This window comes from Thalassophryne amazonica, chromosome 10 (assembly GCF_902500255.1).
Source record: "Thalassophryne amazonica chromosome 10, fThaAma1.1, whole genome shotgun sequence".
Classification (NCBI taxonomy): Eukaryota; Metazoa; Chordata; class Actinopteri; order Batrachoidiformes; family Batrachoididae; genus Thalassophryne; species Thalassophryne amazonica.
The window spans coordinates 90,831,180-90,884,026 of NC_047112.1; the positions used below are offsets into that span (position 1 = coordinate 90,831,180).

General features: G+C 42.9%; 2 long non-coding RNA genes across 2 annotated transcripts; one reads left to right on the forward strand and one right to left on the reverse strand.

The window, feature by feature from the left end:
• The first annotated feature begins 7,693 nt into the window (after window positions 1–7,693).
• Window positions 7,694–42,062, forward strand: LOC117519185. The gene is made up of 7 exons (XR_004563198.1): window positions 7,694–7,749; window positions 7,940–7,987; window positions 8,103–8,156; window positions 8,247–8,276; window positions 41,650–41,703; window positions 41,804–41,845; window positions 41,946–42,062. It is a non-coding gene; the product is annotated as an uncharacterized LOC117519185 (long non-coding RNA).
• On the reverse strand, window positions 28,066–52,072 carry LOC117519186. Its single transcript, XR_004563199.1, has 4 exons — window positions 52,060–52,072; window positions 44,257–44,267; window positions 31,541–31,548; window positions 28,066–28,246 (listed from the first exon to the last, which is right to left on the reverse strand). It is a non-coding gene; the product is annotated as an uncharacterized LOC117519186 (long non-coding RNA).
• Window positions 52,073–52,847: the final 775 nt, after the last annotated feature.

A 52,847-nucleotide genomic window follows, 5' to 3' on the forward strand; every position in this document is an offset into this window, starting at 1 on the left:
CTGTGTTTGGAGGTGGAGGTTTTTTTCCCCCAGAGAGGAACTGTATTTTTGCTGACTGTTTGCTGGGTGTACACACCCACCTTAACCTGTGTCTGTTCTGCCAGCAGTACGGATCTGACAGCTGGAAGCAGTGGCCACCTGGGGACTCTGGACTTGGCGGCTCCGGTGTGTTGCAGGTCTCCGTGGCAGTGGAACTCGTGGTCCCGGCCCTTCTCTGGATAGGCATCTCCTATCCTCAGGCCTGCCCCGCGTCATCTTTTGTGTAGATTGATTGATAGACTAAAAGCATATTTTTGGTTGTGCACATTTGCAGAATAAATTGTTATTTATTTGGACTTCCTATTGGCCATTCATTTACGCCCCCTGTCGTGGGTCCGTGTACTTCACTTTCCCAACAAATGCTTGGTCTTGTTGGATTTGTGAGAATCTACTGAATCTACTGCTACCTTGTTTCCCATGTAACAATAAGAAATATACTCAAAACCTGGATTAATGGTTTTAGTCACATAGCACTACTATTATTCTGAACACTACTGTATATGTGAGACATGGTCTATTACAGTTTTAAATCTTTCATCGTTTGCACCTGTCAAAACAAAAACTGTCTAGGATGTTTCCAGGAGTGGATGCTTCTTGTGAACACTGTGGCTACGCTTCGGCGACACTGTCATATACATTTTGGAACTGTCCCAACATCACACTATACTGGTCAAAAACAACAGACACTGTCTGAAATTTTAAAAATTAGACTTCCAACAGATCCTGTAATGTCATTATTTGGAGTTGTTCCTACTCAGCTACATCTAAACAGTTTGCAAATTAATGTGCTGTGTTTTGTGTTATTATTAGCCAGATGCCTAATCTTGCTTTACTGGAAAAATAAGAATCCTCCTACCCATCAAAATCTTTTAAGTAATGCAATATTTACAATTAGAAAAAAATCAAATATTCTTTGAGACAGAAAGAACAAATGTTTTACTCCATTTGGCAATCCTTTATTAATTACGAGAAAAACTAAAATTTAAAGTTATATCTGGACATGCCTCTTGTTCTACTCAAGTTACTTACACCTTTATATTACTGTTGTGCAGGTTTTTTCTCTCTGTTTTTTTATTTATTATTACTTGTCTTTTATATACATATGTGAATAATATGTATGCATATATATGCACTATTTTTATTTTATAGATTTGCCTGTATACAACACTTATGCAAAGTGTATATCTATAAAAATGCTGTTCATTAAAAAACCGTAATACAAATAAATGGGAAAGAAAAACTAGACAGAATTCATTTTAAGATAAGGCTCTGTCTTAAAATAAGGAAAATAATCTTGTTGAAATCCATTGCCTGTCCTTGTTACTGGTTAAATACAGCTTGATATTAGTTGGAAAAACTTAAGAAAAAGCAAGATACATTTTCCCAAAATAAGACATTTTTCTCATGTAAAAAATGTTTGTCAAAATTATTTTACTAAATTTCACTAGCTGTGGGCTAAAGAGAGCCCACAGCTGGAACCCTTCTGCAGGCGAAGCCTAGTCAGTCTTCGCTGCCCCACTCAGGCAAGGTGTACAGGTTAAGGGGCGAAACACCTGTGAACCTGAGATGCCTGCTGACGATGCGGAGGGGTTTCCAAAAATGTGGCTCCAAGGAATACCATCTCAGATGACGGCCTGTATTACCATTTTCAAAGTAGTTCCTGCAGTCGCAGCTTGTGGCAAAGCATCTTTGATGTTTACTTCACCCTACTATATTTAGACAAACTAAGTCAAATTTTATTTTTTTGTTACTTTCTTAGATATCAGTTTTTGCAGTGTATAAGTTAATTGAAGTTAAATAATTCTAATTCGGGTCTTCTAGAGGGGATAATTGGATTTTTTTTGTTTATTTGATGCATCATATGATACTGACTTTGTAAGGGCAAATCCTCAGAAAATGGCTTTTGGGTTTAAATGAAACTTCACATAGTGGTAGCACAACATATGAAGATGTGTGCATGCAAGAAAGGCGTTCTAGTCTGATATCTTCACAGAGAGATATTTGGACTTTTGTTTTCACCTGATGCATCATATGATATTCGCTTTGTAAGTACTTTGTCCCTTGTTTCAGCTTCTCTTGCCACAGCAGATGATCCATCTCCATCCGTCCTCTCTCACATCAGCCACCTGCATACATCCATAAATTTCCTCTTTAAACTCCCTCTTCTCTTCCTGCCTGGACTCCATCATCATCCTTCTCCCTGTGAATCCTGAGTCCCTCCTCTGTACATGTCTAAACCATCTCATTCTCACCTCTCTGATGTTGTCTCCAAACCATCCCTCCTGCTGTCCCACTAATATATTCATTCCTTATCTTTTGTGTCTTTATCACTCCCAAACAAAATCACAGATCTTCAGTTCTGCCACCTCCACCTCCAGCTCTGCATCCTGTATTTTTGTTAGTGCCACTGCCTCTAAGCCGAACAATACAACTGGTCTCTATCAGTGTTGGGCACGTTACTTTGAAAAAGTAAGTTATAGTTACTAGTTACTTCTCCCAAAAAGTAACTGAGTTACTAACTGAGTTACTCCACTATAAAAGTAACTAGTTACCACTAAAAGTAACTATTGCGTTACTTGCCCCTCCCCCCCCTTCTCAGAGTGTGTTTCATAAGCCAGATGCATAGAGAGCAGGACAGCAAAGACAAGTACCACAGAGCTTTGCATTTATTGCAACTCAACAAACTATAGACAACGGATGGACATACAGTTCTCAAAATATGTTTTAAAAAAAAAGTACACAATTTAACAGAGGCTCATTTAAACTGAATGAAAATGTATATGGATTTGTTAAATCCAACTTAAAGTCCATAACATGCATTCATTCATCTTGCATGTATGCAATCATTTATCCAACCAGCCAACCCAGTCGTCTCACCAACAGCAAAGACCCTGCACAAAGGTTTTCATTTACTGCAACTCTAACTTACCAGAATAGTACACAACTATAGCCAACGATGGACATAAAGTGCTCAATTTTGTTTCTTAAAGAAAGTAAATAGCTTAACAGGAGTGCTTTTTAAATTGAACTGAAAATGTTCATGCATTTGTTAAATCCAACTCTAAACATGCATGCATTCCTCTCTCCATCCATCCACCCACCCAACCCAGTCATCTCAACATTTTAGCCCTTAAACAGTGGTTGTATCGTAGGAGAAGCAGCTTCTCAAATTGAGGTCAGAGAGTCTGTTCCTCTTTGGGTGAAGACCAGCTTCCCCAGGCTAAACAGTCTCTCCACTGGAGCACTGGATGGAGTGGCAGCATTATACTTCAGGGAAATTCTCTTTATAAGAGGAAATCCATGAAGTGAGTCCATCCCTTGGGCTCCTGATTTCAAATAATCTGCGACTTGACTTTCCGCACTAGCAGAAGCGTCGTCCTCATCATCAAAGGAGAAGAACACATCCTCAACAGTTGAGCCGGTCTTCATTTCTTACACTTGCACGACATACCGCCAGCAGCTCTGCTTTGGCCTTGTCCTTTCTTTCTTGTGTTCACAGCCAACGTAACTTGAACCTGGGCAGAGTCACAGCAGCCAGGAGAGCACTGTCGCTCTCCAGCACCTCTGTAAATCTTGTTTTGATCGCCTGAAATGACATAAAGCAAAGAACATATGACTGACTGTCTATACAAACACACACACACACACACACACACACACCACACACACACACACACACACACACACACACACACACACACCCACACACACACACACACACACACACACACACACACACACATTACGAGTATATATATACTATATTATTCATTTTCACAATGTATAGATGTATTAGACAGAAATGTAGTTCTTACCTCAACAATTGTCTCTGGAAGGTCCACAAGTATTTGGAGTCCACTCTTCAGCTCACGGGTTTTCATCATCAAGGTCTCCAGGGTAGGTAGCAGCGTGCCGTGGTAGCAGTTGTCCTCTCCCTGGAGGATATCTAGGGGACTGCCAGCGGCTTCATCGCAATGCAATATTCCTTCAGGAGCTGATGCTCTTTTTCTGTGATTGCTTTTAAGCCAACTTGGATGAGATGGTGTTGAGGTCGACTATGGGAATCTCACAGATCCTAGATAAGGCTTCATAAAAAGAATTCCATCTGGTACTGCAAGGCACTATCAGCTTCTTTGCAACCACATCCTCTACATCCTCTGTGCCCTGTGGAACGGCTGGCCTTATTCCACAAGGCTGTGCATTTTGGAGTTGCACTCCTATAAACTGCCTTCTCTGGTCTGGAGAGAATCCACTTCTCAATGTCAGAACAAGACCAAGGTTCAGTGTGTGTGATGCACACCTGTAGTGTGGTGGTAAATTAATCACATCATCATCCTCATCAACACGGCTTTGCAAGACATCATTCATGTCAACAAAAGTCACCTCATCATCTTCCTCATCTCCAGAGTCAACCTCCTTGACTGACTGATACCTCTTAAAAGCCTTAACGAAATTCGAGCCATTGTCAATGACAGTTGCCGTTATTTTGTGCGAAATGCCACAGGACGAGTGGATGTTGTCAAGCTCTGTGGCAATGCTCACGTATGACGGCCCATATGCAGTCCATATGTCTGCAGTAGTTGCCAAATATTCCAGCTGTTCAAATTCTTTTTGAGCTCAGCATTCATTTTAACATATTCGGCATCAATGTATTTCGAAAATGTTTTCTACAAGGCGGCCCGCCTCCTTTTCTCGGTATTTTCCCTATCAGAGCTCTGAAGGAGTCTGACTCCACTGTTGACACCGGCAGCATGTTATCCACAATATATCTCCCTATCAAGTCATAGAGCTCTCTCTGTGTTAATTTTTGGGGAGCTGAAGCACAAAAATCAAGCTTTTGCTGCTTACACAGTGAGGGTCCTTCACGGTGCCCTTTGTTAGCGGACCCCACGTTAACACCAGCCCTGCTACCTGTGTCTTGGGCCACTAGTTTAGCAGAAGCGTGAGCCATCGACAGGTGTTTCAGTAGGTTGGAGTTGCTTAAACAAGACGTGGACAAAGTTTTTGCTTGGGGACATAATGTACACTCGACGTGTACATTTTTACCTTTGACCTCAATGAGGTTAGTGTCTGTATTTCCATCTAGCAAATGCTGTCTTCCCACTTGAGTCCTCCTCACTCGCCATCTCTTGCTATGCACTCTAAACACCCGCCACTATGCATGCGCTCTAAACACCCACCTAGTTTCTCTGATTGGCTGAAGACGTAATCTTACTATACCTTAGCCAATCATCATTGCTTAGGCGATTATCTCACCCTCCCCTCCTTGGTCACTCACACACACACTGACAAGACACACACACTTGCGCCTGAGAGTCCTGGTCTGTATGCGCAAAGTAAAAAAATAAAAAAAAGATGATTGAGCTGCTTCAGTAACGTGCAGTAACGGGGTGTCGGTAATGGTAACGGCGTTATAGTGACAGTCAGAGTAAATAGTTAGATTAATCGTTACTGAAAAAAGTAACGGCTTTAGTAACGCCGTTTATTCAACGCCGTTATTCCATCACTGGTCTCTTTACCATCTTGTAAATTTTCCCTTTCACGCTTCAGATCACTCCTGCCACCTTTCTCCATCCACTCCAACCTGCCTGCACTCTCTTCTTCACCTCTTTAACACACTGCATTACTTTGGATAGTTGACCCCAAGTATTTAAATCCATCTACCTTCACCCCCTCTACTCCTTGCAACCACAGTGTTCCACCAAGTTCCCTCTCATTCACACACATGTACTCAGTCTTGGTCCTACTGACTTTCATTCCCGCTCTCTCCAGTGCATAGCTCCACATGTCCAGGCTCATCTCAGTCTGCTCTACTCTCACTACAGTTCAATCAATCAATCAATCAATCAATTTTTTTTATATAGCGCCAAATCACAACAAACAGTTGCCCCAAGGCGCTTTATATTGTAAGGCAAGGCCATACAATAATTATGTAAAACCCCAACGGTCAAAACGACCCCCTGTGAGCAAGCACTTGGCTACAGTGGGAAGGAAAACTCCCTTTTAACAGGAAGAACCTCCAGCAGAACCAGGCTCAGGGAGGGGCAGTCTTCTGCTGGGACTGGTTGGGGCTGAGGGAGAGAACCAGGAAAAAGACATGCTGTGGAGGGGAGCAGAGATCGATCACTAATGATTAAATACAGAGTGGTGCATACAGAGCAAAAAGAGAAAGAAACAGTGCATCATGGGAACCCCCCAGCAGTCTACGTCTATAGCAGCATAACTAAGGGATGGTTCAGGGTCACCTGATCCAGCCCTAACTATAAGCTTTAGCAAAAGGAAAGTTTTAAGCCTAATCTTAAAAGTAGAGAGGGTGTCTGTCTCCCTGATCTGAATTGGGAGCTGGTTCCACAGGAGAGGAGCCTGAAAGCTGAAGGCTCTGCCTCCCATTCTACTCTTACAAACCCTAGGAACTACAAGTAAGCCTGCAGTCTGAGAGCGAAGCGCTCTATTGGGGTGATATGGTACTACGAGGTCCCTAAGATAAGATGGGACCTGATTATTCAAAACCTTATAAGTAAGAAGAAGAATTTTAAATTCTATTCTAGAATTAACAGGAAGCCATGAAGAGAGGCCAATATGGTGAGATATGCTCTCTCCTTCCAGTCCCCGTCAGTACTCTAGCGCAGCATTTTTAATTAACTGAAGGCTTTTTAGGAACTTTTAGGACAACCTGATAATAATGAATTACAATAGTCCAGCCTAGAGGAAATAAATGCATGAATTAGTTTTTTCAGCATCACTCTGAGACAAGACCTTTCTAATTTTAGAGATATTGCGTAAATGCAAAAAAGCAGTCCTACCTATTTGTTTAATATGCGCTTTGAATGACATATCCTGATCAAAAGACTCCAAGATTTCTCACAGTATTACTAGAGGTCAGGGTAATGCCATCCAGAGTAAGGATCTGGTTGACACCATGTTTCTAAGATTTTGTGGGGCCAAGTACAATAAATTTTCAACAGACAGATATTAGGCCATGGAAGACTCCATTACATTTTGGAGGTGATCTGGATCCAGATCCTGATTCTGGATCAAGTTTCACTTTATACAATCTTTGAAGGATTACGTCAAAACTACTTCACGGATTCTCACCAAATTTTTACTACAGATACATAATAGGCCATGGAAGACTCCATTACATTTTGGAGGTGATCTGGATCCAAATCTGAATTCTGGATCAAGATTTCACTTTTTATACACTTTGAAGGATTACGTCAAAACTACTTCATGGATTCTCACCACATTTGCACCACAGATAGATATTAGGGCATGGAAGACTCCACTGAATTTTGGAGGTGATCCGAATCCAGATCCTGATCGGGATTCTGGACCAAGATTTCACTTTATATAGGCTTTGAAGGATTTCTCTAAAACTAATTTACAAATTCTCACCAAATTTTTACCACAGATATTAGGGCATGGAAGACGCCAGTGAATTTTCGAGGTGATCCGGCTCCGGATTGGCGGATGTCAGAAATGTCCGATTGTTCTTGTTTCAGGTTGTTCTCTTTTGCTGTGACTTTGCTGTTGCAGTATTTCAGAGTGCTAAAGTGATATTTGTCAAATTATTTTATGCACATGATGCTTCATGAATGTGCAGTATTTTTTTTTTAATCAAAAATAATTATGTGTCTGTTGCATGAAACAAAAGGTGCTCCAGCAGAATTTCAACAAGCCACAACAGATCAGAGACATTTACTCAGCCAGGTACAAAACACTGCTCCTTCCTTCCTCCATTGTGCGTCTTTGTGTTTTCATGTGAATGTGTTTACTTTCTTCACTCCTTTTTTTCTTCCAGTCTTTCTTTTATTTCCTTTCTTTTCATTTCTCCTTGATTCCTTCCTTCAATTCCTTTTTGCTCAACTTCTGTCTTTCCTTTCTTCCTGATGTTCCACAGGTAGGCACTGAGTGCTCATCCTTCTTCTTGGCAGACCTGAGGTTTTTGGTGAGTTGGCGTGACATAGTCAAACAGATCCTGGTCATAAATGTCAAATGTGTTTCGTCAGCTCTGTGCCTCAACATTGGTTAATATTTGTATTTCTTCCTGCTATCTCTTACAGACGTCTGATGTGTTCGCCGAACTCTGCATCTTGATGCTGGTTCATAAGTCAATGGTACCTCTTATGTCATGATCCATTATTCAGAATGAAAGAAATTTTATCTCAATACAATCAATACTTTTTTCTCTCTCTCTCTCTCTTTAGGAGATTAAAGTGCGAGAAAACAGTAAACGGGTAAGTACAAGAGGGAACAAAAGACTTACTATTTTCCCTTACATTGTTAATTTAGATTGCACAGTTGTAACCTTCCAAAGTGTAGACTGTTGTGTTTTGTTTTTTAATAACAGAGACTCCATTAATTTTTTTGTTTCCTGGACTGTGTTGAGGATTTTGATAAAATTGTAACATCTGATGTTGCTTTTTATCTTCATTAGTGGATCAATAGAATAATTCCATTTTAAATGTCCAAACATTACTATTCCATGGTAACTAAAAGATGATATTTTCTATTTCATTAATCTATTATTAAGATTTACCACCTCCACCATCAACAACAACAATAATAATGATCAACTTATATTTATTTATTTATTTTGTAGGTGTACTGACGAGTACATGGCATCACGAAGACAGTTGTCAACACCACAATACATTTTTTTTCTAAGCAGAAAACCTGAATAAATACAACTTGATGTTCTTTTATACTGTAAGAAACCCTAAAATCATTATACATTTTTAGAGGTGAACAGTGTTCACAGATTATATTCATATTATTTCATGTACAGTGCATCTGGAAAGTATTCACAGAGCTTCACTTTTTCCATATTTTATGTTACAGCCTTATTCCAACATGGATGAAATTCATTTTTCCCTCAAAATTCTACACACAATACCCCATAATGACATGTGGAAAAAGTTGTTTTGACATTTTTGCTACTTTAGTATGAAAAAAAAACAAAAACTAAGGACTCACAGGTACATAAGTATTCACAGCCTTTGCCATCAAGTTCATAGCTGAGCTCAGGTGCATCCTGTTTCCACTGGTCATCCTTGAGATGTTTCGACAGCTTAATTGGAGTTCACCTGGGATAAATACAATTGATTGGACATGATTTGGAAAGGCACACACCTGTCTACATATAAGGTCCCACAGTTGACAGGATGTCAGAGCACAAACCAATCATGAAGTCAAAGGAACTGTCTGTAGACCTCAGGAATGTCTTGAGGCACCAGTCTGGAGAAGGGTACAGAATTTCTGCTGCTTTGAAGGTCCCATTGAGCACAGAGGCCTCCATCATCTGTAAATGGAAAAAGTTTGGATCCCCCACAACTCTTCCTAGAGCTGACCGCCCGTCTAAACTGGGCAATTGGAGGAGAAGGGCCATAGTCAGGGAGGTGACCAAGAGCCTGATGGTCACTCTGTCAGAACTCTAGCATTCCTCTGTGGAGAGAGGAGAACCTTCCAGAAGGACAACCATCTCTACAGCAACCACTTATGGAAGCCACTCCTTAGTAAAAGACACATGGCAGCCCGCCTGAAGTTTGCCAAAAGGTATCTAAAGGACTCTCAGACCATGAGAAACAAAATTCTCTTGTCTAAAGAGACAAAGATTGAACTCTTTGGTGTGAATGTCAGGCGTCATGTTTGGAAGAAACCAGGCACCATCCCTACAGTGAAGCATGGTGTTGGCAGCATCATGCTGTGGGGATGTTTTTCAGCAGCAGGAACTGGGAGACTACTCAGGATTGAGGGAAAGATGAATGCAGCAAATATACAGAGACATCCTGAATGAAAACCTACTCCAGAATGCTCTTGAATTCAGATTTCATATTTCAACAGAACAATGACCCTCAGCACACAGCCAAGATATCAAAGGAGTGGCTTCAGGACAACTCTGTAAATGTCCTTGAGTGGCACAGCCAGAGCCCAGACCTGAATCTGATTGAACGTCTCTGGAGAGATCTGAAAATGGCTGTGCACCGACGCTCTACATCTAACCTGATGGAGCTTGAGAGGTGCTGCAAAGTGGAATGGGCAAAACTGCCCAAAGATAGGTGTGCCACGCTTGTGGAATCATACTGAAGAAGACTTGAGGCTGTAATAAGAGTGGAGTTCTTATGTCACACTATCATACACATGGTTATTTCTTTCTTAGTGCATCATGCTGTTATTTCAGCCTATCTCCTAATGCACCCCAGTGTGCACATTGGCTTGCAACATTTTTGAATAAAAGGCCAAAGCATTTTTTTTATATAAGAAACTCTTGTTTTCAGTAGGAATGGAATCCTGCAGAATGTGCTGCATTCATCAAATCAGTGATAGCGATGCTGCAAAGAGGACACGGCTGCACTGTGCCATCATTTATATTAAGTTTCCATATCTGTGTTCATGTTGCAGGGGTGGTAGCCAAGTGGTTAATGCGCTTGGTTTCAGTGCAGAAGGTTCCGGGTTCAAATCCCACCCCTGCCACATTTCTCCATGTAATGTGGAGTTGCGAGGAAGGAAGGGCATCCGGTGTAAAACCTGTGCCAATTCAACATGCAGATTCACCTTAGATTTGCTGTGGCGACCCCGAATGCAAACAAGGGAGCAGCCGAAGGGAGTTACTATCTGTGTTTATGTGAACCAGAGACAGAGCGAGTGAGATGAGATCCTTTCTCTTTTAATCCTTTGTGTGTGCCATATTGTGCTATTTCTCATGCTGTAGCTGTTATTCTCTCCTTTATCAACTTTTGCATCTCTACAACAAAAGAGAGACAACAGTCCATGTACATGTGGAATATGCATGTTTATTATGGCTATGACAGTACACGCACTCTGATTGCCTGATTTCCGGTCAGATTTTTTCCCATATTAGACCGTTACCATGCCAATCGGTCCGAATCGTGTATCAGATTTGCAACTTTGTTTACAATTTTCACAGCGCAAAATAAAACAAAACAAAAAGCGAACAAAGAAATTGTGAGTGATGAAGAGGACCATTCTCCGAGCGAATTTTATTACACTGACAAGTTTGAATTGGAGGAATTAACAGCAAACGAGCTTGAATGCAAAATGAAGACCAACAAGAAGAAAACACAGCTCTGAACAGCCATATAATAAATTATTAACCTCGCTTGCTCGATTAATAATCCTTTAATATTTTGCAGTCTCCAGTTTTTTGCTTGAAAGACTAATAAACAACAACAAAAACCCATTAAGATATTAATATACACGCCCTTTTCATCTATTCATAGTATGTAATTTAATATTTAGTGGCAGAAAAACCCACTAAAATAATGCACTTGGATTTCTCAGTTGCATTGATGCACAATGGATGTTTATACTATGTGTATTTATCATGTGACGTGTGTGATAATGGTCAGTAGTTGATGTGAGGTACGTTTTGTTGCTGCTGTATGTACCGAGTCGGTATTCTCAGTCACAAGCTCAGTCTGCATTAGTTGTTATTTCCCAGGATGAGTAATTACAGTCGACTATTATTGCCGCTGAGCCGAATGAAGGTGAACGGCAGAGGACCCGTGAGAGGTGATGTTTGTTTCAGATACTGGTGGTGTGTACTCTTTGTCGACTGAAAGAAGTAAAAGGTACTACTACTACAAAAAGCTGTGGTTGTTTGGAATTACCCTGGACACACTCTTCAACCAGTTGGCAGATTTCATTGAAACTTCACAATGGTAGAACTCTATGTATGTCTACACTGCAAAAACTGTCCCTCTCAAAATAAGCCAAATATTCTGAAATCTATCCATATTGTCTTGTATTCAGCAAAAACAAATCTGCCAATGGGGTAAGAAAAATTTGCTTGAATAGAATTCTCAAAACTTGAAAAATGTCTAGGCACTGAATAATCAAAATGGGCCTTAAAACTAGACATAATTCTAAAAGCTTAAGAACGAGACCATTCCTCTTCAATACAGTAGTGTTCAGAATAATAGTAGTGCTATGTGACTAAAAAGATTAATCCAGGTTTGAGTATATTTTTTATTGTTACATGGGAAACAAGGTACCAGTAGATTTAATAGATTCTCACAAATCCAACAAGACCAAGCATTCATGATATGCATACTCTTAAGGCTATGAAATTGGGCTATTAGTAAAAAGAACCAAGATTTTGCTTGTTTACTAGTGTGCTTGGGGTCAGTGTCTTGTTGAAACACCCATTTCAAGGGCATGTCCTCTTCAGCATATGGCAACATGACCTCTTCAAGTATTTTGACATATCCAAACTGATCCATGATACCTGGTATGCGATATATAGGCCCAACACCATAGTAGGAGAAACATGCCCATATCATGATGCTTGCACCTCCATGCTTCACTGTCTTCACTGTGAACTTTGGCTTGAATTCAGAGTTTGGGGGTCGTCTCACAAACTGTCTGTGGCCCTTGGACCCAAAAAGAACAATTTTACTCTCATCAGTCCACAAAATATTCCTCCATTTCTCTTTAGGCCAGTTGATGTGTACTTTGGCAAATTGTAACCTCTTCTGCGCATGTCTTTTATTTAACAGAGGGACTTTGCGGGGGATTCTTGCAAATAAATTAGCTTCACACAGGCGTCTTCTAACTGTCACAGCACTTACAGGTAACTCTAGACTGTGTTTGATCATCCTGGAGCTGATCAATGTCCATTTTAAAGCACTGGAGATCATTGTAGATGAACAACCTATAATTTTTTGCACCTGCGTATAAGTTTTCCCCTCTCCAATCAACTTTTTAATCAAACTACGCTGTTCTTCTGAACAATGTCTTGAACGTCCCATTTTCTTCAGGCATTCAAAGAGAAAAGCATGTTCAACAGGTGCTGGCTTCATCCTTAAATAGGGGACACCTGATTCACACCTGTTTGTTCCACAAAATTGATGAACTCACTGACTGAATGCCACACTACTATTATTGTGAACACCCCCTTTTCTACTTTTTTTTACTAATAGCCCAATTTCACAGCCTTAAGAGTGTGCATATCATGAATGCTGTTGTGTGGGCCGGCCGAAGAGGAGGTACCGCTGGCTCACCACCAGAGGGTGCCCTGCCTGTCATCGGGTTTCAGGCACCAGAGGGCGCAGTCGCCTCCCAGGAGCCCCAGGAGCACCGGTACTGACAGCTGTCAGTCATCAGTCATCATCATCATCACCACCCATAAAAGCCAGGGAGAGGTGGAGGTTTTTTCCCCCAGAGAGGAACTGTATTTTTGCTGACTGTTTGCTGGGTGCACACACACGCACCTTTAACCTGTGTCTGTTCCTGCCAGCAGTACTGGATCTGACAGCTGGAAGCGGTGGCCACCTGGGGACTCGGGACTTGGCAGCTCCGGTGTGTTGCAGGTCTCCGTTGGCAGTGGAACCTCATGGGTCCCGGCTCTTCTCTGGATAGGCGTCTCCAACCCTCGGGCCTGCCCACGCGTCATCTTTTGTGTAAATTGATTGACAGACTAAAAGCATATTTTGGTGGTTGTGCACATTTGGCCTCTACTGGTGGTTGGCTCTCACTGCGGTATTGTATCACTTCCTGTTCCGGAGCACAGCGGTGTTTTTCTGTATCTGTTAGCTGTTTAATCTGCGCAGTTAGATTGATCTAGTTATCTAGATTACGATTTGTTTCCCAGTGTAATCTTTACGTGCCTTAACTAAAGCACTCCTTCTGCTGAATCACCTCTAAATTATTTACACATTATTCACTTTGCGTGTTTTTAGGAATCCGCTAGCTAACGTAGCTACTAGCTCTTAGCCGATTTAGCATGGCGGCTTCTCCTGTCTCTCCCGCACTTTTCTGCTCTGGGTGTGAAATGTTTAGTTATTCCTCGGCCTCCTTTAGCAGTAACGGTACTTGTAATAAGTGTAGCTTATTCGTAGCTTTGGAGGCCAGGCTGGGCGAATTGGAGACTCGGCTCCGCACCGTGGAAAATTCTACAGCTAGCCAGGCCCCTGTAGTCGGTGCAGACCAAGGTAGCTTAGCCGCCGTTAGTTACCCCCTGGCAGATCCCGAGCAGCCGGGAAAGCAGGCTGACTGGGTGACTGTGAGGAGGAAGCGTAGCCCTAAACAGAAGCCCTGTGTACACCGCCAACCCGTTCACATCTCTAACCGTTTTTCCCCACTCGACGACACACCCGCCGAGGATCAAACTCTGGTTATTGGTGACTCTGTTTTGTGAAATGTGAAGTTAGCGACACCAGCAACCATAGTCAATTGTCTTCCGGGGGCCAGAGCAGGCGACATTGAAGGAAATTTGAAACTGCTGGCTAAGGCTAAGCGTAAATTTGGTAAGATTGTAATTCACGTCGGCAGTAATGACACCCGGTTACGCCAATCGGAGGTCACTAAAATTAACATTAAATCGGTGTGTAACTTTGCAAAAACAATGTCGGACTCTGTAGTTTCTCTGGGCCCCTCCCCAATCAGACCGGGAGTGACATGTTTAGCCGCATGTTCTCCTTGAATTGCTGGCTGTCTGAGTGGTGGTCCAAAAATGAGGTGGGCTTCAGTAGATAAGTGGCAAAGCTTCTGGGGAAAACCTGGTCTTGTTAGGAGAGACGGCATCCATCCCACTTTGGATGGAGCAGCTCTCATTCTAGAAATCTGGCCAATTTTCTTAAATCCTCCAAACTGTGACTATCCAGGGTTGGGACCAGGAAGCAGAGTTGTAGTCTTACACACCTCTCTGCAGCTTCTCTCCCTCTGCCATCCCCTCATTACCCATCATCCCCGTAGAGATGGTGCCTGCTCCCAGACTACCAATAACCCAGCAAAAAAATCTATTTAGAGCATAAAAATTCAAAAAACAAAAAATAATATAGCACCTTCAACTGCACCACAGACTAAAACATTAAATGTTGGTCTAGTTAAACATTAGGTCTCTCTCTTCTAAGTCCCTGTTGGTAAATGATATAATAATGTGATCAACATATTGATTTATTCTGCCTTACAGAAACCTGGTTACAGCAGGATGAATATGTTAGTTTAAATAGTCAACACCCCCGGTCACACTAACTGTCAGAATGCTCGTAGCACGGGCCGGGGCGGAGGATTAGCAGCAATCTTCCATTCCAGCTTATTAATTAATCAAAAACCCAGGCAGAGCTTTAATTCATTTGAAAGCTTGACATCTTAGTCTTGTCCATCAAAATTGGAAGTCCCAAAAACCATTTTATTTGTTATTATCTATCGTCCCACCTGGTCGTTACTGTGAGTTTCTCTGTGAATTTTCAGACCTTTTGTCTGACTTAGTGCTTAGCTCAGATAAGATAATTATAGTGGGCGATTTTACATCCACACAGATGCTGAAGAATGACAGCCTCACACTGCATTTAATCTATTATTAGACTCTATTGGCTTTGCTCAAAAGTAAATGAGTCCACCCACCACTTTAATCATATCTTAGATCTTGTTCTGACTTATGGTATGGAAATAGAAGACTTAACATAATTCCCTGAAAACTCCCTTCTGTCTGATCATTTCTTAATAACATTTACATTTACTCTGATGGACTACCCAGCAGTGGGGAATAAGTTTCATTACACTAGAAGTCTTTCAGAAAGCGCTGTAACTAGGTTAGGATATGATTCCTTCTTTATGTTCTCTAATGCCATATATCACACAGTACAGAGTAGCTACCTAAACTCTGTAAGTGAGATAGAGTATCTCCTCAATAGTTTTACATCCTCATTGAAGACAACTTTGGATGCTGTAGCCCTCTAAAAAAGAGAGCTTTAAATCAGAAGTGCCTGACTCCGTGGTATCACTCACAAACTCGTAGCTTAAAGCAGATAACCCGTAAGTTGGAGAGGAAATGGCGTCTCACTAATTTAGAAGATCTTCACTTAGCCTGGAAAAAGAGTCTGTTGCTCTATAAAAAAGCCCTCCATAAAGCTAGGACATCTTTCGACTCATCACTAATTGAAGAAATAAGAACAACCCCAGGTTTCTTTTCAGCACTGTAGCCAGGCTGACAAAGAGTCAGAGCTCTATTGAGCTGAGTATTCCATTAACTTTAACTAGTAATGACTTCATGACTTTCTTTGCTAACAAAATTTTAACTATTAGAGAAAAAATTACTCATAACCATCCCAAAGACGTATCGTTATCTTTGGCTGCTTTCAGTGATGCCGGTATTTGGTTAGACTCTTTCTCTCCGATTGTTCTGTCTGAGTTATTTTCATTAGTTACTTCATCCAAACCATCAACATGTTATTAGACCCCATTCCTACCAGGCTGCTCAAGGAAGCCCTACCATTATTTAATGCTTCGATCTTAATATGATCAATCTTATCTTAGGGACCTCATAGTACCATATCACCCCAATAGAGGGCTTCGCTCTCAGACTGCAGGCTTACTTGTAGTTCCTAGGGTTTGTAAGAGTAGATGGGAGGCAGAGCCTTCAGCTTTCAGGCTCCTCTCCTGTGGAACCAGCTCCCAATTCAGATCAGGGAGACAGACACCCTCTCTACTTTTAAGATTAGGCTTAAAACTTTCCTTTTTGCTAAGCTTATAGTTAGGGCTGGATCAGGTGACCCTGAGCCATCCCTTAGTTATGTTGCTATAGACATAGACTGCTGGGGGGTTCCATGATGCACTGTTTCTTTCTCTTTTGCTCTGTATGCACCACTCTGCATTTAATCATTAGTGATCGATCTCTGCTCCCCTCCACAGCATGTCTTTTTCCTGGTTCTCTCCCTCAGCCCCACCAGTCCCAGCAGAAGACTGCCCCTCCCTGAGCCTGGTTTCTGCTGGAGGTTTCTTCCTGTTAAAAGGGAGTTTTCCTTCCCACTGTAGCCAAGTGCTTGCTCACAGGGGGTCGTTTTGACCATTGGGGTTTACATAATTATTGTATGGCCTTGCCTTACAATATAAAGTGCCTTGGGGCAACTGTTTGTTGTGATTTGGCGCTATATAAAAAAAATTGATTGATTGATTTGCAGAATAAATTGTTATTCATTCGGACTTCCTATTGGCCGTTCATTTACGCCCCCTGTTGTGGGTCCGTGTACTTCACCTTCCCAACAGGATAACTCAGCCATGTCATGGACTCCGAGGGGCGTTTATCACCGTTTGAACCACCAATGGAAATGCAAGGTGCGCAGGCTCCACCAGGAGGTGAGTTGGGTGAGCTGCAGCACATTCTCACCAACCTTATGGCTCAGTTGGATCTATTAACCGAGCACGATATTCACCTCACCCGCAGGATGGAGGCTCTCACCCGCTCAATAAAGGTGTGCGCGTCAAGCTGCAGCCACCCCTCCTGTGGGCCTGTTGCTTAATACTGATGATCCAGTGGTGGTTCAAGGGTCTCACCCCTTCTCCCGAAGCTTACATTAGCCCCCTGGAACCGTACGGGGGTTGTGTCGAAATATGCACAGACTTTCTGATGCAGTGCGCGCTCGTTTTTTCACAACGCCCCGTGATGTATGCGTCAGACCACAGCCGGGTGGCTTTTGTGATTAATTTGCTTCAGGGCAAGGCACGCGCCTGGGCTACGGCGCTCTGGGAGCAGAATTCACGGCTTCTGTCGACGTACACTGAGTTTATCAGGGAGTTTCGACAGGTGTTTGATCATCCTTACAGAGGCAAATCCGCTTCTAATGTGCTACTGTCAATCCGATAGGGGCACCGGAGCGCCGCTGAGTATTCAGTCGACTTCCGCGTTGCGGCAGCGAGAGCCAGCTGGAATGCGGTAGTGCTCCGTGCCGCCTTTATAAGGGGGCTGTCTCCGGCCCTAAAGGAGCACCTGGTGGCGATGGATCAGCCGCAGGATTTAGACGGGCTTATCGACCTAGTTATACGGTTAGATAACCGATTAGAAGAACACAGACAGGAGCGAGACGAGGGGCGTGGCCGGGCACGCGCCGCCCCTCTCCCTTCCAGGTCTGAAGCAGCGCCGTCCTCCCCCCGCTCCAAAGCCAGAGTGCTCCGCGTGACAACAGCTCCCCCTGCTGACGATGTTAGGGACATGAGCAGGGCTAAAATGAGATTGAATGACAGACAAAGGAGGCTGGCACGTGGAGAGTGTTTTTACTGTGGCTCGAGTGAGCACATGCAGAAAAACTGCCCCAAGCGGTCAAAACGACAACACTCGCCCATAGAGACTGGGCTAAGGGTGAGCCATAATGCTCACGAGGGGAAACCACGTAAATCCACACGACTCCCAGTCACAATCCTCTGTGGGGATTTAACCGTTCATGCCCCAGCACTACTCGACACGGGGTCAGAGGGGAATCTACTGGATAGTAGATGGGCGAAGGAGGTAGGGCTCCCTCTAGTGGCCCTTCCTTCACCTTTGAAGGTGCGGGCACTAGATTGCACCCTTCTTCCAATAATAACACACCAGACACAGCCCTTAACACTGGTTGTATCTGGAAATCACAGGGAGGAGATTGTGTTTTTTGTAACACCATCTACCTCCAGAATTATTTTGGGTTATCCATGGATGATTAAGCACAATCCCTGGATCGATTGGCCGACTGGGGATGTGGCTCAATGGAGTGAAACCTGCCACCGGGAGTGTTTAAGATCCTCGGTCCCACCCGGTGAGAATGCTAAAGAGGAGGTTCATGTCCCCCCCAATCTTACGGTGGTACCAGCTGAGTACCATGATCTTGCTTTTCGGCAAAGATCTGCACTCACGCTTCCTCCGCACCGACCGTATGATTGTGCCATTGATTTGGTTCCGGGCGCTGAGTATCCATCCAGTAGGCTGTACAATCTCTCACGTCCTGAGCATGAATCAATGGAGACCGACATCCGGGACTCTTTAGCTGCCGGGTTAATCCGGAACTCTTCCTCCCCATTAGCTGCTGGTTTCTTTTTTGTGGGCAAGAAGGACAGCGGACTCTGTCCATGCATTGATTATAGAGGGCTGAACGAGATTACGGTTCGCAACCGATACCCGCTGCCTCTATTGGATTCAGTGTTCACGCCCCTGCATGGAGCCAAAATATTCACTAAACTGGATCTTAGGAATGCTTAACACCTGGTTCGGATCCGGAAGGGAGACGAATGGAAGACGGCATTTAACACCCCGTTACGTCATTTTGAGTACCTGGTCATGCCATTCGGCCTCACTAATGCCCCCGTGATGTTCCAAGCATTGGTAAATGACGTCTTACGGGACTTCCTGCATCGGTTCGTCTTCGTATACCTGGACGATATCCTTATCTTCTCCCCCGGATCCTGAGACCCATGTTAAGCATGTACTCATGTCCTGCAGCAGTTGTTGGAGAACCGCTGTTGTGAAGGGCAAGAAGTGCGAGTTCCACCGTACTTCTTTGTGCCCTTCCTGGGGTTCATCCTCTCCTCCACTCCGTCGCAACACCGATCCGGCCAAGGTAGCGGCGGTGAGAGATTGGCCCCAACCGTAAGCCGTAGGAAGCTGCAACAGTTCCTCGGCTTCCTCAAGTTTCTGTAGTAGGTGCATTAAGGGCTATAGTCAAGATGTTGGTCCCCTTACAGCCCTGACCTCCCCAAAAGTCCCCTTCACCTGGTCGGATTGGTGCGAAGCTGCGTTTCAAGGAGTTGAAATGCCGGTTTTCGACTGCGGCCAGTTCTGGTGCAGCCCGATCCTAACCGCCAGTTTGTTGTTGAAGTGAATGCCTCTGACTCAGGGATAGTAGCCGTGCTGTCCCAGAGCAGGGAGTCCGACAAGGTTCTCCACCCTTGTGCCTATTTCTCCCGCAGGTTGACCCCAGCAGAGCGCAACTATGACGTCGGCAATCGGGAGCTTGGAGACATCTGTTGGAGGGAGCTGCGGTTCCATTCACGGTCTTCACTGACCATCGGAAGCTGGAGTACATCTGGACCGCTAGGTGCCTGAACCCCAGTCAAGCCCGTTGGTCACTGTTTTTTGGTCGATTTGACTTCCAGATCACCTACCGCCCCGGGACTAAAAACCAGAGGTCTGACGCGCTGTCCCGGGTGCATGAAGAGGAGGTCAAAACAGAGTTGTCGGATCCACCAGACACCATCTTACCGGAGTCCACTATCATTGCCACCCTCAGGTGGGACGTGGAGAACATCGTCAGGGAGGCCGTGGCAGTGGTCCGGCAGCGATTCTGGTGGGCATCGATGGAGACCGGTGTCCGGGAGTATGTCCGGGCCTGTACCACCTGCGCCAGGGGCAAGTCTGTGCACCAAGCCGAAAAAGGACTCCTCCAGCCGTTGCCAGTGCCTCAACGCCCCTGGTCACACATAGGCCTGGACTTTGTCACAGGTCTCCCTGCATCCCAGGGAATGACTACCATCTTGATGATAGTGGACCAGTTCTCCAAGGCGGCCCACTTCGTGGCCCTCCCGAAGCTCACAATGGACCAGGAGACTGCAGACCTCGTGGTCCACCACATCGCGCGTCTGCATGGTATCCCAATGGACATCGGATCGGATCGTGGTCCCCAGTTCTCCTCGCAAGTCTGGAGGAGTTTCTGTAGGGAACTGGGGCCACCGCAAGCCTGTCGTCCGGGTACCACCCACAGACTAATGGACAAGCAGAGCGGGCTAATCAAGATCTGGAACAGGCCTTACGTTGTGTGAGTGATGCTGAAAAACTAATTCATGCATTTATTTCCTCTAGGCTGGACTATTGTAATTCATTATTATCAGGTTGTCCTAAAAGTTCCCTAAAAAGCCTTCAGTTAATTCAAAATGCTGCAGCTAGAGTACTGACGGGGACTAGAAGGAGAGAGCATATCTCACCCATATTGGCCTCTCTTCATTGGCTTCCTGTTAATTCTAGAATAGAATTTAAAATTATTCTTCTTACTTATAAGGTTTTGAATAATCAGGTCCCATCTTATCTTAGGGACCTCGTAGTACCATATCACCCCAATAGAGCGCTTCGCTCTCAGACTGCAGGCTTACTTGTAGTTCCTAGGATTTGTAAGAGTAGAATGGGAGGCAGAGCCTTCAGCTTTCAGGCTCCTCTCCTGTGGAACCAGCTCCCAATTCAGATCAGGGAGACAGACACCCTCTCTACTTTTAAGATTAGGCTTAAAACTTTCCTTTTTGCTAAAGCTTATAGTTAGGGCTGGATCAGGTGACCCTGAACCATCCCTTAGTTATGCTGCTATAGATGTAGACTGCTGGGGGTTCCCGTGATGCACTGGTTTCTTTCTCTTTTGCTCTGTATGCACCACTCTGCATTTAATCATTAGTGATCGATCTCTGCTCCCCTCCACAGCATGTCTTTTTCCTGGTTCTCTCCCTCAGCCCCAACCAGTCCCAGCAGAACACTGCCCCTCCCTGAGCCTGGTTCTGCTGGAGGTTTCTTCCTGTTAAAAGGGAGTTTTTTCCTTCCCACTGTAGCCAAGTGCTTGCTCACAGGGGGTCGTTTTGACCGTTGGGGTGTTACATAATTATTGTATGGCCTTGCCTTACAATATAAAGCGCCTTGGGGCAACTGTTTGTTGTGATTTGGCGCTATATAAAAAAATTGATTGATTGATTGACCTCCGCGCACCCGACGGCCTGGAGTCAACATCTAGCCTGGATTGAGTATGCCCACAATAGCCAAATATCATCGGCGACCGGCCTCTCCCCGTTCGAGGTGTGTTTGGGGTACTAGCCCCCATTATTTCCAGCAGTTGAGGGAGAACTTGAGGTTCCCTCGGTCCAGGCCCATCTCAGAAGGTGCCGTCGGGTGTGGCGGACAGCCCGCTCTGCCCTTCTGAAAGCCCGGATGAGGGCGAAGAGCCATGCAGACCACCGACGCGCCCCGGCCTCCATTTACCAGCCCGGGCAGGAGGTTTGGCTATCAACCAAGAACATACCTCTGAACACGGACTCACCCAAACTAACGGACAGATACATTGGACCCTTTCACATCACCAAAGTCATCAGTCCAGCCGCAGTGAAGCTTAAACTCCCAGCTTCACTGAGGATCCACCCCGTGTTCCACGTGTCCAAAGTCAAGCCGTATCACACCTCGGACCTCTGCAACCCGGACCAGCGCCACCTCCTGCCCGCATCATTGACGGCGAGCCTGCGTATATGATACGTAAGCTCCTTAATGTTTGCCGGAAGGGTCGGGGTTTCCAATATCTGTTGGATTGGGAGGGGTACGGACCCGAAGAGCGCTCCTGGGTGAAGAGGAGCTTCATCCTGGATCCGGCCCTCCTGGCCGATTTCTACCAGCGACATCCCGACAAGCCTGGTCGGGCGCCAGGAGGTGCCCGTTGAGGGGAGGTCCTGTTGTGTGGGCCGCCCGAAGAGGAGGTACTGCTGGCTCACCACCAGAGGGCGCCCTGCCTGTCGTCGGGTTTCAGGCACCAGAGGGCGGAGTCGCCTCACAGGAGCCCCAGGAGCACCGGTACTGACAGCTGTCAGTCATCAGTCATCATCATCATCACCACCCATAAAGGCCAGGGAGAGACATCAGAACTCTGCCGCGTTATCAGCTTACCCGTCAGGTAAACTACTCAGCCGTTCTGTGCCATACGCACACATTTTTGCAGCAGAGCTTTTTGCAGTCGTAACCTTTTGTACACTTGCGGCTTGTAGCCGAGTTTGTGGAGATTGGAGGAGTTGGCGTCTCCACTCCTCACTTCAGACTTTGATTAAGTGATACATAAGGCACTGCACATACTCTGTGTTCCTGTGTTTGGAGGTGGAGGTTTTTTCCCCCAGAGAGGAACTGTATTTTTGCTGACTGTTTGCTGGGTGTACACACCCACCTTTAACCTGTGTCTGTTCCTGCCAGCAGTACCGGATCTGACAGCTGGAAGCAGTGGCCACCTGGGGACTCTGGACTTGGCGGCTCCGGTGTGTTGCAGGTCTCCGTTGGCAGTGGAACCTCGTGGGTCCCGGCCCTTCTCTGGATAGGCATCTCCTATCCTCGGGCCTGCCCACGCGTCATCTTTTGTGTAGATTGATTGATAGACTAAAAGCATATTTTGGTGGTTGTGCACATTTGCAGAATAAATTGTTATTTATTTGGACTTCCTATTGGCCATTCATTTACGCCCCCTGTCGTGGGTCCGTGTACTTCACTTTCCCAACAAATGCTTGGTCTTGTTGGATTTGTGAGAATCTACTGAATCTACTGCTACCTTGTTTCCCATGTAACAATAAGAAATATACTCAAAACCTGGATTAATGGTTTTAGTCACATAGCACTACTATTATTCTGAACACTACTGTATATGTGAGACATGGTCTATTACAGTTTTAAATCTTTCATCGTTTGCACCTGTCAAAACAAAAACTGTCTAGGATGTTTCCAGGAGTGGATGCTTCTTGTGAACACTGTGGCTACGCTTCGGCGACACTGTCATATACATTTTGGAACTGTCCCAACATCACACTATACTGGTCAAAAACAACAGACACTGTCTGAAATTTTAAAAATTAGACTTCCAACAGATCCTGTAATGTCATTATTTGGAGTTGTTCCTTCTCAGCTACATCTAAACAGTTTGCAAATTAATGTGCTGTGTTTTGTGTTATTATTAGCCAGATGCCTAATCTTGCTTTACTGGAAAAATAAGAATCCTCCTACCCATCAAAATCTTTTAAGAGAAGTAATGCAATATTTACAATTAGAAAAAAATCAAATATTCTTTGAGACAGAAAGAACAAATGTTTTACTCCATTTGGCAATCCTTTATTAATTACGAGAAAAACTAAAATTTAAAGTTATATCTGGACATGCCTCTTGTTCTACTCAAGTTACTTACACCTTTATATTACTGTTGTGCAGGTTTTTTCTCTCTGTTTTTGTTATTTGTTATTATTACTTTGTCTTTTATATATACATATGTGAATATATATGTATGCATATATATGCACTATTTTTATTTTTATAGATTTGCCTGTATACAACACTTATGCAAAGTGTATATCTATAAAAATGCTGTTCATTAAAAAACCGTAATACAAATAAATGGGAAAGAAAAACTAGACAGAATTCTCATTTTAAGATAAGGCTCTGTCTTAAAATAAGGAAAATAATCTTGTTGAAATCCATTGCCTGTCCTTGTTACTGGTTAAATACAGCTTGATATTAGTTGGAAAAACTTAAGAAAAAGCAAGATACATTTTCCCAAAATAAGACATTTTTTCTCATGTAAAAAATGTTTGTCAAAATTATTTTACTAAATTTCACTAGCTGTGGGCTAAAGAGAGCCCACAGCTGGAACCCTTCTGCAGGCGAAGCCTAGTCAGTCTTCGCTGCCCCACTCAGGCAAGGTGTACAGGTTAAGGGGCGAAACACCTGTGAACCTGAGATGCCTGCTGACGATGCGGAGGGGTTTCCAAAAATGTGGCTCCAAGGAATACCATCTCAGATGACGGCCTGTATTACCATTTTCAAAGTAGTTCCTGCAGTCGCAGCTTGTGGCAAAGCATCTTTGATGTTTACTTCACCCTACTATATTTAGACAAAACTAAGTCAAATTTTATTTTTTTGTTACTTTCTTAGATATCAGTTTTTGCAGTGTATAAGTTAATTGAAGTTAAATAATTCTAATTCGGGGTCTTCTAGAGGGGATAATTGGATTTTTTTTGTTTATTTGATGCATCATATGATACTGACTTTGTAAGGGCAAATCCTCAGAAAATGGCTTTTGGGTTTAAATGAAACTTCACATAGTGGTAGCACAACATATGAAGATGTGTGCATGCAAGAAAGGCGTTCTAGTCTGATATCTTCACAGAGAGATATTTGGACTTTTGTTTTCACCTGATGCATCATATGATATTCGCTTTGTAAGTACTTTGTCCTCTTGTTTCAGCTTCTCTTGCCACAGCAGATGATCCATCTCCATCCGTCCTCTCTCACATCAGCCACCTGCATACATCCATAAATTTCCTCTTTAAACTCCCTCTTCTCTTCCTGCCTGGTGACTCCATCATCATCCTTCTCCCTGTGAATCCTGAGTCCCTCCTCTGTACATGTCTAAACCATCTCATTCTCACCTCTCTGATGTTGTCTCCAAACCATCCCTCCTGTGCTGTCCCACTAATATATTCATTCCTTATCTTTTGTGTCTTTATCACTCCCAAACAAAATCACAGATCTTCAGTTCTGCCACCTCCACCTCCAGCTCTGCATCCTGTATTTTTGTTAGTGCCACTGCCTCTAAGCCGAACAATACAACTGGTCTCTATCAGTGTTGGGCACGTTACTTTGAAAAAGTAAGTTATAGTTACTAGTTACTTCTCCCAAAAAGTAACTGAGTTACTAACTGAGTTACTCCACTATAAAAGTAACTAGTTACCAGTAAAAGTAACTATTGCGTCACTTGCCCCGTAGCCCCCCCCTTCTCAGAGCGTGTTTCATAAGCCAGATGCATAGAGAGCAGGACAGCAAAGACAAGTACCCGCACAGAGGTTTGCATTTATTGCAACTCAACACGAACTATAGACAACGGATGGACATACAGTTCTCAAAATATGTTTTTAAAAACAAAAGTACACAATTTAACAGAGGCTCGTTTAAACTGAACTGAAAATGTATATGGATTTGTTAAATCCAACTTAAAAGTCTATAACATGCATTCATTCATCTTGCATGTATGCAATCATTTATCTAACCAGCCAACCCAGTCGTCTCACCAACAGCAAAGACAGTTACCTGCACAAAGGTTTTCATTTACTGCAACTCTAACTTACCAGAACTAGTACACAACTATAGCCAACGGATGGACATAAAGTGCTCCAATTTTGTTTCTTAAAGAAAGTAAATAGCTTAACAGGAGTGCGTTTTAAATTGAACTGAAAATGTTCATGGATTTGTTAAATCCAACTCTAAACATGCATGCATTCCTCTCTCCATCCATCCACCCACCCAACCCAGTCATCTCAACATTTTAGCCCTTAAACAAGTGGTTGTATCGTAGGAGAAGCAGCTTCTCAAACTTGAGGTCAGAGAGTCTGTTCCTCTTTGGTGTGAAGACCAGCTTCCCCAGGCTAAACAGTCTCTCCACTGGAGCACTGGATGGAGTGGCAGCATTATACTTCAGGGAAATTCTCTTTATAAGAGGAAATCCATGAAGTGAGTCCATCCCTTGGGCTCCTGATTTCAAATAATCTGCGACTTGACTTTCCGCACTAGCAGAAGCGTCGTCCTCATCATCAAAGGAGAAGAACACATCCTCAACAGTTGAGCCGGTCTTCATTTCTTACACTTGCACGACATACCGCCAGCAGCTCTGCTTTGGCCTTGTCCCTTTCTTTCTTGTGTTCACAGCCAACGTAACTTGAACCTGGGCAGAGTCACAGCAGCCAGGAGAGCACTGTCGCTCTCCAGCACCTCTGTAAATCTTGTTTTGATCGCCTGAAATGACATAAAGCAAAGGACATATGACTGGCTGTCTATACAAACACACACACACACACACACACACACACACACACACACACACACACACACACACACACACACACACACACACACACCACACACACACACACACACACACACACACACACACACATTACGAGTATAATATATACTATATTATTCATTTTCACAATGTATAGATGTATTAGACAGAAATGTAGTTCTTACCTCAACAATTGTCTCTGGAAGGTCCACAAGTATTTGGAGTCCACTCTTCAGCTCACGGGTTTTCATCATCAAGGTCTCCAGGGTAGGTAGCAGCGTGCCGTGGTAGCAGTTGTCCTCTCCCTGGAGGATATCTAGGGGGACTGCCAGCGGCTTCATCGCAATGCAATATTCCTTCAGGAGCTGATGCTCTTTTTCTGTGATTGCTTTTAAGCCAAACTTGGATGAGATGGTGTTGAGGTCGACTATGGGAATCTCACAGATCCTAGATAAGGCTTCATAAAAAGAATTCCATCTGGTACTGCAAGGCACTATCAGCTTCTTTGCAACCACATCCTCTACATCCTCTGTGGCCACTGTGGAACGGCTGGCCTTATTCCACAAGGCTGTGCATTTTGGAGTTGCACTCCTATAAACTGCCTTCTCTGGTCTGGAGAGAATCCACTTCTCAATGTCAGAACAAGACACAAGGTTCAGTGTGTGTGATGCACACCTGTAGTGTGGTGGTAAATTAATCACATCATCATCCTCATCAACACGGCTTTGCAAGACATCATTCATGTCAACAAAAGTCACCTCATCATCTTCCTCATCTCCAGAGTCAACCTCCTTGACTGACTGATACCTCTTAAAAGCCTTAACGAAATTCGAGCCATTGTCAATGACAGTTGCCGTTATTTTGTGCGAAATGCCACAGGACGAGTGGATGTTGTCAAGCTCTGTGGCAATGCTCACGTATGACGGCCCATATGCAGTCCATATGTCTGCAGTAGTTGCCAAATATTCCAGCTGTTCAAATTCTTTTTTGAGCTCAGCATTCATTTTAACATATTCGGCATCAATGTATTTCGAAAATGTCTTTCTACAAGGCGGGCCGACGCCTCCTTTTCTCGGTATTTTCCCTATCAGAGCTCTGAAGGAGTCTGACTCCACTGTTGACACCGGCAGCATGTTATCCACAATATATCTCCCTATCAAGTCATAGAGCTCTCTCTGCGTTAATTTTTGGGGAGCTGAAGCACAAAAATCAAGCTTTTGCTGCTTACACAGTGAGGGTCCTTCACGGTGCCCTTTGTTAGCGGACCCCACGTTAACACCAGCCCTGCTACCTGTGTCTTGGGCCACTAGTTTAGCAGAAGCGTGAGCCATCGACAGGTGTTTCAGTAGGTTGGAGTTGCTTAAACAAGACGTGGACAAAGTTTTTGCTTGGGGACATAATGTACACTCGACGTGTACATTTTTACCTTTGACCTCAATGAGGTTAGTGTCTGTATTTCCATCTAGCAAATGCTGTCTTCCCACTTGAGTCCTGCTCACTCGCCATCTCTTGCTATGCACTCTAAACACCCGCCACTATGCATGCGCTCTAAACACCCACCTAGTTTCTCTGATTGGCTGAAGACGTAATCTTACTATACCTTAGCCAATCATCATTGCTTAGGCGATTATCTCACCCTCCCCTCCTTGGTCACTCACACACACACTGACAAGACACACACACTTGCGCCTGAGAGTCCTGTGTCTGTATGCGCAAAGTAAAAAAATAAAAAAAAAGATGATTGAGCTGCTTCAGTAACGTGCAGTAACGGGGTGTCGGTAATGGTAACGGCGTTATAGTGACAGTCAGAGTAAATAGTTAGATTAATCGTTACTGAAAAAAGTAACGGCTTTAGTAACGCCGTTTATTTCAACGCCGTTATTCCCATCACTGGTCTCTTTACCATCTTGTAAATTTTCCCTTTCACGCTTCAGATCACTCCTGCCACCTTTCTCCATCCACTCCAACCTGCCTGCACTCTCTTCTTCACCTCTTTAACACACTGCATTACTTTGGATAGTTGACCCCAAGTATTTAAATCCATCTACCTTCACCCCCTCTACTCCTTGCAACCACAGTGTTCCACCAAGTTCCCTCTCATTCACACACATGTACTCAGTCTTGGTCCTACTGACTTTCATTCCCGCTCTCTCCAGTGCATAGCTCCACATGTCCAGGCTCATCTCAGTCTGCTCTCTACTCTCACTACAGTTCAATCAATCAATCAATCAATCAATTTTTTTTATATAGCGCCAAATCACAACAAACAGTTGCCCCAAGGCGCTTTATATTGTAAGGCAAGGCCATACAATAATTATGTAAAACCCCAACGGTCAAAACGACCCCCTGTGAGCAAGCACTTGGCTACAGTGGGAAGGAAAAACTCCCTTTTAACAGGAAGAAACCTCCAGCAGAACCAGGCTCAGGGAGGGGCAGTCTTCTGCTGGGACTGGTTGGGGCTGAGGGAGAGAACCAGGAAAAAGACATGCTGTGGAGGGGAGCAGAGATCGATCACTAATGATTAAATACAGAGTGGTGCATACAGAGCAAAAAGAGAAAGAAACAGTGCATCATGGGAACCCCCCAGCAGTCTACGTCTATAGCAGCATAACTAAGGGATGGTTCAGGGTCACCTGATCCAGCCCTAACTATAAGCTTTAGCAAAAAGGAAAGTTTTAAGCCTAATCTTAAAAGTAGAGAGGGTGTCTGTCTCCCTGATCTGAATTGGGAGCTGGTTCCACAGGAGAGGAGCCTGAAAGCTGAAGGCTCTGCCTCCCATTCTACTCTTACAAACCCTAGGAACTACAAGTAAGCCTGCAGTCTGAGAGCGAAGCGCTCTATTGGGGTGATATGGTACTACGAGGTCCCTAAGATAAGATGGGACCTGATTATTCAAAACCTTATAAGTAAGAAGAAGAATTTTAAATTCTATTCTAGAATTAACAGGAAGCCATTGAAGAGAGGCCAATATGGGTGAGATATGCTCTCTCCTTCCAGTCCCCGTCAGTACTCTAGCTGCAGCATTTTTAATTAACTGAAGGCTTTTTAGGGAACTTTTAGGACAACCTGATAATAATGAATTACAATAGTCCAGCCTAGAGGAAATAAATGCATGAATTAGTTTTTCAGCATCACTCTGAGACAAGACCTTTCTAATTTTAGAGATATTGCGTAAATGCAAAAAAGCAGTCCTACATATTTGTTTAATATGCGCTTTGAATGACATATCCTGATCAAAAATGACTCCAAGATTTCTCACAGTATTACTAGAGGTCAGGGTAATGCCATCCAGAGTAAGGATCTGGTTAGACACCATGTTTCTAAGATTTGTGGGGCCAAGTACAATAACTTCAGTTTTATCTGAGTTTAAAAAGCAGGAAATTAGAGGTCATCCATGTCTTTATGTCTGTAAGACAATCCTGCAGTTTAGCTAATTGGTGTGTGTCCTCTGGCTTCATGGATAGATAAAGCTGGGTATCATCTGCGTAACAATGAAAATTTAAGCAATACCGTCTAATAATACTGCCTAAGGGAAGCATATATAAAGTGAATAAAATTGGTCCTAGCACAGAACCTTGTGGAACTCCATAATTAACTTTAGTCTGTGAAGAAGGTTCCCCATTTACATGAACAAATTGTAATCTATTAGACAAATATGATTCAAACCACCGCAGCGCAGTGCCTTTAATACCTATGGCATGCTCTAATCTCTGTAATAAAATTTTATGGTCAACAGTATCAAAAGCAGCACTGAGGTCTAACAGAACAAGCACAGAGATGAGTCCACTGTCCGAGGCCATAAGAAGATCATTTGTAACCTTCACTAATGCTGTTTCTGTACTATGATGAATTCTAAAACCTGACTGAAACTCTTCAAATAGACCATTCCTCTGCAGATGATCAGTTAGCTGTTTTACAACTACCCTTTCAAGAATTTTTGAGAGAAAAGGAAGGTTGGAGATTGGCCTATAATTAGCTAAGATAGCTGGGTCAAGTGATGGCTTTTTAAGTAATGGTTTAATTACTGCCACCTTAAAAGCCTGTGGTACATAGCCAACTAACAAAGATAGATTGATCATATTTAAGATCGAAGCATTAAATAATGGTAGGGCTTCCTTGAGCAGCCTGGTAGGAATGGGGTCTAATAAACATGTTGATGGTTTGGATGAAGTAACTAATGAAAATAACTCAGACAGAACAATCGGAGAGAAAGAGTCTAACCAAATACCGGCATCACTGAAAGCAGCCAAAGATAACGATACGTCTTTGGGATGGTTATGAGTAATTTTTTCTCTAATAGTTAAAATTTTGTTAGCAAAGAAAGTCATGAAGTCATTACTAGTTAAAGTTAATGGAATACTCAGCTCAATAGAGCTCTGACTCTTTGTCAGCCTGGCTACAGTGCTGAAAAGAAACCTGGGGTTGTTCTTATTTTCTTCAATTAGTGATGAGTAGAAAGATGTCCTAGCTTTACGGAGGGCTTTTTTATAGAGCAACAGACTCTTTTTCCAGGCTAAGTGAAGATCTTCTAAATTAGTGAGACGCCATTTCCTCTCCAACTTACGGGTTATCTGCTTTAAGCTACGAGTTTGTGAGTTATACCACGGAGTCAGACACTTCTGATTTAAAGCTCTCTTTTTCAGAGGAGCTACAGCATCCAAAGTTGTCTTCAATGAGGATGTAAAACTATTGACGAGATACTCTATCTCCCTTACAGAGTTTAGGTAGCTACTCTGCACTGTGTTGTTATATGGCATTAGAGAACATAAAGAAGGAATCATATCCTTAAACCTAGTTACAGCGCTTTCTGAAAGACTTCTAGTGTAATGAAACTTATTCCCTACTGCTGGGTAGTCCATCAGAGTAAATGTAAATGTTATTAAGAAATGATCAGACAGAAGGGAGTTTTCAGGGAATACTGTTAAGTCTTCTATTTCCATACCATAAGTCAGAACAAGATCTAAGATATGATTAAAGTGGTGGGTGGACTCATTTACTTTTTGAGCAAAGCCAATAGAGTCTAATAATAGATTAAATGCAGTGTTGAGGCTGTCATTCTCAGCATCTGTGTGGATGTTAAAATCGCCCACTATAATTATCTTATCTGAGCTAAGCACTAAGTCAGACAAAAGGTCTGAAAATTCACAGAGAAACTCACAGTAACGACCAGGTGGACGATAGATAATAACAAATAAAACTGGTTTTTGGGACTTCCAATTTGGATGGACAAGACTAAGAGACAAGCTTTCAAATGAATTAAAGCTCTGTCTGGGTTTTTGATTAATTAATAAGCTGGAATGGAAGATTGCTGCTAATCCTCCGCCCCGGCCCGTGCTACGAGCATTCTGACAGTTAGTGTGACTCGGGGGTGTTGACTCATTTAAACTAACAAATTCATCCTGCTGTAACCAGGTTTCTGTTAGGCAGAATAAATCAATATGTTGATCAATTATTATATCATTTACCAACAGGGACTTAGAAGAGAGAGACCTAATGTTTAATAGACCACATTTAACTGTTTTAGTCTGTGGTGCAGTTGAAGGTGCTATATTATTTTTTCTTTTGAATTTTTATGCTTAAATAGATTTTTGCTGGTTATTGATAGTCTGGGAGCAGGCACCGTCTCTACGGGGATGGGGTAATGAGGGGATGGCAGGGGGAGAGAAGCTGCAGAGAGGTGTGTAAGACTACAACTCTGCTTCCTGGTCCCAACCCTGGATAGTCACGGTTTGGAGGATTTAAGAAAATTGGCCAGATTTCTAGAAATGAGAGCTGCTCCATCCAAAGTGGGATGGATGCCGTCTCTCCTAACAAGACCAGGTTTTCCCCAGAAGCTTTGCCAATTATCTATGAAGCCCACCTCATTTTTTGGACACCACTCAGACAGCCAGCAATTCAAGGAGAACATGCGGCTAAACATGTCACTCCCGGTCCGATTGGGGAGGGGCCCAGAGAAAACTACAGAGTCCGACATTGTCCGACAGTTCACAATTATAGTCCATAGAGACTCCTGTCTGATCTTGTTGGTCAACCTGTCCAACAGGAAATGACTCAGAGTCGACCCTTGATGTAATCCCACCTCCACCTAGAGTGCATCGATCATTCCTACTGTATAACTCACTGTCAAACTATTCTGTACATAATACTGCACAACACTCACATACCTTTCTGCCACTCCAGAATCCCTCATAAAATACCAACACTCATCTCTTGGCACCCTGCCATAAGCTTTCTTTAATTCCACAAACACACAATTCACCTTCTTCTGGCCTTCTCTATACTTCTACATTCGTGCTTTCAGAGCAAACATTGTATCTGTAGTGCTCTTTTTTGGCATGAAACCATATTGCTGCTCACAGATTTTTACCTCTTTTCTCAGCCTCACTTTCACTACTCTTTCCCATACCTTCATGCTATGGTTGGCCAACATTGTGCCTCTATAGGCTGCACATCACCCTTGTTTTTTAAAAAAAAATCAGAATGAGTATGTTATGGATAAGACGTGGACTGAGGAGCGGTCCAGTATCTGACTGAACCCAGCATGAAATAATCAGAAGCAGTTCCAAAAAGAAAACATTTATTTTTCTCCCTTTGTGCTATACATGAAATACTAAATAATTTAAGTTCTGGTGAGGTGAAAAGGCGGCGCGCTCGCTCAGCGTCTCAACAGTCGGTGTCCAAACGTTCAGGACTCAGGAGTTCCGCCAACACCCCCCCCAGGTGACTTTCCCAGACTGTACTCTGCGAAGGAGGAACAGAGATGAGATTATTCAACACTTATTACTACGAAAAATTGTTTAGAGGCAAACTTATCAGCTACACGTTTAGGTCTGGTTTCAAACTTAGTTCAAAGAGGCTGCTGCTCACAGCTAGTGGAGGATCATTAATCCGCACGCCACTGCCGTGAGGAGCACGCCAAACAATTTTCACCAATAATTACTTATAGCTGCGTATAAACGCCAATTTACATTCACGGATAAACTTTTCAGAATATTCACCTCTGTCGTGTGCTGACAACGTTTGCCTCTCACCCTCGTCCTCTTTCACAGGCGCAATGTCAGACTCTGAAACACACACGGTCGTCACAAGGTCGTACTCTCCGGCAATCTTATCCAACTCACTGCTGGTTTAAATGTAGTTCTTCATCACTACATTGGTACCATCTGGAAGTCCTCAGATCTGCACGTGAACATCACAGGTGTCGTGGATTGTCCTAATAGAGAGCCGCACGAGAATGCAACAGGTGCAGCCAATCATCGTAACAGAGGAGAGAGACTCTTCTGCAGCACATTTTCCTCAGAGAACAGCCCCAAATCACCTGGGAAGGAAAATAAACACAAAACAAACCAACCCCCCCCCCCCCCCCCCCCCCCCCCCGGTCAACGGGAAGCCTCCCGGCGACCACACAAACCAGACCCAAAAACCACCCCACACATCAAAGGCCAAAGCTGGAGGAGGGCAGAGATCACAGCAGGCAGCAAAGCCGGGAGATGCGGCAGAAAGGCTGGCCGGCATCAAAACAAAAAAACCATCCCGAAACAACCCCAAACACAAAAACAAAACACAAAATAAAAGGCCCCCAGCATCCCCCCCAGAGAGTACCACAAACATACCCCAACACACTAGAACACAGGTCAAAGGAAAAAACAAACAACGCCCTCCCCTAACATGTGGAGCCCGACTTCCCCCAGGGGACCTCATCGTCAACCCCAGGAGCAACGACCACGGCAGGAGCCATCCAGGAATCCCCAGGCATACACGGGAGCCTTAACATCCCCCAGAGGACCGTCCCATCAAACCCCAGGAGACACCCCCACAACTCAGGAACCCCACCCCAGCCCAACACGGCTGGTCGGCCCCACAGTCAAACTCCCCCCCAGAGGACCATCCCATCAAACCCCAGGGGGAAACAGGAGGAAACAAAAACCCCAAACCCCAGGGATTTCCAAAAACCACCCCAGGAGCAAACAAAAACTACAGAAAGCCCCATTGACCTCCCCAGCACCTTGAAAGACCCTCCAGGTCCGTCGGGAAACACGTCGTGGCAATCGGCACAGGACTACTAAGCCGGAGAAGCCAATAGGAAAAACGCAACCCAGCTCCACCCCCAAGGGCAGGGGAAAACCGGCAAGACGGCCGGTGCCGACCCCCCGACTATACTCCAGCCTACCGGGAGGGGTGGGCAGCGGAAAAGGCGTACGGCACTGATCGGCCCCACCGCTCCGACTGGAGTATATCCCCACTGTCCGACACCTCAGCAATGCCAATAGCGAACGGTCAGAGGCACGCTGAGGCTGGAGAGGAACCGGGAAACAACTAAATCTAAGAAAAGAGCCCTGGACCCCCCCCCTAGGTGCAGAGGTCCTCATGGGAATGCCCAGCAACCAACCTGCACCACCCCACAACACCAAAGACGAACGGCCAGAAGTGTGTGAGGCTGGGGTTAGGGGACAGGGAAATAAAACACAAAATAAAACGACCCATTCCGCCAACAAAAATTAAATAACTAAAAATTAAAAAAAAAACACACGCTTACCTGAGTCCAAACGAACTCCGACAGCCAGCCTGTTCACCCCACCAGAACTACCTCAAGTGCTATACACAAAACCTGGTTTACAAAAACTCCCATTTATATCCCACAAAAATGTCCATAAAACACCTGGAGCCATGTTATGATGCTGTCTCCTGACGCTCGTTTGACAGGGGCAATATGGCTGTTCTGACCCTTTCGAGTTGCATTGGCTCGTCCACTAGAGGAGCTAGAGGTCCCGTCAGAGGAGTCTCAGAGGAACGAAGAAGAGGCGGTCCGGACTTGTGTCGGGGAAAACCCCGAGACAAAACACCCCGCTTGGACACTCGCCCTCTCTCTCGTCCACGCTCCTTAATCCGATCGTCTAGACGAATAACCACGGATATTAACTCAACTAAATCCTTCGGTCCGTCACGGACGGCTAGCTCATCTTTCAGGGAGTCATTCAACCCGTCTACAAACACCCCCCTCAAAGCAGCAGCATTCCAACCAGACTGAGCGGAAAAGATTCAAAAATCCACAGACTAATCAGCTGCGCTTCGTCTCCCCTGTCGGAGGTTCAGCAATCGTTGAACCACGGCATTTGTTTTCATCTCCAGGTGCTTCTGGACTTTCTCCTGAAATGAAACTGCTTCTGCCACTGGGTCCATATTGGTTTGGCCGGAGAATTCTGTTATGGATAAGACGCGGACTGAGGAGCGGTCCAGTATCTGACTGAACCCAGCATGAAATAATCAGAAGCAGTTCCAAAAAGAAAACATTTATTTTTCTCCCTTTGTGCTATACATGAAATACTAAATAATTTAAGTTCTGGTGAGGTGAAAAGGTGGCGCGCTCTCTCAGCGTCTCAACAGTCGGAGTCCGAACGTACAGGACTCAGGAGTTCCGCCAACACCCCCCCCAGGTGACTTTCCCAGACTGTACTCTGTGAAGGAGGAACAGAGATGAGATTATTCAACACTTATTACTACGAAATATTGTTTAGAGGCAAACTTATCAGCTACACGTTTAGGTCTGGTTTCAAACTTAGTTCAAAGAGGCTGCTGCTCACAGCTAGTGGAGGATCATTAATCCGCACGCCACTGCCGTGAGGAGCACGCCAAACGATTTTCACCAATAATTACTTATAGCTGCGTATAAACGCCAATTTACATTCACGGATAAACTTTTCAGAATATTCACCTCTGTCGTGTGCTGACAACGTTTGCCTCTCACCCTCGTCCTCCTTCACAGGCGCGATGTCAGACTCTGAAACGGCCCTCAGCGTCCCCACACGGTTGTCACAAGGTCGTATTCTCCGGCAATCTTATCCAACTCACTGCTGGTTTAAATGTAGTTCTTCATCACTACATTGGTACCAGCTGGAAGTCCTCAGATCTGCACGTGAACATCACAGGTGTCGTGGATTGTCCTAATAGAGAGCCGCACGAGAATGCAACAGGTGCACCCAATCATCGTAACAGAGGAGAGAGACTCTTCTGCAGCACATTTTCCTCAGAGAACAGCCCCAAATCACCTGGGAAGGAAAATAAACACAAAAGAACCCAACCTTGTCCAGCCAAACCCCCCCCCCCCCCCCAACACACAACAGAGTAAACGTTTTCTCCTCTCGTCAGGCATTCTCTTGCTTTTCAAGATTTTATGAACCAATGTACAACCCCAATTCCAATTAAGTTGGGACGTTGTGTAAAATGTAAAAAAAACAAAACAAAACAAAAAAAACAGAATACAATGATTTGCAAGTCCCCTTCAAAATATATTCAATTGAATACACCACAAAGACAAGATATTTAATGTTCAAACTGATAAACTTTATTGTTTTTGTGCAAATATTTGCTCATTTTGAAATGGATGCCTCCAAAATGTTTCAAAAAAGCTGGGACAGTGGTATGTTTACCACTGTGTTACATCACCTTTCCTTCTAATAACACTCCATAAGCATTTGAGAACTGAGGACACTAATTGTTGAAGCTTGGAATTCTTTCCCATTCTTGCTTAATGTACGACTTCAGTTGTTCAACAGTCCGGGGTCTCCGGTGTCGTATTTTGCGCTTCATAATGCGCCACACATTTTCAATGGGTGACAGGTCTGGATGGCAGGCAGGCCAGTCTAGTACCCACACCTTTTTACTACAAAGCCATGCTGTTGTAACGTGCAGAATGTGGCTTGGCATTGTCTTGCTGAAATAAGCAGGGACGTCCCTGAAAAAGACGTTGCTTGGATGGCAGCATGTGTTGCTCCAAAACTTGTATGTACCTTTCAGCAGTGATGGTGCCATCACAGATGTGTAAGCTGACCATGCCATGGGCATTAACACACCCCCATACCATCACAGATGCTGACTTTTGAACACGCTGGGAACAATCTGGATGGTCTTTTTCGTCTTTTGTCTGGAGGACACGACGTCCATGATTTCCAAAAACAATTTGAAATGTGGACTCATCAGACCACACCACACTTTGCCACTTTGCATCTGTCCATTTCAAATGACCTCGGGCCCAAAGAAGGCGGCGGCATTTCTGGATGTTGTTGCTGTATAGCTTTCACTTTGCATGGTAGAATTTTAACTTGCACTTGTAGATGTAGCGATGAACTGTATTAACTGACAATGGCTTTCTGAAGTGTTCCTGAGCCCACGTGGTAAGATCCTTTACACAATGATGTCAGTTTTTAATGCAGTGCCACCTGAGGGATCGAAGGTCACAGACATTCAATGTTGGTTTTTGGCCTTGCTGCTTACGTGTAGAAAGTTCTCCAGATTCTCTGAATCTTCTGATTATATTATGGACTGTAGATGATGGAATCCCTAAATTCCTTGCAATTGAACTTTTAGAAACATTGTTCTTAAACTGTTGGACTATTTTTTCATGCAGTTGTTCACTAAGTGGTGATCCTCACCCCATCTTTGCTTGTGAATGGCTGAGCCTTTTGGGGATGCTCCTTTTATACCCAAACATGACACACACCTGTTTCCAATTAGGTGTTCTTTGAGCATTCATCAACTTTCCAAGTCCTTTGTTGCCCCGTCCCAACTTTTTTGAAATGTGTTGCAGGCATCTATTTCAAAATGAGCAAATATTTGCACAAAACAAAGTTCATCAGTTTGAACATTAAATGTCTTTGTGGTGTATTCAATTGAATATAGGTTGAAGAGGATTTGCAAATCATTGCATTCTGTTTTTATTTACATTTTACACAACGTCACAACTTTATTGGAATTGGGGTTGTAGATAAAACCTCTACTTTCATCTCTCCTAATTTACTCTCCACATCTATCTATCTATCTATCTATCTATCTATCTATCTATCTATCTATCTATCTATCTATCTATCTATCTATCTATCTATCTATCTATCTATCTATCTATCTATCTATCTATCTATCTATCTATCTATCTATCTGTCTATCTATCTGTCTGTCTGTCTGTCTGTCTGTCTGTCTGTCTGTCTGTCTGTCTGTCTGTCTGTCTGTCTGCCTCACTTTCTTCATACAGTAGTGTTCAGAATAATAGTAGTGCTATGTGACTAAACAGATTAATCCAGGTTTTGAGTATATTTCTTATTGTTACATGGGAAACAAGGTACCAGTAGATTCAGTAGATTCTCACAAATCCAACAAGACCAAGCATTCATGATATGCACACTCTTAAGGCTATGAAATTGGGCTATTAGTAAAAAAAAAGTAGAAAAGGGGGTGTTGACAATAATAGTAGTGTGGCATTCAGTCAGTGAGTTCGTCAATTTTGTGGAACAAACAGGTGTGAATCAGGTGTCCCCTATTTAAGGATGAAGCCAGCACCTGTTGAACATGCTTTTCTCTTTGAATGACTGAGAAAAATGGGACATTCAAGACATTGTTCGGAAGAACACCGTAGTTTGATTAAAAAGTTGATTGGAGAGGAGAAAACTTACACGCAGGTGCAAAAAATTATAGGCTGTTCATCTACAATGATCTCCAATGCTTTAAAATGGACAAAAAAAAATAAAATAGAGACGCGTGGAAGAACAACCATCAAAATGGATAGTAGAATAACCAGAATGCCAAAGGCTCACCCACTGATCAGCTCCAGGATGATCAAAGACAGTCTGGAGTTACCTGTAAGTGCTGTGACAGTTAGAAGATGCCTGTGTGAAGCTAATTTATTTGCAAGAAACCCCCTCTGTTAAATAAAAGACATGCAGAAGAGGTTACAATTTGCCAAAGAACACATCAACTGGCCTAAAGAGAAATGGAGGAATATTTTGTGGACTGATGAGAGTAAAATTGTTCTTTTTGGGTCCAAGGGCTGCAGACAGTTTGTGAGACGACCCCCAAACTCTGAATTCAAGCCACAGTTCACAGTGCAGACAGTGAAGCATGGTGGTGCAAGCATCATGATATCGGCATGTTTCTCCTACTATGGTGTTGGGCCTATATATCGCATACCAGGTATCATGGATCAGTTTGAATATGTCAAAATACTTGAAGAGGTCATGTTGCCTTATGCTTAAGAGGGCATGCCCTTGAAATGGGTGTTTCAACAAGACAATGACCCCAGGCACACTCGTAAATGAGCAAAATCTTGGTTCCAAACCAACAAAATTAATGCCTCGCAGATGTGAAGAAATCATGAAAAACTGTGGTTATACAACTAAATACTAATTTAGTGATTCACAGGATTGCTAAAAAAGCAGTTTGGACATAATAGTTTTGAGTTTGTAGTGTAACAGCAGATGCTACTATTATTGTGAACACCCCCTTTTCTACCTTTTTCTAGCCCAATTTCATAGCCTTAAGAGTGTGCGTATCATGAATGCTTGGTCTTGTTGGATTTGTGAGAATCTACTGAATCTATTGGTACCTTGTTTCCCATGTAACAATAAGAAATATACTCAAAACCTGGATTAATCTTTTTAGTCACATAGCACTACTATTATTCTGAACACTACTGTATATCGGCTCCTCCGCCATCTTAACTCATTCTTGTTGGTACATTTCCATCTGCGTCCTTCATCACCCTGACATACTGCACATCCTTTCTATCTCAAGCCCATGTTACACATAGATGGTTTTGTCGGCGGGTAGTACGTAGACCGAAGTTCGCGGTAATTCTGGCTGTTTTCGCGGTGGAAAGGGGCGGCGCATTTCGCCGGCGTTTTGAGCGCCGTACTAGCCGCAAATACGCGGATAAAACGTCGCTAAATCCGCAGAATAAAGCTACATTTTGACGCCGTAGCATCCAGCACACGTCAGGCAACGGGGGTTAATACCCAGTTCTATCCTTTACAATCGCAGGTTAACACGCTCGTGAGAACGGCGGTCTTCTGCTGCCGCCGCCGCCTGTGTACTACTGGATTTATCCAGGCAAATCCTGCGTTACTCCAGGAACTTTTGCATATAGGCACCGCCCCCAGAGTATAATAGGCTGAAGCAGCTGTCACTGCAGGGGAGGGAGCTCATTTCTCAGCCTTTTCTTTTCCTCTCCTTTCCCTCTCCTCAACGTGTTGCTCGTCTCCACCACAGGCCTCTCCTTTGCTTCTGAACCAGACCTCTTGGTAAGTCCTTGCCGCTGCCAATTTTATTTTAGGAGGCATACTGGAGCTTCTCTGCAAAAATATCTGGAGCTGGCCGCGAGTGAGAGGCCTGCATGCAGCGCGCTAGCGTTTTTATACTGACCGCCGTCTATCGGCCGTTTGGAACGCCATTAACTGGGAGGTGGCGTTTAGAACGGCGTACTGTCCCGCTAGCGCTGCCGTTTTGTCTTCCTCTGTCGCCGGTTAAAACACCTTTGAGGACGCCGATGTGGGCTCTATCGCCATTTTACATGCCGTTGGTTAGGGATACAACGCTGGCCGCCAATTACAGCGGTGTAAACTGCGGCACTACAGGAAGGGGCGGGATGAAATGACGATTAAAAAGTATCAAACGCCGTTGTTCGCGTTGTCTCCGTCATCACGTGAATTCTCCGGGAGCGCTCCCGGAATTATTCGACATGTTGAATCATTTTTTCGATGATTCCTGGTAAAGCCGGAACTAAGCCACGCCCCCTAGTGCCGGCGTTAACAACGGCATGTGATCCATAAGACGGCCAAAAACTCTTCCGGGACGCATCCGGGAGTTCTTACCATCTATGTGTAAACGGGGCTTCGATCTCTCTGTCTGGCCAATTGGTACAAATCCTTTTCTCCATCTATAGTGTCCATTTTTATGTACAACTTGCTATATGCAGTTTCCTTTCCTTTTACCATATCTCTTTTCACCTTACACTGCATCTGTGCCTCGTCTCCTTGCTTACTGACTTCACAGTTATCTTACTCCAGCCTCTTTTTTCTTATACTTTCCTGAACAACTTAATTCCACCACTAAGTCTATTTTTCTTCCTTGCTCTGGTCATATGTCACACTCAGTATTTAGTTGTCCAGACTCCCTTCACCTCCATCCAGTCCATTTCACGTGCTCTCTGAATTTCACACAACAGTGTTCTCCCTTTTACTTCTAACATCTGCTCCTTGATTCAGCTCTCACCTACTTCATTCTCTTTGTCTTCACAATCATCCTACAAACCACCATCCAATGCTATAACTACAGTCTCCCCTGCCATCACCCTACAATCGCCACTTTCTTTTAGGGAACATCTCCTACATAGGATATAACCCACTCGTGTGCACCTTTTTTGGGGTCATTTTGTGAACTTGCTCATGGATCTCTAGTAATTACAGTCATAAGACCATAGGAAGGTAACATACAGTATGTGGTTGGTTAAGTAAAAAACTGTGTCTCTGATCAGGAAGAACTTCAGGGTCCTGCAGGAATCCGGAGCAGGGGTTATTTTCTGTATCGGGTATGAAAGATGTTCATGTCAAGAAAAATTAATTCATAAATGAATGTTCTATGTGATGATGTGATGCTTTTGTAATGATATTTTTTGTTTACTCTTACAGCCGCGAAATGGAAGAAGAACCCTAGAATATGAATAACTAAAGGTATTGAAAGGTTGTTTTATATGTATTTGGAGTCTGAACACGTCCTCTGTGGTAGGAAATGGGTTCAAATGTCATGATCATATGTGAGATTGTGCTGCAGGATGGAAAAACCTCTGAAGGACACAAAGACCCAAGCCGCTGCACCGTGACCAAGTGATTCTAACCTCAGCCTTCTGCCAACGCTCCACAGTGATGTCTGAATGTACACAAAGAATATTACCAGATATACTGTAAAAGCACTTTGGACACCATCTGGCTGCTGTAAAGCGCTTTATAAATAAATGTTGATTGATTGATTGAAATATTCTTTTTCAACTTTGCATTTTATTTTCCAGTATCCAATGACTTGCCTTAAATCTGCTCTAATGCGATCTGGATTTTGTCTACATTTGATGAATTACACATTATAAATCGGTGCATTTCAGAAATGCATTTTCTCCAAAATGGCTACACATTAAACAACACAAAGAAAATCCATAATATGCACATTTCTATTACATTATAATATTGTAAGATAAAACATAAATTAATCTTACACATAAGTATATTTTAAAATAAAATGATATAAATTAATATACAGTGGGAAAATTTAAACAAGATTTAAATATGTACATCAGTTGCACATAATCAGAATGCGTCCAAATAACAGAATGAATCTCAAGTAGAAACATAAGAACAATCTGTTATTTGGACACATTCTGATCAAGTGCAACTGATGTACATACAGATAAGAACAAAATTATTAGACCCCTATGAAATTTAACATTTTCTTCAAAATTTCCCAAGTGCTTTTTTTTTTGTTGTTGTTTAGCAGAGCAAGGAATTTTCAGCAAAGCATTCCTAAACATCTTAGTTTTATTTTACTTTGCACACAGAAACAAAATTATTTCACAAAACCCACCAGGGTCAAAATTATTAGCCCCTCTGATGCTAATAGTCAATTAAATGGATTGTATTTATATCGAGCATTTCTATCTGCATCAGACTCTCAAAGCGCTTTACAATGATGCTTCACATTCACCCATTCACACAGACACACCAATATCAGGGTGATGCCATGCAAGGCGCTCACTATACACTGGGAGCAACTGGGGATTAAGGACCTTGCCCAAGGGCTCTTAGTGATTTTCCAGTCAGACTGGGTTTTCATCTGAGGATCTTCTGGTCTGAAGCCCAACACTTCACCACTAGACTATCACCTCCCTCATTTGTGTGTCCCTTTTGCTCAATAACAGCCTGTAGTCCTTTGTTGTAGTTTTCAATAAGACTCAGACATGACTCCTGAGGAATCTCAGCCCATTCAAGCTCCTCCAGATTTGATGGTCTTCCAACATGGATGTTGGTCTTAAATTCACCCCACAGATTATCACTGGGATCCAAGTCAGGTCTTTGTGCTGGCCACTCAGGAACGTTCACTTTGGTCTTCTGGGGGTAGTTCTTCACCAGGAGTGATTTGTTTTGGGTCATTGACGTGCTGGAAGACAAAGGAATGACCCAGACCTGGTTTCACTGCCTACTGCTTAAAGTTTTCTTTGAAAATCTTCACATATCCTTCTTTCTTCATGATTCCTTCCACCTTGAAGAGATTCCCATTTCCAGACACACTGAAGCATCCCTAAAGCATAGTACTCTCACCGGTGTTTCACTGTGGGGACGGTGTTCTTTGGGTTGTACGTCTCTCCCGTCTTTGTCCAAACTTAAGTAATGCCTCCATGTCTAAAGAGCGCTAGTTTAATCTCATCTGACCAGAGGACACACTCTCAGTATGCATAATAATTCTTCAGCAAGATGAATTTGGTGTATAATTTTTTTGTTTGTTTGTTTTAGGTTTGTGCATTCTATAATATTGTTTGCATGGTTGTGTTTTGAAATTTTAGTCCAGTGATTAATTTATACTTTGTATCATGGGTATGTGTATATTTATATATGCATATGTATACATTTTTTATGGATAAAGAGGTGGGTGGTTATAAGCTTGTGCTTCTGCCTCCACCCTTAAGGTACATGGATACATTGTTAAATTGTTTTCTTTATGAGCTGTTTTTTTCTGCTAATTTTGAGTCTGTGTGTGCTGAATAGATAAATTTATTCATTCATCCAGGTTGTACTTGGCACCCATGACACCCATGAAAGGTCTCTGTTATGCAGAAGTGGAGTTTTTATTGGTCTGCAACCTCACAGTCCATTCCTGTCCAGTGCTCTAGTGACTGCCTTCTTTGAGATTACAATTCCCGACTTGGCTAAGTCATTCACAAGTGTCTTGGCAGTTGTTCTGGGGTCTTTAGATACATCTCTCACTAGTTTTCTTTCCAGAGTCTGAAATATTTCATTTCCTACCCTCTGCCAGGCTTGTTCCATGCTGTGTGGCTCTCTTTGAATTTCTTGATACTTTGCACTCCAGTTCTTCACACTTGGAAAGTAACTCTCTTGCTTTGTGAGCATTAACAGTTCTTTTTCCTCAAGTCTAAACTGATTTCTTTTGATGCTTTCTCAGTGACACCTCAAACCTTTTCACATGTTTTTATACTGTGTGTACACTAGAAGATAACCCTCAGTTTTAATTTGGTTTTACAAGCCTTAAGCTTTAAAAAGTTAAAACGCATCATTGCACAACAGTTGATTGTGCTATGGTTCTAGAAAAAGGTCAGTTCTTAAGGGGGTTAATAATTTTGAACCCGGTAGTGTTTGGTTTTTTGTGAAATAATTTTTTTGTGCGTGCAAAGTAAAATAACATAAACATCAACAAACATGCTGAGAAATGCTGTGTTGAAAAGTCCTTTGTCTGTTAAAAAACAGGAGAATTTTGAAGAAAACATCAGGGGGGCTGATAAATTTGTCCTTGTCTGTATTTAAATCATGAAAATTCAACAGTTTTCAGTGTATACTTAGTACATTGTATCTCTCTTTTGCACACACACACACACACACACACACACACACACACACACACACACACACACACACACACACACACACACACACACACACACACACACACACACACACACACACACTGTAAGAAGAAAGAAAAAGGAAAAAAAATGTAGAGATGTGTGTTGACTATACGCTTAAGGGCCCCTTCACACATAACACAAAGTTGGGCAGAAGAAGCAGAAACCGTCTCAAAAAGGGTGAAAAAAGCTGAATTGGTGACGTGCAAAAAATGCCACCCGCTGTTGAGAGGGACACATGGTCGGACAGACGTGAACAATCCTGCTGTGACGGTTTCGTGCACAGTCGTGTGCACATGCACGAACACAGTGCGAGCATGTGAGAGGTGTGATACCACACCACACTCACAGCAGCGGCAGCAATCACATGTTGGATATATGTACATAAATCAACGAAAATGTGTATGGACAAAATAATGAGAGAACACAGAACATTACAAGAACATACGTAGAAGTAGAGAGACTGGAATGCCTACTCAAGGGCTCGTTCCATTGAGTTCTGTTTGTGAGCTTGCAACCCAGAGATTTCAGCCACTCAGCTGCGAGAGTTGGGGTAATTCACTTCAGGTCGTCTGCCAGCAGTAACACCAGATGCGTTTGTAAAGGACAGATTCTGTGTGTTTTCTTGCGTTTTCTGCCGTGGCTTCATCAAGTTATCCCCTCAAAGTATGTTCAAAATGTAGCTTGAATGAAGTTCTTGTTGATTTTAAATCGTATTCAGGACAAAACTTGCTAATATTATTGATAAGAGCATGCAGACTGTCAGCAACTGGTCATGGTCAATAATCATTAATTGTTCATAAAACGTGTATAAAAATACAATAAAAGCAAACATCATTCGTCATTTAAAAAAGCATCATAGTAAAACTCATAACTATAACAGTATAAAACTCGCAAATAGCACAGTGAAAGTCATCAAACACCACAATAAAATCGTCAATCACAATAAAAATCAAACACTGTGAAGTAATAACACTTGTAGCATTTACCACATGATGAGGGAGGCTGTTCCACAAAGTTACAACTGTATTTGAAAAAAATATTTTCTTGAGTCATATTTGCATCTTTGCACCTCAAAAATGCGAGAGTGACCTCTCAAACATGACACACTATATATATATATATATATATATATATATATATATATATATATATATATATATATATATATATACAGAATTGATTGAGTTAATTTTGTAAAATCAATATAAACACAGAAAGGTGAATATATCAATGATACCCAGATGACACAATAAAACAAATGTTTATTTCTACTGTGGTCCATGTGAGGCTAAAACGTAACACTGAGGAGCTCGATTAAATATGTAAAGATTGCAAAGACTTTATAATCTCATCAATTAATGTAAGTAGCAATAAGTGTGTTGTTTATATACGTATAATCATTTACACCGGGATACCAGTGAAATAAAGTAAGTACAAATTGAACAGAGAACAATAAGATCTTAATAAAATTAAGATAAATAGCAACTGTATCCCTGTAGAGGTGTAGACGACAACAAATTTAACAAGTTTCAGACAAGAAAACAACAAATAGTACTGAGATTCAGACTAGAAAATAATGGACTAGAAGATAAGCTCGTCTTTTAAGTACATTAAAAATAAAAACAAAGGGTGGAATTCCTCTTCCCTTAGCTCACTGAATAAAACTGACTTTAACTGTCTAAAACTTGTTGCTAATCAACTGCAAGATCTATGTTTTATATAAGATATATTTGATCTGAATAGCTCCCGATGTGTGGGATACGTGGGATAGCCCGTCATTCGACCGCTGGTGTGAAGGCTGCCTCGATCGCGCCATTCGGCCAAAGTTCGACATGGCCAATGATTTCGTGCAGCCCCTATGGCCACGGCCCAAAATGTCCGACCTCTGTTCAACATGCCGTATGAATGTTGCAGCACAATCAGACAGCAGTGTGACTTCATCTTCCCCTCTGTTCAAATGGGTTTCCGGCGCGTGCAACACGTGAATGTAGAGTGCATGTCCTGTGTCTGAATGGATGTGGCGACTCCTGCACGAGGCCTTCAAGTGCGGCTCTGATTTTTGACGAGTGCCATTCGAATCCTCCTTCGTGCGCCATTCAGCCTCAATCGTGTTGTGTGTGAAGGGGCCCAAAAGGTCATCATTTGAATTCATTCAAGATTCATTTGAATCTTTGCAGCCACTGACTCCACCAGGTGATTTCACTGATTAACTGATTCCATCTACTCAAAGAGATATTAATCCGTCCCCACGACTTTGGAACGCCCTGCTCCAACACCTGAGAGCGCCAAAGTCTGTGGAGTCTTTTAAAAAGCAGGTTAAAACATTTTATTTAGAAAGGTTTTTAATGTGTGATTTTAATGTGTTTCTGTTTCTTTTTATGTGATGTTCTTATAAAACCATGGTCAGTAAAAATAAAATCTGATTGAAAGATAATATTTTGAATTCAATTTCAATTTATTCAGTTTGTAAAGCGCCAAATCATGACAACATTGCCCCCAGGCGTTTCACACAAAACAGTTCAAAACAATTTAAAATGAATTAAAAACAATTTAAAACACAGTTTAAAAAAGCAAAAAATTGAATAAAATTTAAAAAGAATTAAAAAGAGTAGAATAACTCATATATTAGCCATAGCACTGATAGAAAAATATGTCTTCAGTCTTGACTTGAAGGTCTCCACAGCATTGGACTGTCTTATCGACACTGGGAGACTGTTCCACAATACAGGTGCACGATATGAAAAGGCCCTTTGTCCGACAGACTTTTTCTTTACCCTCGGAACACAAAGCAGTCCTGCATCATGTGAGCGCAAGGCCCGGGATGGTACATAGGGTTTAATCAGATCAGCTAAATAAGTTGGTGCCAGTCTATGAACAACTTTATAGGCTAATAATAGAACCTTTAAGTCTGATTTCACAGAGACAGGTAGCCAATGGAGGGATGGCAGAACAGGTGTAATATGGTCAAACTTTCTGCTCCGTGTCAAAAGTCTGACAGCAGCATTCTGAACTAATTGGAGACCCCTGATGCTGGACTGTGGCAACCCTGAAAACAGGACATTACAATAATCCAACCTGGAGGAAACAAAGGTATGAATCAGGGTCTCAGCATCAGCTATGGACAAAATGCGATTCATCCTCGCTATATTTCGCAAATGGAAGAAGGCATCTCTCGCAACATCACTAATATGAAGACCAAAGGACAACACAAGGTCAAACATCACCCCAAGGTTCCTCACCCTGTCCATATGATGCATGACACATGAACCTAAGCTGAGCACTAACTGATCAAATTGATGCCGATATCTTGCTGGATCCATGGTATCGAATGCAGCACTGAGATCTAACAGCACCAGTGGTGCCCAAATCCATTGCAAGCAGAAGATCATTCACCACTTTAGTAAGAGCTGTCTCTGTGGAGTAGTATTTTCTAAAAGCAGACTTCAGTGGCTCAAAAAGATTATTCTCAGTAAGATAGCCTACAAGCTGCCATGAGACCACTTTTTCCAGAATTTTAGAGCAAAATGACATTTGATTTTGGCTTATATTTTTTCAGTACACTACGGCCAAGATTTCATTTCTTAAGTAACAATTTAATCACTGCAGATTTATAACATTTAGGAACAGATTCAGAAGTTAATGATAGATGAATAATTTCCAGCGCTGTCGGCCCAAGAATAAGCCACAGGTTCTTAAACAGTTTTGTTGGGATGTGGTCAGGTAAATAGGTTGTGCTTTTTGTAGACATTACAAGTTTTGTCAGCACATTGAGGAAGATACCATCAAACTCTGTAAATCTAGGTGACACCGCAGCAATGGCACCCACCTCAATAGCAGGGTGCAGCGGGTGCCAGCGCGTGCTGGGATATGTTTAATCTAATATCTTCAGTTTTCTTCGCAAAGTAATCCAAGAAATCTTGTGCTGAAAATGGAGAACGACTTACAGGTGGTTGGCCATGAAGAAGTATTACACCGTGTTGAACAAGAACTTTGAGTAACACTTGTTTTTATTAATCAAATCAGAGTAATATGTCCACTTTGTAGTCAATAGTGCATGCTTATAATCTAAGATGGCATCGCGCAACGCAAGATGGAATACTTCAAGTTTGGAACTACGCCACTTATTGAGTGTTGTTAGAAGGAAAGGTGATGCAACACAGTGGTAAACATACCACTGTCCCAGCTTTTCTGAAACATGTTGCAGGCATCCATTTCAAAATGAGCAAATATTTGCATAAAAACAATAAAGTCTATCAGTTTGAACATTAAATATCTTGTCATTGTAGTGTATTCAATTGAATATAGGTAGAAGAGGATTTACAAATCGTATTTTGTTTTATTTACATTTTACACTTCATTGGAATTGGGGTTGTACAACGCCACTGTAATAAACAAGGTTATTGCTCCGCTACACACAGCAGCGAAAATGTAAACCTATTAAGTGAGTGGCCAGAGACCACTGATGCAAGGGGTATGATATCAAAATTCGTAACAGCAATACCACGTGCGACAACTAGATCCAGGATAATTCTACTAATGTGTGTTGAGTCCTGAACGCATTGCAGAAATCCTAATGCATCCACAATTTCCATAAATGATTTACAGACAGGATCAGAGGGCTTATTTACATGGATGTTAAAATCATCAATAATCAAAATATTATCTGCACTAGTTGACAAATTAGAAATGAATGCACCAAATTCATCTAAGAATTCCGAGTATTGACCGAGGGGGCCTATAAACGGTGACAAAACGGTGACATGTTAACGAGACCCAAACTAAGGACCTCAGTAGGATTAGCAGTTGAACAGTTCGACTGTAGGGGTGGCTCCAGAGTAACATAGACAAGGTGCCTAAAAGTAGGTTTAAGTTTAAGACATTACATACAATGTGTAAGTAACAAACATGAAATATTTGATACTGCTGGAACAGCCAACAGGCCATCCTCAATTTCAGTGTCATCCAGTGCAGTAATGGGTAATAAGTTTGCAAAACATATCCCTCTATGAATCTTAGGGACACATCTGTGAAAACACTTAAAATGAAAATACTTAAAATGAAAAACTTTTTCATTATTTTTGCAGTATTTCTGCATTATAACCAACTGTTTTAACCATGCAAAGTTTTTTTTTCACAGCACTATAGGTATTAAAGTATTAGAAAGCATTTTTGCCTTAATCAGATATTTCACAAGGAAAATTTTGTGAAATTGATTCTGTTAATGTTTATGTCCTTTAATCTGTTTATTTTGTGATCAACATGGGAAATATAGTTGCTCTTCTAAACAGTAGATGTCACCATTGTCAACCAATTAAACTGTTAAACATTGTGCTACTGAAGTCATGTTGAATTGTGAAACAACTTAACAAAATGTTCTTTATGGCTGATATACGAGGTCTATTAGAAAAGTATCCGACCTTATTATTTTTTTCTAAAACCATATGGATTTGAATCACGTGTGATTACATCAGACATGCTTGAACCCTTGTGGGCATGCGAGCGTTTTTTGAGTGAGGAGTCGCCCACCCTCTCGTCGATTTTTTCATTGTTTAGGAATGGCTCAGAGACTGCTGCTTTGTTTGATCAAAATTTTTTCAAAACTGTAAGGCACAACTGAGTGGACACCATTCGATAAATTCAGCTGGTTTTCGGTAAAAATCTTAACAGCTGATGAGAGATTTTGGTCTGGTAGTGTCGCCGTAAGGACGGCCCACAGCGCCTGACGGCGATCTGCGCTTCGAGGCGGCAGCGTCTCACCGTTTCAAGTTGAAAACTTCCACATTTCAGGCTCTGTTGACCCAGGAAGTCGTCAGAGAACAGAGAACTTTCAGAAGAAGTCGGCATGAGGCGTTTATTCGGACATTCCATTGTTAACGGACATTTTGTAATGAAAGAACGTGCGGGCAGAGTCGCATGTCAGGCCGGACCCGACCGCGGGGGGTCGCGACAGGAAAAACACCTCCGTTGGAAACCTTAACGGGCAAGTTGGAACATGCCCAAGCTGTTAAACAATTTCTCAGTTACTCACTTGTTGAAAGCCATCAAAAGCTGCCTGAATTTTACAAATGGTTTTCAACACGGAGGTGTTTTTCCTGTCGCGGCGCACACAGATTCGCCAAGTCGTCACGGAAACGACTCGGCGAATTTGCGCGCACGTCTTTCATTAAAAAATGTCTTTAAACAGTGGAATGTCCGCATAAAGTCCTCATGCCGGCCTCTTCTGAATCTTCTCTGTTCTCTCACGGCATCCTGGGTGAAGGAAGCCTTAAATTAGGATGTTTTCAGCTCGAAACAGGCCGACGACGGCGCCTGGAAGTGCTGCGCGACGTCCCGCCCCGTGGGAAGTCCTTACACCGACAGAAACACCCCATAATCTCTCATCAGCCGTTAAACTTTTCACCGGAAACCAGCTTAATTTCTCGAATAGTATCCACTCGGATATTCCTCATAGGTCCAGAAAAAAGTTTGATAAAGCAACGCGCACCGTCTCGAGCAGCGTGTGAAACAAAGGAATTCAGCCGAGAGGGCGGGACCACATCTCACTCAAGGCCTGCCCACAGGGAAATGACGTCACCGACACGCATGAAAAAACTCACGCATGCGCACGAGGGTTCAAGCATGATTGTTGGAATTGCACGTCATTCAAATCCATATAGTTAAAAAAAATAAAAGGGTCGGTTTATTGTCTAATAGACCTCGTACAGTTGAATTAAATGCATATCTTGCAGTGTTTTTAAGCAGAGATCACCTTTACTTGCGTGTTAAACATCCTAAACACAGTTACATTTGTTCAGTTCATTCTTCTTGTTTTAGGCAGCACAGTGGCTTAGTGGTTAGAAGAAGGCCATGGGTTCGATTCCCACCTGTAGCCTTTCTGTGTGGAGTCTGCATATTCTCCCTGTGTTTCCGGATGGTCCGGTTTCCTCCCACATTTAAAAGACATGCAGGTTAGGTGAACTGGAAACTTTATAATTGTCCATGTCTCCCTTGCAAAAGAGGTCTTGATCTCAATAGGCCGAACCTGGTTAAATTAAAATTAGTAGGGGGTGGTACTATGTTGGGGCGTAAGGTATTACACCCTTAAAAATATGGGGCCACACCTCCTAACAGGAATCTATTAAGTCTTGACAAACTGGCCCAACTTAACACCCATGTACATGCCCTCTCAAAGTAAGTACTGTCGAAAAACGACAAAAATGCTGCAAATAATGCTTAAAATATGACTTTTTTGGTATTTTGCAGATATTTTCAGCACAGGACACAATTTAATATTGATAGTTATGTGTGCCATATGTCACTACAGACTCATTTTCATTTTCAGCAAAAGTGACAGAATTGAATAAAGGGCATAAATAGTGAAAACAATAACAGTATATCATTGCTATATTTCAGATGTTGGTCATTTGTATGCTTGTTGCAGGTGAAAAATGGCTGCTAATAAATCCTTTACAAGATCACAGGCCAAAAAAGACACTTTGTGGTGGAGACTACATAGAGAAGACTGAATTTCCAAGTGGGATGCTGCTGCAGTTGAAGAATATGTAGCAGCCACTAACACAGCTGAACACACTAAGTAAGGTAGGACGTCTCTACCTGGAGGTTCACTATGCTCAAGATACCTCACTCTCCCTGCTGAAATCGAGTGACCTTTTTTGCCTCATGAAGGACCACAAGAAGCTCCAAATGAAATGCAGTGAATCTGAAGCTCTACTTCAACAACATTATGTTGGGAAAGTGTAGGAACACGGACCCACAACAGGGGGCGCAAATGAACGGACAATGGAGGAAGTCAAATAACAACACTTTACTGTTGTGAATAAGCACAACAAACACAACGGATCACAACAATAGACAAAGAAGTCAATTCACAAGAATGTGTCACGTGGGCAGGCTCGAAGATAAGAGACGTCTGTCCAAAGCAGAACCGGAACCACACGATTTCCTCCGCCACCGAACCCCGGGAATACTGGAGCCGCCAAGTCCCGAACTCCCAGGTGGCCACTGCCTCGGCGTGTCGGATCTGGTACTGCTGGCGAGGAACAAAAACA